The sequence below is a fragment of the Silene latifolia genome, chromosome 3 (assembly GCF_048544455.1).
Source record: "Silene latifolia isolate original U9 population chromosome 3, ASM4854445v1, whole genome shotgun sequence".
NCBI classification, from domain to species: domain Eukaryota; kingdom Viridiplantae; phylum Streptophyta; class Magnoliopsida; order Caryophyllales; family Caryophyllaceae; genus Silene; species Silene latifolia.
In genome coordinates, this window is record NC_133528.1 from 43287767 (window position 1) to 43359855 (window position 72089).

Below are 72089 nucleotides of genomic sequence, written 5' to 3' on the forward strand. Positions count from 1 at the left end.
TACAACAACATTACAAATCCACTTCATCACACATCATCATATACGAACTACTTTCTTTTTCTACCATATCATTCATCATTCTCATATACTTTTCCAACGATTCCAACCAACATGTAAGCCAACTATCATGCAACATGCTTTCAACAAACCATATACAGCACAATTAACATACACGTCGCACATATACACACGGACTCCACGTTCCCATACCATGTGACTGGCTTAAGTATCATGGGGCCAAGATTTTGAAATGAGGGCGCCTACTCACCCAAAACCTAGCATCAGCCGGGGCTCCCATTACACATACACCAGGTTCATTTTATTAGACTCCCTATGTTCATTATGTTCATTAGTTACAGGTTCCAAAATCGTCGCTCTGATACCATTTGTAACACCCCCATACTCCAAGTGCCTTACCAGGACCACTCAGGTATAAGGATACTACCATCTCGGTTACCCGAGCTACTGAATATCATAAGACAATAAAGAAACGTACTTTTAAAGTAATTATAGATTAAGTGATTACAGGTTCCAAAACCAAAACTAATAAAAGGAATTACAAGGTTCTCATACGGTCTACAGCTAAAACTATCAAAGCTACTAGACTTCGTCCGACACAATGGAAGACTTCTAATCGCCACGTAATGACTCATCCGGCTATCCCATACGCGTCATATCACACACTGCTCAATAACGCTCACCACCCCGAATGGATCACCACAGTTTTTAAAACATTTAAACGGGTCGATACTAATCACACAATTCAATACATATATCAACAATAAGATAAACAGACATTGAACCGTCACACACACACACACACACACCACCAACTCCCATCGTCTCAATACCGACCGTCCATTGGACCAGCCCCGCCAGTGGGGGACCGCAGCCGTTCCCACCTAAGCCCCGCTCATCGTACGAGCGATAACCCTGTCCATTAATGTGCACATCCCCTTTCGTGGCGGGTTCCACGAAGGGCGAAACTAGGGCGTGAGATCACTCCCGCAAGTGACCCTTTATAACAACCCGACCCACCACGGTTGTAACACAACCCAATAAGATGGGATACGTACCTTTGGGCCCATTACTTGTCCTCACTTAAGCCCAAAAGCACAAGGCCTTGTTACTAAGTGGTGGGTGGAATCCCTTATAAACATATCATAACCTTTTCAATTCCCCGATGTGGGACAACCTTACTCTCAATAACTGGGGTGTTACAATCTCTCCCACTTAAAGAACACAACGACCTCGTTGTGCCTCCAACTTGACCGCAGCCAAGCCCAGAATCCTCCCCCGCTAGGTGTGTGACCCGGGTACTCCCGACCACGGGCTCACCACACGGTCGCAGGGTCGCTCTGATACCATTTATAACAACCCGACCCACCACGGTTGTAACACAACCCAATAAGATGGGATACGTACCTTTGGGCCCATTACTTGTCCTCACTTAAGCCCAAAAGCACAAGGCCTTGTTACTAAGTGGTGGGTGGAATCCCTTATAAACATATCATAACCTTTTCAATTCCCCGATGTGGGACAACCTTACTCTCAATAACTGGGGTGTTACATTAGTATCGTTGTTGGCTTATCTTTCTTGATTGATTGTTGGAATTGTAGTGGATTGGCTATATTGGTGAGGTGCGTCCTCGACTAAGTGGAGTCACTTGAGGGAGTGGCTTCACGTCCTTGATTCGCCCCTTGTGGTTCCCGTCATAAGGGGAATGTGCACATTAATGGACATGGGTTGTTGCTCGTTGCGATGAGCGGGACTTAGGTGGGCAAGGCTGCGGTCCCCCACTGGCGGTGTGGATTATCTGTTGCGGCAGGTAATCTGACAGGACTACACCCTTGAGTGTGTAGTCAGATATGAGGCATGATTGGAATTGGAGGATGATTGTAAAGTAGTTGTCATGGATGTTTCTTATATATTGTTTATCTTGATTATGCAGTGAACTGACCCCGTTGTTGTTTTGTAAAACTGTGGTGATCCATTCGGGGATGGTGAGCAGATTGTGACAGGTGATGGTTGTCTTTAGCTGCGGGGACGAGGATGGGATATCATCACTTCGAGTCTAGCTTCCGCTGTTACGAGTTTAGATGTTTTTGATTTCAATGTATTGAGATTTATACACTTTCGTTTTCGTATTTCTTTAAGATGGTGTAATCGTTAAAAATTATACTTTAATAAATGTTTCTGAATGGTTACTTTTGATATACTAACCTCGGGCAACCGAGATGGTAACAGCTTCTCATGCTAGGGTGGTCCTTGGTAAAGCAACTTGGTATGTGGGGGTGTTACAACATCATCCCAACATACAGGACTCCTGCACTTCCTCTCATACAAAGCCTCAAACGGTGCCAGCCTAATACTAGCATGGTAACTGTTATTATATGAAAACTTCGTTAGGTCCAATCTCTCCTCCCAAGATCCACCAAATTCTAGCACACATGCTCGCAACATATCCTCCATAGTCTGAATAGTTCTCTCAGTCTGCCCATCAGTACCTGGATGAAAAACAGTACTTATTTTCAGCTTAGTACCCAACAAATCCTGAAATTCCTGCCAAAACTTTGAAATAAACCTTGAGTCTCTGTCAGATACAATGTCTTTAGGCACTCCATGCAGCTTCATAACATTCTTGCAATAAGCCTTTGTCAACTCTGCCTTACTCCAAGTATCTTTCATTGAAATAAAGTGAGCAGTCTTAGTAAGACGGTCGGTCTACTATCACCCAAATCATATTATTTCCCTTTTGTGTGCGAGGCAAACCCACAATGAAATCCATGGAAATAGATTCTCACTTCCATTCAGGTATATATGATAAATTTACCTTACCTTGAGGTCTCTTATGCTCGCCTTTCACCCTTTGACAAGTCAAACATCGAGCCATAAACTCAGCAACTTCTTTCTCCATTCCCGACCACCAGAAATTTTAATTAAGATCCTTATGTAATTTATTTCCCCTGGATGCACATAATATGAAGTGTTATGTGTTTCAGTCAAAATATGTCGCTTTAGCTCCTCATTATCCGCACACACCACCTCCTGTCGAATCGCGAAGTCCATTGCAATAAGTTTAAATCACAGTCCATTCCACTCCATTTCAATAAATTGAACCAAATGACCCCTCAATCTTTTTGCTTGTTCTTAGTTTTGTTCTTATGTAAGAACATGAATAACACGTCATAGTGGGTGTTTTTGTTTTTGCACTTAATTATGTAAACATATATTTTTATCACAAATTCTCATTTAAGACGACTATTCGTATTAAGCTTGAAATGGGTCAAATAACTATCATTCACATATATAAGACAAAAAAAAACCTAGATATTAACAACAAACTTGGCTTATCTATGCAAGTGACATGTAAGTAACCCGTTTTAATCTTAAGACTTATTATATTTTTATTTCCATAATGCATGCTCTACTTTTCATATGTACTTTCAAAAATTATATTTTTGAAACTTATATGGAATTATTTCATTGCCCATTCTTAATAGTTGGTGACTTTAACCAAGTGGAGTTTTCATGTGATAAATGGAGTATGAATTCCTCAACGATTAATGGTGCTTCTATTTTCAATAAGTGGCGTGTTAGAAATGAGTTAATTGATATTCCGTTTAAAGGACCTCGATTTACATGGTGTAATAATCGAAAGGGGCAAGCCCGTGTGTATGAACGGTTGGATAAGGCCATGGGGTCTAAAGATTGGTTTACATTTTTTCCAAATACTGGTTTAAAACATTATCCAATACAAATTTCCGATCATGCCCCCATTGAGTTGGACCTTAACCTAATAACGAATGCAAATAAGAAACCGTATAAGCTGGATTCATGGGCACTTGAGCACAAGGAGTGAGTTATGGAAGTACGGAAGGCTTGGTCCGTGAATATTGTGGGCTCTCCTGCTTTTCGGGTTACTAAGAAACTAGCTGTGGTTAAACAAAGAGTGAAAACCTGGGTGCTTGATAAGAGGCATGTTTGGAAACAAAAATGGGAGGACTTTGATAATTGACTTGAGAAGCGGATGGATTTAGCAATACGGGAAGGCAAAGATGAGGAACATTCTAAGGTAGACGAGGAGGTGCGAGATTTTGCCAAAGCTGCAGCTAGTTTTTGGAAGCAGAGAGCTAAACTCCGCTGACTGTTGATGGAGATACTTGCACAAAATACTTTTTTAATTGGGTTAAAGGCAGAGCAGGGAGAAATTTCATCTATGGGATTAAACGTGAATATGGATCCTGGTTGTATGACTCAGGTGAGGTGGGTATGACATTTCAACGATACTTTATGGAATTATATGAGGCTAACTCGTCGTTGGTAGAAGATGAATGTTTGGATGTCGAGGATGAGGACGAGATCTTTCAGGGTCTAACGAAACGTATTACAAATGATGATGCAGATTGGTTACGGAAACCGTTTACAGCTAAGGAGGTGAGGACTGCGGTTTTTCAAATGTGGTCGCTTAAATCACCTGGCCCTGATGGTATTCCAGCAGTTTTCTTTCAAAAATGTTGGGGTTTCATAAAAAGGGACTTTATTAAGGCTGCACTTTTTGTGCTTAACTCTAGGAGAGTGCTAAGGGAAACTAATCGAACTTTTATCTCCCTCATACCTAAGGGTGGGAATCCAGAAGTGGTGCAAGATTATCGCCCTATTAGTCTTTGTAATGTCTTCATGAAAATTATTACCAAATGCATCGCCAACCGGTTGGCCAAGGTGATGGGTTCGTTGGTAGGAGAGTTTCAAAATGCCTTTGTCCCGGAAAGACTTATTAGTGACAATATCCTGTTAGCCCATGAGGCCATTCATGCTATTAATGGACGCAAACGTGGCAAGCATGGTAGGTTTGTTTTTAAGGCGGATATGAGCAAGGCTTACGATAGAGTTAAGTGGAATTTTCTCGAGATGGTTATGTATAAGTTTGGCTTTCCCGAGAATTTGATTCAGTTGATCATGAATTGTGTAACTTTGGTGTCGCATGAGGTGTTGTTTAATGGCTCACCTCTTGATTCTTTTAAGCCAAAAAGTGGCCTTCGTCAGGGAGATCCATTATCGCCTTACCTCTTTATCCTTTGCATGGAGGTGCTGTATGGGAAGGTGATACAAGCACATAATCAAGGGTTGTTACATGGTATTAGATTATGTAGAGAGGTCCCACCTTTGACGCATCTCTTCTTTGCGCATGATGCGATTTTCTTTTTTCATGACGCTGCTAATTCTGTACATCGTTTGAAGGCGATCTTGGATTCCTATTGCAAGGCTTCTGGCCAACGGATTATTGACGCCAAGTCGGGAATTCTATTTAGTCCAAGCACAAAGTTGAACCAGGCTAGAGTATGTTTGCAGGTTCTCAATATTCGGCATAATAAAAGGATTGGTAAATATCTTGGGCTCCCTACGGAATTTCAAGGCTCAAAGCGTGATTTATTTACGGGGCTTATTGATAATGTTATGAAGCGTGTTTCATCCTGGAATGGGATTTTTCTCTCACCAGCACACTACTACAAAAATAGACGTAATGCAACATTTTGTATGCAACACTTACGGTTTGTGTTGCAATTTTTAGTTAATTAAGCAACGCTTTAATTAAAAATGTTGCTTTTACTTATATAAGGCATCACTTTGAGAGAAGTGTTGCAATGTATTACTGTAAATGCAACGGTCTTATACAAATGTTGCATTTTGTAGCAACACTTGAGCAACACTTTTGTCACATAAGTAATATATACCCTAAAATTTTTTAACTTTTTGGTTTTACCGCTTAACTATTGTGAAATGAAAAATGAAAAATTAAAAAACCACATTTTGCGGCGCAACTCACACATTCATTCATTCAATGTCAATCTATATCTATATCTATCTATACTAAATTAAAAACAAGAACCACTACCCATAAATCTGGACACGTGTCTTCTCATCAGCTAATTTTTTCCCGCCCAACCGCACCACTTTACTTAACCCTAATTAGGAGAAATATGGAGTATATTGAGTATATAGATTAGAGATCCCCATTTTTCTTCGGCGCCTTCTATCAATTCATTTTGTAGCTTTCTGTTTAATGCATATACATGGAACATACACCAAATCTTCTACCGGCTCCTTCACTATTCGCACTCACTTCACCATGAAATTAACATATTGTTTTAGGTAATTTGCTATATCTACTTCTAATTGGTTTTGATTTTATTTTTTCTCCATATTTTTCTGATGATTAATCGATTGGTTATTAACTTTCCCTTAGGTTTTTTATGATGACAACTATTTCTCTCTTTTCGATTGATTCAAGTTCTCTACTTTGTTCTTCATAGCGTATTTAATTTTTATAATTCTTGATTGTTGATGATCAATTACGACTTTCGAAGAGATGAACATAGTGGGCTTAAGTTTGATTTTTTGTACTCCGTAATTATTTTTTAGGAACCCGGGATCAATATTAAGTCACTGATAGATTTTTGGTGATTACGATCGGATTGCCTGAACTTCAGGTTTTAGTATTATAGTATCCGTTAAGTCTCCTTAAGACGGTAAGACGGATCAAGTACATATCAATTGTATGTAGATGGGCAGGTGTATGCACCCACCTTTCTTTTATACTACCGTCTTAAGGAGACTTACTAATTTTAGATAGCACAATTGTTATAGAAGCCGAGAAGTGGGAAGATGGGCAGATCGGCAGATGTATGTACCCACCTTTCATTTCTTTTTGGTTGCCAAAGTTAAACCTATAATTAAGCGCAGCCTTTATTCTTCTTTTTTATTTTTAGTTGAAGATTTGTGTCTTAAATTATTGTTTGGTATCTTGTGATTCATGTTTACGTTAGGGAGTATACAATTGTTTTCTACAGTATAGTTTAATGGTTATGCTAAATATTTTGTTGATCCATTGTACATCACATATCTTTGGTATGTATAATAATGAGACCTATTGTCTCTCATGAGACCTACTGTCTCTTATGAGACCTACTGTTATGCTTAATCAATTGATGCAGATCTGTCATCTTTGGTATGTATAATAATGATATCTATTAGTTATTGGGATTGTTCGTTCATCATTTCAATTGATAGGTTGAGTTTTAGGAGCAAGTGAGCAACTACGGTTTCTAATATCCCTTTCTTACAGTGTAGGGAGCACGAATTGATTTGCTCATTGCATTTCACAGTAAAATCTAAATGTTGCGGGGACCTTATTTGGTGCTACTAAGTGACCTTATCTGTCATTAAGGTATGTTCAAAATCCTTGCAATGATTATGTTAAGATTGCGTCCATGTTTAATTAGATTATAAATCAACAAGAGTTATTTGGTATATATTTCAAGACCCAAGGGCTCATGTAAATGACGGGTTGAGGAAACTAAATTTAAGTCTTTCTCATGAGCTTTTGAATTAAGATAACTGACTTTGTAATTTTGCATCTACCTTATCATTAAGAGTTTGAACCCAAACAAATTGCAAAGTATCAAAAACCTGTATTTTTCACCCTTTACTTTCCCGGTTCTATTGTAGAAAATTTCTAACCATTGGATAAAGTCGCACGACTTATAACTATTACTCATGATTTTTGTGAGTGTTACGGAGTATAACTTATAGTTCTAAACTAAAAATGCACACAATTTTTTTTAGGTGGTTGTGTTATCACTTCAAATTGTGATATTGATTCTCTCTCTTAGAAGACATTATAAGTTGCTTTTAAATGTTGGATATTTGTTACATAATTTTATCAATTTATTATTGATTGGTCAAGTTTGGAGGCTTAACCTGATAGTTGTAGGCTCGTAGCTATACGGGTGAACTTCTGGTATAAAACTGGTCTTTTGCTTTAGGCTGCTTGTAGTTTTTATTTTAGTGGATTTTGTTGTAGTATTTCACCAAAAATAAATGCTTTATGTTAGACAGCCTTCAATTTTTTTTTTTCTGTGATAATGATAATGTTGTTCCGACATCGCATGTGTGTCCGAGCTTATGTGAGGATGGCTGTGGCAACCGACCACCCTTGTTTGGTCCTTGATGGATGATGAATCAAACTATTCAGGTGCTCTATTCACCCTTAATAAGTTTCTTACATACTCTCTGGATGCAAATACTTTAGTGTTAAGACATTGGCCAGGGACTTGTGTTACCTAGAGATAATGATTGTGAATACTTGAACCCGATAGTTGTAGGCTTGTAGCTATACGGGTGAACTTCTCGGTATAAACTGGTCTTTTGCTTTAGGTCGCTTGTAGTTTTTATTACTTTAGTGGACTTTGTTGTAGTAGTATTGGACCAAAAATAAATGCTTTATGTTACATGACTTTCAATTTTTTCTTTCAAAGTGATAATGTTCTTTCATGACAAAGACCTCATCTAGCATGCATCTGGATAGTGGGGTTGGCTGCGTTCACTTAATTTGCATTTTATATTTTAGAGGGCCTGCTTGATAGCTGATAGGATCAAGGTTGAAGATGTTAATTAAGTAGAGCACCTAATTTGAGTATATTCATTTTTTATTTGTCCTAATCATCATTTCTTATGATTGGAACTTATGATGCAAATTATTAGAGTTAAACAGTATTCACAATGGGCCTGGTAACAAGTTACGCATGGAAGCTATGAGCGTGCTGTCTATCATATATTTATGCTATGCATTTGAATCATAAGCCGTTCTTTTTTATGCTTTTCTGGACCTTTTGGTACATGGTTTATTATTAAATTTGTTGAACAAAGAATGGCATGGTTATCTTGATTTCGAACGACTTTACTATTAGTGGTAAACCCTAAATTTAATGATGAACACCAATTTGAAATGTTTCAAATGCCGCTAAGTATTTACTCAAGTATAACACTCTTGATGCTTCATTGTCATTCAATCAGTAAAATAAAATAAAATTATGTCAAAAGCAATGGTGTAGATATGGATACTCCTCTCGGAAGAGTAACAATATCAATGAAAGTAGTTGTGTAATTCATTATTTACTTTATTGTTTTAGATTATATGTAGTTCAGAAATTGCAAGCGATTTGGTGTTACAAGGGAACAACAAGACCAGTCTCTTGTAAAGTCATCTCGAGAACAGAGGGTCTCGAGTCTTTGGTGTGATTATTATGGTGGACAGCCTACCTTTGCAGATCAAACTCAAACGTTTCACATAGGCTACATCTTGTGTACAATCACGTACTCTATTTTCTGCACGTCCTTGTTAATTAGTTGTTCTTTAATGCATTATTTATTATTTCGTGATAATTAAGTGTGACGTATCATCCATGCCTATTGAGCCTTTGAATCCTCAAATCTAATAATGTTCTATTTTTTATGTTACAGGTTGCATTTGAGGTATTAACAATGATGACGGGTTGATTTTTTGTCCGGTTGGCAACATATATATGCTCACAATACAAGAATGAAGACTTATAATTAGTAGCTTTCAAATAGTCGTCGTTAAGAATTATTATTTGTTCTATTTAAACAGTTGTTATATTTGTTTTAGTTAAATAATTGAACATTTGCGATCGAAGTTCTACTTTTGATCCTTTTTTGAAATGTAATTGACATATATTTTTGAGACTGAATCAATTGAATGCACAATTAGAGAGAATTACAATTGTTGCGTGCCTTAAAAGTCCTTATGTCGTTGCACTTTATTAAGTGTTGTTTTTGAATAAATTAGTGTTGCATTTGTTTATTATAAGTGTTGTTTTGGGACGTAACCAGTGTTGCGTTTCCAAAATAAAAATGTTGCATTAATTTCATATAAGTGTTTCTTATCAACATGAAAAGTATTGCATTAGTTCAGGAAGTGTTGCTTTTTTTTAAGAAATGTTGCATTAGAAGATAAAAAATATTGCCTTTGCAATTGAAAAAGCGTTGCATAAACATGACCAATGCAACACTTTTCAAAAGTGTTGCATTAAGCGTTGCAATGACCTAATGCAACAAGACCTGATGTAGCACTTGATTAAGTGTTGCATAAACTCTATTGCAACATTTATATGACATTATGCAACAATAGCAAAGTGTTGCTATAGAATCTAAATGTAGTAGTGGCAGGAAGGCTTACCCTAATTTCATCCGTCTTATCAAATATTTCTAATTACTTTCTATCGGTTTTTAAAATTCCGGTAAGTGTGACTAGCAAAATTAATTCTTTGTTATCACATTTTTGGTGGGCTGGATGTAAGTCTGGGAAGAGTACTCATTGATGTAGTAGAAATTTCCTAAGTTTGCCGAAGAGTTCCGGTGGGCTTGGAATGCGTAATATCGAATGCTTGAATCAAGCCCTGCTGGCTAAGCAGGCTTGGCGTATTGTGTCGGGTCAGGAGTCTATTTTCTGTAGGGTCTTTCGAGCTAAGCTTTTTGGCAGGCAAGGGATGCAAGTTGGGTTGGCGTATAATAAGCAGAGTAATGTGTCTTGGGGGGGGGGGGGAGGGGGTGAGGAGCCTTCGTTATGGATTAGATCTTATCTCTCACAATGTTTCGTGAAAACCGGGGATTGAGTCTAGTCTTAATATTTGGAATTCCTGGGTGAATGGTGAGATCCCTGAACCAAGTGTTGAAGCTCTGTTACCTGGAAATGTTGGCTTGAAAGATATGAAGGTCAAGGATCTCCGTTTGGCTGATGGACGTTGGAATAAAGGGTTGATTAATTAGGTACCTGTTCCACAAGGATGTTGTGGATAATATCCTGGCCATCCCTATCTGTGCTTCACAATTACGAGACAGTATTTACTGGAAACATACAAGTAATGGAGTGTATTCGGTCAAAAATGGTTATGGGATTGTGTTTAGTAGATTTATGATGATACATGGGAGTATAAAGGACAAAACTCGGATTAATGGTTTAGGAATTAGCTTTTGTGGGAGAAAACTTTGGAAATTACCGGATCCGCAATCGTGGAAGGTGTTTCTATGGCGACTTTTAACTGATTCGCTTCCCATGGGGTGTGGTTTTGCAAGAAGGAATATCCCGGTGGATCCAACTTGTAAACTCTGTTCCATGAGTGAGGAGGTTATTGAAACAAGGGCACATATGTTTCGGGATTGTAGTATTGCAAGGCGCATCTGGGCCTGCTCGGTCCTAGGTATTCGCAGCAATTGTTGCTCCCCCATGGATATTGATGAGTGGATCATTAATTGGGTGACTTATCTTGGAAAAATGGAGGATGAGGAAGCTAAAATGATTAAGTTTATGGCCACTTTGTGGTGTTTGTGGACTGCTCGTAATAGGATTTTATTTCAAGGAGAGCGGCTTCATCCTCAAATGTTCTTTGGCCTGTTGACGAACACAGTTGATACAATCATGAGGGCGATTGATATGGGGACTGTGGAAATAAGTTTTTTTTTTTCTTGGAGGGGGGGGGGGGGTTGTGATCTTCAGGACTCACAAGGTGTTCGAGATGGGCGATCTTTCTATGTGGTTGGTGGGGCAACATCATGTGCTTCAGTTAAGGCTGTGGTGGATGCAGGGGAAATCCGTAAGGAATGCAGCTTTTGGGTGGGTTGCTTACGCTCATGATGGTGCTCCTCTCTCCTCAAGAAGTGTTAAGGTGAATGCCGAATCTGCGTTGCAAGCCGAAGCTCTGGGTCTCAGGGATGTTTTGGGTTGGGCACGTGAACAGGGGATCCTTCACTTGGAGGTTTCCTCGGACTGTTTGCAACTGTTACTTCAGCTGGCGGGAGTAGAGATGGAACATCATCTCACTAAAGGGCTCCTGGATGATATGAGTCGTTTATTTCCTTTCTTTCACTATCTGTGGTTTAGCTTTATTCCTAGGCGTTTTAATAAGGTTGCTCATGACCTTGCCAAGAGGGTCATGAGTGTTTGGTGTCGGTGCTTAACTTTTCTTTACCGCTGTAAAAAAAAAAATAAAAAAAATTGCAAAGATTAATTTGGTGCAAGTGAAACTAATTTGGTACATTTTATGCATTGGATTGATTTGAAAAGTTTCTATAGAGTAATTAGGAATTGGGAGAATAGGGTTTTTTTGAGCTTTTTTCATTGAAGGGTAGGTAAATGGAAAGTTTTGTGGAAAAAAAGTAGTGTATTGAATAAAAAATGTACTGCGAAAATAAATTACTAAAAAAAAAAGTGGGGAAATTGAGCGTATAAAAAAGCAAAGAGTCCCCTTCAAAAAAAAAAAAAAAAAAAGCAAAGAGTCGGTGGTGTATCCATATTTAAACCTCCCCCAAAATCGTCTGCCAGTTTGTACTCACTCCCACCAGATCTCAAGTCGTCAATATGCAGGTACTACCACCTTCCTTATTTCTCCCTCTCCATCTTTCGCTTTACACCTTGTTTAATTCTCTTTTTTCTTGTTTTACTTCTTTGTCAACAAACCCTAACCCTAATTTTTTAGAAGATAATGAAATTGGTTTCTTTAGAAGATAATGAAATTTGTTAGGTTTAATTGGAATTGCATTGTTTCTAAAGTTATGATACTATGATAGTCTGATATTTTCGATGTATCCATCGTGAATTCAATTCATCTCCTCATATACTATGGATTGGGTTTCATGTTACTCATTCCGTCCCAATCATTTGGTTACCCTTTAAAATGCCCATTACAATGAATATAAAAGGTAAACAAATGACTGTGACGGAAAGTAGTTGGAGCACTTCAGTTTGGAAGTTCTAAGCTTATTCCAGTTGGTAGTTGGTACTGCATAGGTGTTAATATGTTTATGGTTTATTCATCCATAAGAGAATACGAATAAGCGAGTTCTTCAAAGAAACCCTTTATGAGGACAAACCACTGGATTATAAGTTGAGACAATTTATCCTATCCTCACTATTACAGCTTTTCCCTGAGGAACCCGTATGCAGTTTGGGTATAGGATCCCACCCCCATCCCATCCGACACAATGTTGAACAACGGAGATAGCATATGAGACAAAACTCTGGCCTGCAGAGCTGTTATCTTTTACAGAGACATTAAGAAAATCTCATTTGGAAGATTATTAACAGTAAGCTACTGAAACCAAATGCCGCCTCTTTTAGAGCGAAGTTGCTTGATCCACTTTGAGAGTAAGGCCAAATTCCAAGACAAGGACTCTGTTATGTTAAATCCACCCTCAACTCCAGGAGACAAAGAACTTTCTTAATTCTTGAAAATCATTTTCTTACCACCGGTAGGAATACTCTAAGGTCTTGTTTGGATAGGTGGATTTGAACGGAAATGGAGGGGAGGGATTTGGATATCCTCTGTTTGGATAGCAAAGTAGAGGTGTAGGGAAACAAAATGGGCCCCTCCATTTCCTTCCTCCAAGCCAAGTTATTTCCCTCCAACAAAGGAGATTTGGAGGGAAAACTGCTCTTCCTATTTTCCCCTCCCCTCCCCATCCTTCCCTTTCCTCCTCCCCCTCCCCTACCCTCCCTTCCGTTTCCCTCCAATTCTTGTATTTAAACAAGGCCTAAATGATTTTCTCAGGGAAAAAAAAGTGCCGCAGTTTGGCTTGTTAATGTGATTAGCTACTTTCTCAGAATTTATCAATTATACACCTATGTGTTGACATTCTTTCTTATGAGCTTCAGTCCCGTTTAGTATGTGACACAAGTGAGTGTCCTAGCGACAGAGTGATCTATATTGTTTTATAAAAATTTTACTTCTAGTTCGAAAATAAAGGGTAAAAGTGTAATCCTTGGTCCGTGTCTTTAGTACAATTATCAAACACAGGTACGCAAGGTGATAAGAATTTTCGGTGTAGCATATCCCTACCAAACTGTATCCAACAATCTTTTGTCCTCCTGTGAAAGCCGTTTCTGATTTCATTTCCTAATTTGGTTGGTTCTTAAAAGTACTATATGTCTGAAATTTAATTTTCTTTCTGTTGGTCTTGGAATTTCATGAACGCAAGGATTGTGATGATTGTTAAATACTTAAATAAAGTATCCTGGTTCTTGACATAGTGAATCACCATGGTGATTGTAAATCCCGTTCGAAGTTTTGACTTTTCTGTACATATAGAGTAGACTTAACTACAGTTGTTGATGAATGTTTTTTGTATTCGCAGGCCAGTGATAGATTTAACATCAATTCTCAACTTGAGCACCTCCAGGCAAAATATGTTGGGACTGGACATGCTGATATGAATAGATTGTAAGATCTCTACTTTTAGAACTCCTTGGATATTTTTGTCTTGCTCTGCTTCTTGTTGGTTGATGTGCATCTGATTGTTTCACTTTTTGAAATGCGCAGTGAATGGGCAGTTAACATCCAACGTGATAGCTATGCTTCGTATATTGGACACTACCCTATGCTTGCATACTTTGCTATTGCCGAAAATGAATCAATAGGAAGGGAGCGATACAACTTTATGCAGGTTTGTCCCTAAGTCTCATGGTCTTTCATTTTTTTTTTGTTGATGTTTCATTGTACTTTGGGTGCTGGTCCCTAGCCTCCTAAACCAACATTGATGGTGATTTTAATATGTTGATTTCTGAGTCTTACCTTCGAGGGATTTTGGCTGACACTAAATTTTTTTTATTTCCTGCAGAAAATGCTGCTGCCGTGTGGTCTACCTCCTGAAAGAGAAGATGACTGATCAACGATGTTAAGGTGTCTTGAGCATGAGTCATAGGGTACTTCTACCATGTACTATTATCGGATTTTTCTCACGGATAGAGATAGATCGATCTCATGTAATTCCAAAACTATGGTCTCCTCTTGTTTGATTTGTCTTTATGATGATATCTTGGATTCATAAGATGTTCGTTATTATTAAAACCATGTTCCTTTATTTGATTGCTGTATGATTGTTTGTCTTGACTGCTATGTGATGTCGTTGCCAATTTGCTACCATGGTCTGTTGAAACTTCAGCTCGGAGCTCAGTTTACAATCAGTAACCTTTTGACTTAGTGATGCATGGTAATTGGTAAGGTACTATGCAACTAAAACGTCAATTGGACGCATGACCAGGTTGCAATTATTAGAAGATTGCAAGTCCCAAGTATTTTTATGTCTCAACACATTATTTTTATGTCACAGGTTAGATGGTGTTACACAAACCTAAGTATAAACCTACAAATATGGTTATGTTTAGATTTGCTCTACACTATTTTTTTGCCTTTTAGAAGACTAGTTGAAATTGCGCACGCGATATCGAACGTTATTTCGTTGCGGTTGTTTATACTGTAGTTATTCAAGCTACTAAATGGTCAAAATATTGACATTTTTATTTTATTTATATACTCCCTCCATTCAACTCCACTTTGCAACATTGCTTTTTGCGCGGGTATTAAGAAACGGATTAAAAAAACTATTAAAAGTACATAGGGAAAGGGAATGGTGGGGTTAAAGATATTAAAAAAATATAAAGGTGAGTTTTATGGTGGATTTGTGTGGGGTATGAATGGCATTTTTTGTAAATATAGATTTTCAATAAGGATAGAAAGGTCTTTTACATGTCCAAATAAGGAAACCTGTAAAGTGGAGTTGAATGGACGGAAATAGAATACTTGTAAAGTGGAGTTGAATGGAGGGAGTATAATTAAGCATACATAAAACATATATGGGATATATTGTACAATTATTGTATCGCTTATACCTTATTAACATTATAGATTTGATACAGCGATATTTTTAGATTCTCAGTCGTTAGCTGAAATTGAAAGAAGTTCAAGTTCAGGTGCAACTATTTTATTTAAGCATACATAAAACATATATGGGATATATTATACAATATTATTGTATCCCTTATATCTTATTAACATTATAGATTTGATACAGCCATATTTTTTAGATTCTCATTCGTCAGCTGAAATTGAAAGAAGTTCAAGTTCAGGTGCTAGCGCCTCTCCGGTGACCATGTAGTATTCAGTCCTCAACGTATTGTAGTTATGCTTAATCAGTTGTAGGTCATAGTAATTAAAATCCAAAACATCAAACTTATACAAATCCTGCAGAAATTTGATAGCTTTTCTCGCACAGTTTTGCTGAGATGGGCCTAAAAGTTTCGACGGTGATCCGATAATTTTTAACATTTCTGAAGGCGCGCCAAGGACTTTTATTTGAACGTATGCTTTTTGTTCGTCTTCAGTTACTGCGTGAATGCCAAATTCCGCAGTAGACAGGTTAAGTTGCTTTAGTATATCATTTAACATAATCTTTATGTTAACTTCAACTGGACGACGTTGTATTTCTGATGAATCTGAAACAAATAAAATAATAAAATCAGTGTAATTTAATATAAGATTTAATCAGTCTTATATATTGAACATAAACGCGAAGATGCATGAGATAAATAGTAACGAAGTAAAACTAATTTAAAAAGTATAGATGAAAAATAATACCCATTACGATATGTCCTGCTATGCTTATCGATTTTTAATCGGCAATTCCATGATTTGTATTTATAGAGAAATTTAAGTGCATGCGAAATTAGCTGGTGTGTTACTTCGATTGCCATTTGGAATGCACGTGTCTGTTTATTGTTCTTTCATAAAATGACATGTTAAACAACCGTAATTTTTGGATTAACTTATGTTTTTGTTTCTATCGAAACTGGATTTATATGAGTATGCAATATTAACTATACGTTATTTTGTTTATCACTTGGACTGTACGTTTATGTTTATTGTTTTTTCATAAAATAACGTGGCAAGCCATCCTAATTTTTGGGTAACACAATTTTCGGTTTTTTTTTTTGAAAAAAAAAGATTTATATGAGTCGATAATAGTTATGTCTATAGTATAGATTTTTCGGAGAAGATGATGTAAACGCGAGTGATTTAGCAGTAAGAAAATGGTTTTTACCTAATAAGTATTGATGTACTATTTTTTCTGGAATTTTTTTTATTGGTGTTGTTATTAGTTAAGCATGTGTAACGTATTCGAGTTTATTTTTATAAAATATAATATAATATTAAAATGCATTTTTTGTTAAAATTAGAGGTAAGCGTTATATATATTATGTTAAAATATTAGTAGTTTTAAAAATTCTGTTTAAGTATTTTTTTTCTTTCTTTCAACGACACAAAAAAAGAAAGCCAGAGTTAATCGATATGATATACAAGAATGTTATTGTGATTGAGAAATATTTATTCTTTTTATGGTGCTATATTCATGCGTTAATTGTGTTTAACCAACTTATGTTTTCTCTTTTATGTTTTTATATCTCTGCGGTGGAGAGATTTTTAAGAAAATGTGTTACTTTAATAATTTTCTACAAGAAACAATATTTCATTTCATACATGTTAATACAACATGTAGGTAATAGAGCAAGTGGATTGATAATAGTGTTCCGTAATGGTTACATATAACCCTAAGATCTGAGGAAAAAATTTCTGTCAATTGTTACCGAATTACGACTCGGATCAAATATATACTATTATGACTCATGCGTCAAATCTGTAAAACGAAAACACTGTTGAAGCGTAGTTTGCATATTAGATACCCTTCATTCAAAAAATATTAAGTACAGTTGGTAAAATCTGTTGAAAAAAAAAGTGAAGGAAAAGAAATAACATCTTATTTAAAAGGGGTTATTTATTTACATAGTTATTTTTTGAACAGGAAAAAAAAAGGAAAATTATTTATAATACAGTGGATTTAAAAAAAATACGAATTTTTATTTTACAAACCGAAAGGAAACAGTCTGCCGTTGAAAAAAAGAAACCATAAAACGTTTACAACTAATTTTTTGAACTACACATTTGCTTCCGTAATTTGTTGGGGACTGAAACGCACATGTCCGACTGTACCGGATTTCTTGTATGAAACCATCTTTATAACAAAGTCTTGGTCCTTTGTTCTAGTAAGAGTTTCATCAATTACTGAATGTCGATCCTAAAATGATAAGATAATAGTAAATAATGTTAGACTGAAAAAAAATAGTAATCTGTTTTCATATTTTAGGTAAATGAAGAAATAAGAGAAGGCAAAAAACCTCCGTCGGTAAAGCTGCAAGTTGGTCGACAGTTCTCTTTAGAATAACTTCGGCTAACGAATCATACAAAGTTATGCGGGTGTCGCCAGGGCCGGCCCAAGGCACGTGCAAGTGGTGCGACCGCACAGGGCCCCCAAATTGAAGGGGCCCAATCTCGCGTAACATGCTGTAGTAAGTTAATATTATTGAAGCGCCATTTATAAGCATGAATGTAAGTATGGTTCAGTGGTTAGAAGCTTTTTAATTCGACTTGATAGTTCCGGGTTCGATTCTTACCACCTGTTTTATTTTGATAAATTTATACATTTGCAGAAGTTCTTTTGGAATTAAATTATTAGCTATACATTTGCAGAAGTTCTTTTGGAATTAAATTATTAGCAAAATGCAGTTAGGGGGAATCGAACCTGCGCATTATTGCATAGTAGATTGATTGACCACCCACTATGCTACTTATTTGATATTGTAAAACTTGAAAATAAATTTGTAATTGTATTTGGATTTCTTCTAAAAATGCCTTTCAAATAAAAACTTTCCATAATTGCACCAAAAATTAAAAATTCTCCATAATTGCACCAAAAAATAAAAATTCTCCACAATAGTTAAAATACATTTTACTCATTTTTCTTTTAGTAATAAGGTAAGGGGCCTCTCTAAAAATTTTCGCACAGGGCCCCCAAAACTCCAGGGACGGCCCTGGGTGTCGCCTGTGTCGTCGGTGAAAATGATTCGTAGAGCACATCTATTATAAATCAAGATAAAAATTGTTAGATTTCCTATATAAATGTAGAGTATCATTGTAATTAAGCTATTTACTGAGTTTTCACTTACGTCGACTTAGAAATGCCTTCGTGTGGTGTTCGCCAAGCTTCACATCTGAAGTGCTCACCGCTTTCGACTGTAGTAGAATTTCTACACGTATTGCAGGAGTTGTATATAAAATTATCGGGATTTGTGATAGATGTTATCTTTCCTTTCACTAGTATAGTTCTGTTTGCCTACAAATTTACTGTCAAAAAAAAATTAAACATATGGTAAAGATAAAATGTGACAAATTATATAGTTGAATATATTTACGTAAAGGATTACCTCTTGATTTGCAAGGGAGCTAATAGGCACAAGCGTTTCTAAGCTTTCGTCTGACGCACTCGGCTCTGATAAACTTTCTCCGAAAACGTTTGCTGGAAAATTATGACGAACATGTTGAATCGCTTCTATGTTGTTTGTTGCCCTATATTTACGTTACATTTTCGTAATTTTAAATATGAACTACAAATGTATTTAAAAAAAAAAGAAAATTTACCAGATGCGTAGGTCTTCTGCGGCTGCGTCAGTGCTGTTTAATCTTAGAGCAGAGAATTTAGTCGTACCCCAAGATCCACCTGCGTATATAAAAGGTTATCATATGTTTTTCTAAAATCTATTTTAATACATATTATGTATATATACCTCTATATCTGGACGCCTTAACACGAGTAATATGAATAACGGGTAGTGATTCTATTGCGCGTGCAACTTTTTCAACAGGCTCAAGAGCAAGGTTACGCCACGCAGTTACCACGACTGGTCTCATGCTGCATAAATAGTTTATTTAAATACATATTTATCTATAAATTACATTTTAAAAAAAGGCAAAAAATACAGTTTGTTGAAATTTTTTCTTACACTTGATCAACGATTATAATATCTCTTGCCTCGTATTCGTTGCCGGTTACTGTACTTGCAGCTTGTCTCAGGGATCGAACATAAATTGCAATACCTAATAAATCTGAACAAAGGAAATAAATAATTGATAAACGAATTGCTTATAAAATGGAAAAGGTAGTTAATTAAGATAAGTGTAGAAATATATACCAATTATGTCATTGCGTTCGAGATTTTCATTTGCAGAATTCACTGGTACCCAATACGTTCTTCTAGTTTATGTAGGACCTAGGTCAATTATATGCAAACCTCCTTTTAATTGCATTTGGTAATTTTGATTGCCGAATTTGAATTGTTCAGGAATTATTTTGACAAAAGGATTTTTAATTTCATATTCGTGGCCTTCGTGTAAAATATCTTTAAAGTCACCAATATCTTCCTGAAATATTACACCGGGCATTTCCGTTCCCTATTTCATAATTATAGATAGATAATAAGTACTTATAAATTTTTTTTCGTAAATGTACTTTCTTAGTATTGTGATACCTCTCTATCGGTAAACAGTAAATTTTGAAGTGTCTGATCTCCACGATATGATTTCCTTGATGCAAGTAAGGCCTCAAGTTTTACAACAACAGTAAAGTTCTTCGTACGATCTGTTACTGAGGCAAGCGGTATTCTTGGGGGACTCATTGTATTCTGCAAAGTATGAGTATTAAAGTAACACATGAATTATATCTTACAACTTTTTACAGAAAAAATATAGCAAGCAGTTAATGAGAACATAAACATTACTCCATTCCTTATTTTTCTTGACATATGATTGGGCGAGGAAGTATTGTAAGAATGACAATAGATTAATTAGGACAATTATTTTAGATTTAGATAAGTGTTATCGTATGTCTATTGGGCATATTTAATAAAAATCCTAATATATAAATATTTTAGATATATGTTTTTAGCAACAAATTTTTTTGTAGACTTAATAATACACGAAGTTTCATATATGTATGTAGAACTGATGTTAATTTGTACTCATGAAATTAAAAATAATTTGGTGGTAACAATAAGATTTTTCTAATATTTATTAAGATTAGCGTGTATTGAAATACTAATTTACGTAACAATGGATAAATGTAAAAAAAAAAGCTAAAGTAATAACCACGAATATTTATATATATATATATATATATATATATATATATTAATATTATATTACAAACGACAAATAATAATGTTGACATACGTATTTAGTCTAATCTTGCATTATTTAGTACTTCATAACATACAATATTTCTAGTACGTCTCCAACTATCAGTTAAAGTATAATGCGGCAGGACGGCGACCGTGATGCCTGAGCTTTGTGTTGCTCTGGAAAGTGCTACATATAATTGACCGTGCGAGAAAATAGGACGAGGTAGATATATGCCTACTCTATTAAGTGTCTATCCCTGCGATTTATTAATAGTCATCGCAAAACTTAATTTAATAGGAAATTGTTTTCTTATGAAGTGAAAAGGAAACTTATCGGTAGGAGATGGTTGCACTGGAATTCTCGGTATGAAAACTCTTTGTCCCTTGTGATGTCCCACAACAATTTTCAGCATCTATAACATTTCTAGCAAAGGCTCTGCAAATAAGTTGTGTGCCATTACAGAGGCCAGAAGTAGGATCTAAGTTTCTCAACAAAATAACAGGACTGTTTCTTTTAAGGACCAATTCATGTGGTGGAAGACCGCTAGGCTGTAGTGTATTGAGAAATTCTGTCGGATACTATTCCGTTGCAACATCTGCGGCCTCATCGAAGCTTTTGTAGGTAAATGCTTCGCCCTGTTGTCGAGAAACTAATATAGAATTTATTGCTCGTGTATCATCATTTTTTGGAGTCAGTATTGCTCTTCCAGTCATCAACGATGGATTTGCATTAATAAGATGTATATCAGGATAAACTGCAGCAATGAGCCGATCAATTAGCACATTTTCTTCTGTTTCAGATATAACAATCGGTCTTGGTAATTTGATATCTTTTCCATTTTCATAAGGAGGAGAACCATCACCGACGCGTAGAACAAAGTCGCTAAAAGCAGGATCACGCATATCTCGCATATTTACAGTTAAATGTAACTTTTCAAGTTTTGGCCACAATGAAGACATAACAAAACTTGAATTCAGCGCCTCCTGTAATGTACTTTTAGGTATAACAGGTAAAACTTGGCGGAAATCTCCTCCAAATACCACTATTTTACCACCAAACAACAGGTTGTTTGAACAAACGTCACGCAGCGTGCTTTCAAAGTATTCAATTGACTGTCGTTTGGCCATGGGGACTTCATCCCAAATGATTAACTTACATGCACGGATGAGTTCTGCCAAAGAACTTTGTTTAGAGATTTGAGAACGCTGGTTTTGTTTTATATCAAGAGGAATCTTGAATCGATAGTTTGCAATTCTACCACCTGCGAGATTAGCAGCTGCAATACCAGAACTCGTAACAGCAACACAAATAATTCCTTTAATTCTGAGATTTGCAAGGAGTGTTGCGTACAAAAAAGTTTTTTCTGTGCCTCCTGGTCCATCTAAGAAAAAACAACCTCTTGCATTTTCTGTAACGCGTCTATAAATTATTTCATAAGCATATTGTTGTTCATCATTTAACATGTTTACAGCTTGTATGTCTTTAGAACTTACTGGAATATTAAGCTCTTCCTCAATTTCTTTCGTTTTTGAATGGCATAAATAAACGTTATCGAGTTTCAGATTGCCAAAATCAAAGGTATTTGAAACTCTTGCCCATTGATTCCAGTATGCAACAAATATTTGCAAGAGTAAGCTGTAATACCTTATGTTGTTGCGTAGGAAAATTGTATGCGTAGTCCTCTGATAGCGAATCATAGTATTTATCCCACGTCAATCTAGGATTTTTAGGCTCACAGTAAATAATCTGCGAAACAGTGATGGCATCTGATATCTAACAACCTCCTCTAAGCAATGTTCAATAGAGTTGTCTGCTTCAAGCAAACCATGCTTATACGCAAACTCTCTAAAAGAACCACAAAGGACACCATTTACTGAACGAAGGTTTTCAAAAGACTTGGGCCCACGAATGCTATAGAGTAGAAGACGTAAGTAATATCGTTCTCCTTCAGAAGGATTTGCATAAACCAAGCGGCCTAAGGCAAATCCTTTTTCTCGGCAAGTCCAAAATTTGTCCTTCCTTCGATTATGCCAAACATAAAATTCTGGAAGCTTATTGTATAACAACGTCTGAGAAAAAGTATCATTTTAGTTTTGCTCAAAAAAGGCCGTTAACATTGTTCTTTTACGAGCGTCGTCGTCCAAAACGTTCCCAAGGTTTTCCCAAGGATGAAAACTCACAGTTTGTATGTTTGGCAAGTGTACTTGTAAAGGAACAACGTTAGGATGTATCTCATTCATGTGGAATCAAAAAATCCTCCATGCTGCTTCTGGTAGTGATATCCATCGAGCAGATTGGTAGAATGTGATCTCATCAAACGATGACTGCTCTCTAGGATCAGTTACAGCAAATGATACGCGATCGTGTCCCTTGTATACGTACTTGTACATATACTTTACTGCTTTAATTGTTGAACATATCTCCACGTTTAGATGGCAGTCGTACTTCACTAACAAAAACGGATTGTAAGGAACAACCCATCGATTGTTAAGTTGGGATCCACGAACAGTTACACGAAAACTTGTACGCCGTCGTCGATACATGTATGAATTGCGACCGCAGGTAGTTGTATCCGCAAACTCACGAGGATAATGGTTTTTACAATGACCATTTTTCATGCACGAATTTGTAGGGTTGTCTTCGCCACATGGACCATGCATCATGTGACGAATGACCGCAGAAAATAGGTGAGGATTTTCAACAGCATCAGGCAGTTTGGCAGAAACGAATTCATCATATTGATCAGGTGTACGTATTTTACTATCAGAATCCAAAATGATTAGGAAATGTGCATGAGGTAGACCTCTTTTTTGAAATTCCACAACATAAACGTAACCTACAACATTACCAAATATCTTACGCACACAGATGTCTTTCTTTAACTCAATAAGCTTTGAACGGAAAATTCGAGAGAGAAGATCGGGTCTATTATGTGATTCCTCAAAAGGTGATAATTCTCGTTCAATTTCAGGCCAACGCGGGTTGCACGTATTGGTTAGGAATATATCCGGCTTTCCATAACGTTGTACAATCGTCATTGAACAAAAATAACGGCGCCGAAATTCACGATCACAGCCGATAAAGCTCGCGGGCAGTATAAAACATGTACCAATATTACCACCACGTGTTTGACCAGCAGCGTAGCTGTCAATAACACCTTGGTACAAATCAGCGCGAATCACATTTTGATTATTCCTTATGTAATCAAGTCGAGTTGTCTCGATTTTGATATACATATCTACTATATATTGTTGGAGAAGTCGTCCACTTCTTAATAATATCGAAGAGTTTGTTGGGCGAATTTGTAAGCGATAGCAGTAGTACTCTCTACATGATACTTTTTTCTCCGATTCAGAAGTACCTGCAACTGCAAGTAAAAATACGTTGTAGACTCAGCATTAATGTAAAAACACAGAAAATAGATATGAAAGCACAAACCTTGTTCTTCGTTATCAAGTAAATCTTCTGCAGTTTGTATAAGGACTTCATTTATTGAAAAAGTTGGGAGATCAGGACGACGTCTGGGGTTGCTACTAACTCGATAGATACGTCTATGCCATCCTGTTTCTCCGAAAGGAAATAAAAGGGGATACTGTAAAGGATCATAGCAACCGTAGTAGTGTAATATTCGATGGCTTATTCCAAAAGTTGCATACATGACGATGTCATGTCGAGGAGGTTCTGACGAATCTTCATCGTCAATCCAAATGGCAGCAACTTGCGATGCCGTAGGGGCGTTGTGAGTTCTTTGATCTTGCATCAGATCCGATTTTATTACAATTCTACTTTCTTCATCTATACCAACGTCCCTTATTGATTTAAAAAATTGAGTGTAGGGATTAAGAGCCATAATTCTCATCAAAATACGTACAACATTCTGCTCAATATCTGCAGAAATCTGGAGTCTTTGCCATAATTCTTGGTCTGTATCTAAGAAATACAACTGTATATATCTAGGTCGTTGTTCATTTGGCAGGATATCATTAATGAAATGATATACTTGACCTTGGACTCTAAATGTATAGATCCCGCGATTTCTTTGCGCGAGTTCACGGTCTTTTTTAACTCCAAAGGATGTAAAAGCGAAAGAACTATTGTATAACATAATATATTTTCTGAAATTTTGTGACGCTGCATCGTTTGATAGGAACAACATGCATAGGTCAGTTGGCATCAAATTATGAGCAAGACATATATCTCCTTGGCAGCAACAAAAGTTTTTTGATTCATTTTTGAAAAGTTTAGCGCCGCAGTGTGTACATAATGAAGGCAAAGGAAGAACGCCTGGATGATCCGGGGGATTTGGAAGACCTTTAAATGTGTTAACAACATTTAAATAAAATTAGATGTGCAATGTGTAAGTTGTCTGAAAAATACTTAAAAATATTGGCAGAAACGAAGAAGGTATATATATTTACAGGGAAAATTTTTTACCCTTTGGAGAAGTAGCCGAAGAAAGCGAACGACTTTTTTTTTGGGGATGATTTGTACGGGGGCATGAAGCGATGTGCTTCAATAGATTCATATTGTATAGCTTTTGAGGAGAAACGCAACACTTCAGGTAATATATCAACTAAAATAAGTAAATAAAACAAATATAAGCACTAAAATTTAAAGAAAAAGGAAAAATAATAATAAAGAAGACAGAAAATCTGTAATTACGGAAACAATACTAATGCATCAATCATTACAAATGAAATTGTACAGTATTAACGTTTTTTTGTATCTTTTTTTTTTTTAAGTTTATACAGAGTAATTTTAAGTCAAATTTGAGCCGAGTTTATTAGGCTATACAATTCTACAAACATAACATGTTAGTTAGTTAGATAAATAAAATTTAATAATATTTAAAAAATGTGAAATAGAACGAAATTGTTGAAAAAAGATTTAAGACGTAAAACGTATAATGTTAAGTAAATAAGTTATATGAATGTAAAAAGTGTTTGCAAAAAATAGCAGACAGAGTAAAAAAAAAAAAAATTTTTTTAAAAAAAAATTATTATGGAAGCATACGTAAACAAATTATGTATAACTTCTATACTTTTTGTCTTATTTTTTTTTCTATTAAAACTGTAACCTAATAGGAAAATGAGTTACTGAAGTAGGGTGTTACCGGAATTTTTAAAAAAATTGCATTTATGAAGGATATATTACAGAATTTTATAAAAAATATTTACTTTCTCTTATATAGGCATTACGAAGGCAATATTCATCATTAAATGAAGGATTACAGAATGTTATAAAAAATATTTACTTTCTCTTATATAGGCATTACGAACGCAATATTCATCATTAGATAAAGTATATAAACTTCTATTATATTTAAGGAAGTTGTTATGTGAAAGAAATTCTGAATTAGTGGGAAAAAAATAAAAAATAAAATTGTGCAAAACGATATACAATATGTGAAATTGTAAATATTTCTTATTACTACTGTATCGAAAAAGTTAAATTTAAGTAAGCGTCAAAGTGTAAGTGTATGCGTTTAATAAATTAGGGGAAGAAAATAATTTTGTGTTTTATTTACTTACAATTAAAAAAAATTGACACTGACATTGCCAAAAAAAAAATTATAAAAAAAATTTACAAACAACCTAATGTATTTAAATATATATTCATTTTGTAAAGGTATGCATATTTAAAATAAAGCGTCCATTCTTATATTGTCAATCTTTTGCCATTGAAAAGAAGTAATAAAATGTAAGAATGCGTGAAATAAATTAAATATAAAACTTCATGTAAATGAACAAAAAAAGATATTTACATTCCTGAAGGAAAAAAAAATCGTTTTCTGTCTAAGGTAGGACAATTTTTTTTTTAACTACGACTACCAATGTAGAGCTTTTATAGATAGCATAAAATGACAAATTTATTTATAGAGTTAGTAGTTGCTGGATGACAACAACAGTTTCTTTGGAATTTTTTTGGTATAAATATTAAAGTATAAATGAAAGCGCATAACGGCTAGAAAACGTACTGATATGCAGGGAAAAAAAAAAGAAAACTATTACGTAGAAATGTCGCTACGATAAAGTGCAAACTTCGTGTCAATTATAAATTTAACCTATTTTTTTTAAAAAAAAATCGTAATTCTTATATCCGAAGCAATAGGGCAAGCTCTTATTTTAAAAATAGAAAAAAAATAACGAATTTGCTGTTCAATACATAATTTAACAGATTTATTAAGAATCGAAAAAAAAAATTAAAAAAAAAACCCTTAAATAATAAAATTACGTATAGTTATCATGTACATAATTTTTTTATTTATGTTTTTAAACTAAATAAATTTAAACGGTTGTAAATTGTAAATAAAAATTTAAGAAACAATATATATAACCAGTATAAGTCGGTAATCTTTTTTAAAAAAAGGTAAAGTCGAACTAATAAGATAAATCTATTACGTTTAAATGATAAATAAATAATATAAATTCGTAATTGTAATTACACACATATCTGAATAATTTTGTAGAGATTTTGGAATTGTTTGATGGCAAAAATATGTACAATTTCCATTAACATATAAGATGGAGTACGTATAACTTTTATATTAAATATTGAATATCAATAATATCTGTAGCTTAGTAATTTTAGGATTACAGTTTTATTATTTTTTTTATATTTAAATGTGTAAACATTAATATATATATATATATATATATATATATATATATATATATATATATATATATATATATATATATATATATATAGAGAGAGAGAGAGAGAGAGAGAGAGAGAGAGAGAGAGAGAGAGAGAGAGAGAGAGAGAGAGAGAGAGAGAGAGGAGTTCTAATGAGTCCTCCTTCCCAATTGAGTCCATAAGTCCTTCTAAGGGCCATTGGATGGACTCATTGGATGGTTGAGATGAATTTGATTAAGGGCTATTAAAAAGAAAAGGAAAAAAATGTGGATGGTTGGATTGAGATGGGTGGTTGAGATTGAAAATTACCAAAAAAAATTACCACTAATCAAATTTCTATACACTAATTAATTTTTCTTTATCTCTCTAGCCCCTAATTAATCGATTTTGAGTTTTGATTTTGAAGTGTAAATGTAATGTTGTATGAGTTTTACAAGTGTAAATATGATGTTTTACGAGTGTAAATGTAACATTTTAAGAGTGTAAATTTGATTTTTGTGACGGAAATTTTGAATTTACATAATTTTAACACTTTACAAGTGTAAATGTGATGTTTTACGAGTGTAAATGTAATATTTTAAGAGTGTAAATTTGATTTTTTGTGACGGAAATTTTGAATCTATATAATTTTAACACTTTACAAGTGTAAATGTGATGTTTTACGAGTGTAAATGTAATATTTTAAGAGTGTAAATTTGATTTTCTGTGACGGAAATTTTGAATTTATATAATTTTAACATTTTACAAGTGTAAATGTGATGTTTTACGAGTGTAAATGTAACATTTTAAGAGTGTAAATTTGATTTTTTGTGACGGAAATTTTGAATTTATATAATTTTAACATTTTACAAGTGTAAATTTGATGTTTTAAGAGTGTAAATGTAACATTTTTAGAGTGTAATTTTAAATTTTTTGTGACGGAAATTTTGAATTTATATAATTTTAACATTTTACGAGTGTAACTTTGATGTTTTACGAGTGTAAATGTAATATTTTAAGAGTGTAAATTTGATTTTTTTTTAACGGAAATTTTGAATTTTTATAATTTTAACATTTTACGAGTGTAAATTTGATGTTTAGCGAGTGTAAATGTAATATTTTAAGAGTGTAAATGTAGTATTTTAAGAGTAAATTGGTCCTTTTAGTGTAACTTTGTAAATGTAGTATTTTAAGAGTAAATTGGTCCTTTTAGTGTAACTTTGGTCCTTTATAAGTGTAACTTTTGTCTTTTACGAGTAAAACTTTAGTCCGACTACCAAAAAACACCACCACCGTTGTCCTCCACCACCAACTCATATCCACAAAAAATATGAGTGCAAATCTATATAATTTTAACGAGTGTAAATGTAAAGATATGCGAGTGTAAATGTAAAAAATATGAGTGTAAATGTAAAGAAATACGAGTGTAAATGTAAAGAAATAAGGGTGTAAATCTGAAACATGCGTGTAAATGTAAAGAAATATGAGTGTAAATGTAAAGAAATTGAGTGTAAATGTGAACAAATACAAGTGTAAATGTAAAGAAATGTGAGTGTAAATGTAAACAAATACAAGTGTAAATGTAAAGAAATGTGAGTGTAAATGTAAAAAAATGTGAGTGTAAATGTAAACAAATACAAGTGTAAATGTAAAGAAATATGAGTGTAAATGTGAACAAATACAAGTGTAAATGTAAAGAAATGTGAGTGTAAATGTGAACAAATACAAGTGTAAATGTAAAGAAATGTAAGTGTAAATGTAAACAAATACAAGTGTAAATGTAAAGAAATGTGAGTGTAAATATAAAGAAATACGAGTGGAAATTTAAAGAAATACGAGTGTATCTTTTTAAAACCAGATCTTAAACAAAACAATATAATAACAAGACGAGATTTGAAATACAAAATTTGAAATTTATAACAATACGATATTTACTTCTTTAGAAATCTGACACAAAAAAAAAAAAAGGGTGAAAAGCACAAATCCCACAGCATAGAACCGTGAAAAGTGTGAAAACCAAAGCAAACACAAATCCCACAACATAGAACCGTGAAAAGCAAAGCAAACAAAAAAATTATAAAACAAAACACAAATCCCACAGATCGTAAAACCGTGAAAAGCAAAGCAAACAAAAAAATTATAAAACAAAAAACCACAAAACAGTGAGGTCGAGGTTGTTGTGTTTCGATTGTGGGTGTGGGTGGTTGTTGCAGCCGAGGCCGAGGTGTGGGTGGTTGACTGGTTGTGGGTAGTTGTGGGCGTGGGTTTTGGTGTTTCAGATCTGAAAATGGTGGGAATAGTGGAGGTCGGGATGGTGTGCGTGAAAAGGAATGGTGGTGGTGGTCGGGGTGGTAGTCGGGGGTTGTGTTGTGTTTCAGATCTGGAAATGGTGGGGATGGTGGAGGACGGGATGGTGTGCGTGAGGCAGAATGGTGGTGGTGGTCGAGTAGAAGGGGAGGGTGATGCGGGTTGTGGTGGTTTGATGGGTGGTGGTTGTTGCAGGGTGGGTTGTTGTTGCGGCTGGGTTTATGTGCGTGCGTGGTGGTGGTTGGCTGGGTGGTGGTGTCGGTGCGGTTGGTGGGCGTGGGTAGGTGGCGGTGGAGGTGGTCGTGGGGTCGGGTAGGTGAGGAAGAGGAAGAGGGGGGAATTTTTTTTTTTTTTGAATTATTTGGTTTTTGAATTTTGTTGGATTTTTGAGAGGAATTGAGTTTTTTTGGTTTTTAGAGAGATGAGGGGGAGGATAATTGTGAGATGAGAGAGAAGTGAGTGGAAAAATAAGGGTTTTATAGTGAAATTAGGGCTTGATTAGGCATAGTAGTGAGGGAAAGTGATTAATTAGGATTGATCCCCTAATTTTAGCACTAATCCTCCCTTTTTCCCTTTCAATCTCAGCCCTCCATCCTATCTTTTTAAGGGTCCTAAAGAGAACTTATGGACTCAAGGGTTTTTGGTGGACTCACTTGATCCTTCTTCTTATATATATATATATATATATATATATATATATATATATATATATATATATATATATATATATATATATATATATATATATATATATATATATATATATATTTGGGATCCTATGAGAACCAACAAGATAATGAGAACCATGAGAACCACTTATAATTGAACCAAACTTTGTAATTAACGCGGCCATCACCCAAACCCGTCCATCATTTTCATTTTACAACTTCCCCTTTTCACTCATCTCCCTTTCTCTCTCTTCGAAAAAATCGTTCTAGATCCTTCCTCCATTTTCGAGCATCACAAATCTTCCGATCAACTTCCTCGTCCATCAAAATCTTCGACGCTTTTGTTGAGAAATGTGTCCTCAACAATAGTGCGATCACATGATTTAAATATCATTATTAAATCTCATACCAAGAATACGAAAGGGATGATACATTACATATATATAGTAAACTGGTCCACACATATCGGTAATGATTGGCTGGCTAGAGTTTGACATTACTGTCGTGCGACGGTGGTGATCAGTTGATCCCTTGAGGTCACACCTAAAGGACGATTCCCTTAATTGAAAAGGTTAATTAATTGTATACCGATACAGATTAATTAATTCCTTAAAATTGAACAATTCAATTTGTGAGAGAGAATATTGATATCTTATTGTAATGGGATTAAATAAGATTTATTTTAGTAAATAAAATATTTTATTGCTAAAATTGTTTATTGTTTGAGAAACAATAAAGATAAGAATGAATGGTTGATTATAATTACAAGATATTGTGAATTATAATTATATGACCCATTTTATTTATGTGATCAAGTATCACTAGTCAATTTGTTGAATGTAATTTAATTAATTTATAAAATGATATTTATGTGATAAATATGCATTTAATTAATTAGTAACATGTATCATACTACATGTGACATATTGTGTGACAAATGACAAATTGACAAAATAAAGGACAAATCATGTTCTTACATTGGAGATTTCGGTTTTAAGGGCACAAGAGAGATCACCTTTCTCTCTTGTGATACCAATTGAAGAAAAGTAGATCTATATACTAACATATTCATATATGTTTTAATTTAATTTGTCATAAAATTAATAGGTGATCTTATGCATGCAAACTAATAAACAATATAAAGAAGAAACCATCATCTTACATTATGATTTTCGGATATATGGGCACAAGTGAGTTCTCCTACTCACTTGTTCTTGAGCTCTCCAAATGGAAGAACAAGGATTCAAATATAGAATCCCTCCCAAAAGCATATATCCAAGGAATCTCTTAATAACCAATATTATTTAGATCTAGTAATAATATTAGTTTTAGTATAAAATTGACACAAAATAAATTGTGTTTTTACTCTTGAAAATCTCGGTCAAGAGGGAGTATTTTTGTGAGTTTATTTCTCTAGAATTATCATAAATTGTAGAGAGGTTTTTGATCTTATTTTCTTACAATTGAAACGGAATGAATAAATTATTATAAATACAGAATGTTGTAATTTATAATTTGGAAACATTTTTGGTACGAGTAATTACGAATTACTAGTCGATTTTGTAAATGACATATTTTATGAGTATGTTGATTTTTAATAAGTTAAAAATACATTACATTGTGACATGTCATGTAACATGTTACATGTGACAAATTGACAAATGACAAAATAAAATGGACCATCCATTTTATTATGAAAGTGCCGAAATTATGGAGGGAGTTAGTGGAGAAATTGTGTTAATTGTTTAAGTGGAAAACACAATGATGAAAGCTAACAAGTAGCCATGCAAACCTAAGCTTTTGAGAAGAGCAAAAATAAAAGGCATTGGGCATACTACCCAAGGCCATTTTTTCGGCCAACCATAGAAGAAAAGAAAAGAGTTTTTCTTTTCAATTATTCATTCATTCTTATCATCTTATTTTCTAGTGTAAGAAAATCTATCAAAAACCTCTCTACAATTTATGATAATTCTAGAGAAATAAACTCACAAAAATACTCCCTCTTGACCGAGATTTTCAAGAGTAAAAACACAATTTATTTTGTGTCAATTTTATACTAAAACTAATATTATTACTAGATCTAAATAATATTGGTTATTAAGAGATTCCTTGGGTATATGCTTTTGGGAGGGATTCTATATTTGAATCCTTGTTCTTCCATTTGGAGAGCTCAAGAACAAGTGAGTAGGAGAACTCACTTGTGCCCATATATCCGAAAATCATAATGTAAGATGATGGTTTCTTCTTTATATTGTTTATTAGTTTGCATGCATAAGATCACCTATTAATTTTATGACAAATTAAATTAAAACATATATGAATATGTTAGTATATAGATCTACTTTTCCTTCAATCGGTATCAAGAGCCCAGGTTGTTTGCATGCAAATCGGTTAAAAGTTTTTCCGAGTTATAAGAATAACATATACAACTTGAATAATTTGTGTTATTATGAGATATCACGAAATTAATTTTTGCATGTTAAAGTTTCTGATCCTAAAATATATTTAGGATATTTTGGTTAATTTATGGATTTTTATTGTTCATTTTATATAATATTGGCATTAAAATGTGATTTTTATGATAAAAATGTCATTTTTGGACGAAAATTAGCTAAACTTCGAATTTTCCAGTGGTTTTTGGATATCTTTTCACATATATTATTTTTAGATGATCTGGAAATTTTCATAATTTTATGAGTTCTTATGCTCGAAAAATGGATTTTTCATGATAAAAATCGGATTTAAATGAAAAATAGGTTAATATGAGAAATATTTTGAATCTGGTCATAGAAATTTAGTATGTTGCCACATGCAATTTTACAAGATGTGTGTAAAATAATAGGCTATAATGAAGTCTTCATGCATGATTTATGGATTTTTGATGAAAAATGGCATAAATAGTGACTTAATTAGTGAATAATTGCTAAAACATACTTCATGACTAAGGAAAAACGTCACATGTTGCATTTTATTATCTTTTTCAGATCTAAAATTGAAAAGTTGATGAATATAATTTTTCTCATGTTTTTATGATTTTTATTGATAAATCCGATAAACCGCAACATAGTTTTTCCGATAATATTACGAAATTTTAACCTAAGTTTTTGAACATTATGAGTGTCATGGTATTTTTCCAGAATGTTCACAAGTTTTAAATTTCAAATTTTGAATTTATTTGAAATTTTTGTGATTTATTTGAAGTTTATAGCTTTTTATTGTTATTTTAAGTCCTTTTATGAACAATAATAAGAAATATGAGTTAATTATGGTCAAATGGTTAGTGAAGACTAATTTTGAGTCCTAAGAAGTTAGGGTAATTAACTTATGCATAAATATGAATTTATGTAATTTTTGTGATTATAAAATGTTGAAATCACGCAAATCCGTAAAAACCGAGTAATATACGATATTGGCTAATTAAAGGCGATTTAGCATAAAATTGGGCATGTTCATACATATTATAATGCTGCATTTCCTTTATGATTGTCATAATTTTATTTATGTAATTTTGAATTATGTAATTTTACTTAGTATGGCCTTAGTTTTTAATTGGTATTTCCCGAAATGTATGGGAATATTGATTCGGTTGTAATTTTATTGTGATCTCGTATCACCGTTTTGTAATTTAATAGATTTTTTTTTTTTAGTTACAAATGTATAATAGGAAATTATGTAATTTGCTATGTAATTTAATTTATTTCGGAGTTCCTTGAAGACGGTGTCACTCAAGAAGGAAATCCATTAAAGACGGTGTTACCTCGAGATGCGTGCCTCAACCGAAGTTCAAGGGACCAATGGAGTTGGTTTCCGAATATGTAATAGTTAAATAGTTTTTCTTTTTTAGGAAGGCCATACTAGGATTATTTTATTTATGCTTTGCATTTTATTTATATGTCGCATGCATCGCTAAATCGCCATAACTAAAACATGCATTATCATTTTATCGAGTTTATCGACCGTGTCAATTAGAATTATCGTAGTTCACCGCTTTAGTTCACTTAAAACGTGATAGATAATAAATTGACATGACCTCTCGCTAAAATAAACAATTGAGACTTAGCCTTACCAAAAATTAGAAACCCATGAAGTACCGGTTTCATGAGGGAGTTGAGCGGCTTTACCGTAAGACAAACCTTGTTACGTTGGTGAAGTGGGGTGATAAATGTCTATCCACCGAATTTATGTTAATAAAGGGTATTTCGGCACACCGTGCCCTAAGTTGACATGGGTTTGGATCACGGACACATTTATTCGAAATTTGGGTTGAACTCAACGAAAGTATTCACGACGTATTTCCGGATGTGTTTCGGGCTAGATATAAAATATTAATGTAATTTTATCGACCAAGAGTTCTAAAAGTAGAATCGATCAAAGAGTTAATCCACCGAGTTATATTGATGAGGGGTATTTCGGCACACCGTGCCCCAAGTTAATATGAATTTGGATCTTGGAATCATTTATCATAGTTGGGTAGAGGTCACTATGTAAATGCTATACTTGTTTACAAGTATTAATAAAACGATAAATGTTAAGTTTTCCACTATTCCGTTATTATATTGTTCTATTTCTTTACCACAATTCATATACGATATCATTTCGATTTTTTCTAAATCTCCATTAAAACATCGTAACTAAAGACAAATATGAATTTGCTTCTAAAACCTCAAATGAACCATTGCTAAGGATCTCTTGTAAAGAGTATAGATTAAAGTTATTCATTATCAAACAGGTTTTTGATTCTAGACTAACACATCTACTTACAATGGATTGTTTTTCATATACTTAAATGAATTAAGTACCTTGAAGCGATAAATTGTTTTGGTAATTAGTTTTGTCAAGAATTCGTAATTGACCAAAATAACGCAACCACTTCAATGAAAGTTTTAAGACTAAAACGAACAAATGAAGAGTAATATTCATGAATTCAATTTTGCTTCTCAAAGCAAAGATTCATTGAATTGAGTGGGAGCATTCTCTTAAACCGTTAAGATGAGGACGAGGTTCAAGAAGTAAAGATTATAATGGAATTGATACAAGGTAATGTTAAAGGTAAAGTTGTTGAGAATGACGATACTAAACCTATCAATCCCGACCGATAAAGTTTCCATTGTCTTAAATGTTGGACACTAGAAAAGAAACTACCCCAAATTATTGAAGAATCAACAAGTTAGTTGTGGGACATCTAATGGGACCTTCTTCTTTAAATGTTTATTTGATTAAACATAAATTTTGCTAGTACTACTTCGTCAATATTAGAAACCGGTGGTGGTTTTCATCATTATGTTTGATACATAGGATGATTAGAATATGACGACTAGTAACAATGAAGTCGAGAGATAGAGTCATTGTCTACTAAATCTAGATTTCGGGTTTTGGAGTTGTACTTAATTGTGACTATTAAGTACATAAACTCTAAATAAGAATACAAACTTGTTAAGATACAAAAGAGGTTTCACTTTTGTGACCCTATACACCATGATTTGATGTATGGCTAGCCCATCATCAATGTGATTATATTCTAAACCAAACTAGAATGATATATCATGAAGATGATGCAAGACTCAAATTGGTAACCCAAGATTAAACCTTAAATTTTGGAATGATGAACGCAAAGAGTTATCGAGTACTCTTGAAACCATTAGATTGTTAATGGTATATGCGTATCTTGTATTCAAAGCAAGATATCTCGTACCTTTTGGTTGAAAAGGAGATCGAGGTTATAAATCATCGATCCAAAATAGGTTGATCATCATCTTTTACCAACGATTTAAGTTGACACTAGTGTGTTCACTTAATAAGGTAAATAGAGAAATCTTTGAAGAAGTTCAAGAGTTCAAGGAATCACGATTTAGTCGTAATGGGATTATCAAAGTGAAGACTTTGATATAAGCCAAAGGAAATGTGATATAGTACCACAAGTTAATCTCTCTTAGCACGCATTATGAAATAATGTGTGGTTGGATAAGAAATCAAACGCTATTCGATATGGTTTGGACTTCAATCAAGTTACTTTGAGTTACTTGATCCTTTTGGGGATTTTATCATTTTGTCTAGATTATTTTTCCACTAAATCGAATCATATGAGATATGAAATGGTAAGGGTACCATGTTTGTAAGTTTTCACAAGAAACAAATGCTCATTTTTCCCTTTTCAATTATCACGAGTACGACGGGTTTGCGGCTCGTGAAGCTGTCTTTCTAAAATACAAGTTTATTTCTAGAAGACAGAGTGGGAGAAATTATTCAAGAGCCACAAAGAATGACACAGAGAATGTTATGTCGCAAGAACAAGAGAGAAAGGTGATCTCTCTTGTGCCCTTAAAACCGAAATCTCCAATGTAAGAACATGATTTCTCCTTTATTTTGTCAATTTGTCATTTGTCATAAAATTAAAAGTGATCTTATGCATATTCATAAAATTAAAATTGAATGAATTATTATAAAATAATTCGATTACTTAGACCGTGTCTTATTTAATCATATTTACAATAAGATACGTAAATTATACTCACAAAATCATCCGTCAATTTTAAGCAATTTAATTAACTCGTATCGGTATACGATTAATTAAATAATCAATTAAGAGTATTTTCCTATTGGTATGACCTAAGGGGATCAACTGATCACCACCGTCGCACGACAGTAATGTCAAACTCTAGTCAGCCAATCATTACCGATATGTGTGGACCAGTTGACTGTAAAATATTACATCCCACATGTATTCTTAAAATGAGATTTAATAATGATATTTAAATCATGTGATCGCACTATTGTTGAGGACACATTTCCCAACAATTTCCCACTTGTCCTCGACAAGTGTGCGTCACCAATTCTCTTCTACGTAACAAGGTTTGTACCCCGGTGGGGCCGAGCGCACTCCCTCGCGAAATAGGTTTTCATGGTTTCTACTATTTGGTAAGGCTATGTCTCAATTGATTGTTTTAGCGAGAGGTCATGTCAATTTATTATCTATCACGTTTTAAGTGAACTAAAGCGGTGAACTACGATAATTTTAATTGACACGGTCGATAAACTCGATAAAATAAGGATGCATGTTTTAGTTATGGTGATTTAGCGATGCATGCGACATAAAATAAAATGCAAGCATAAAAATAAATAAATCCTAGTATGGCCTTTCCTAAAATAGAAAAACTATTTAACTATTACATATTCGGAAACCAACTCCATTGGTCCCTTGAACTTCGGTTGTGACACGCATCTCGAGGTAACACCGTCTTTATGTATCGCCATTCTTGAAGAAATCCGTCTTTGGGAACTCCGGAATGAATAAAATTACATAATAAATTACATAATTTCCTATTATACATTTGTAACTAAAATAAAATAAATCTATTAAATTACAAAACGGTGATACGAGATCACAATAAATTACAACCGAATCGATATTCCCATACATTTCGGGTAATACCAATTAAAAACTAGGGCCATACTAAGTAAAAATTACATAATTCAAAATTACATAAAGTAAAATTATGACAATCATAAAGAAAATGCAGCATTATAATATGTATGAACATGCCCAATTTTATGCTAAATCGCCTTTAATTAGCCAATATCGTATATTACTCGGTTTTTACGGATTTGCGTGATTTCAACATTTTATAATCACAAAAATGCATAAATTCATATTTATGCATAAGTTAATTACCCTAACCACTTAGGACTCAAAATTTAGTCTTCACTAATAATTTGACCATAATTAACTCATATTTATAAAATTGTTCATTAATGAACTAAAAATTACAAAAATAAGCTATAAACTTCAAATAAATCACAAAATTTCAAATAAATTCAAAATTTGAAATTTAAACTCATGAACATTCTGAAAAAAAAAATACCATGACACTCATAATGTTCAAAAACTTAGGTTAAAATTTCGAAATTTTTCCGGAAAAACAATGTTGCGGTTTATCGATTTTAACTAAAATAATCATAAAAATATGGGAAAAATATATTCATTAACTTTTCAATTTTAGATCTGAAAAAGATAATAAAATGCAACAATAGACGTTTTTCCTTAGTCATAGATTATGTTTTATCAATTTTTCACTAATAATGTCACTATTTATGCTATTTTTCTTCAAAAATCCATAAATCATGCAAAAAGACTTCACTATAGCCCATTATTTTACACACATCTTGTAAAATTGCATGTGACAACATATTAAATTTTTATGACCAGATTCGAAATTTATCTCATATTAACCTATTTTTCACCTAAATCCGAATTTAATAATGAAAAATCCATTTTTCGAGCATAACAAGTCCAAAAATTATGAAAATTTACAGGTTATCTCAAAATAATATATGTGACAACATATCCAAAAATCACTGGAAAATTCGAAGTATAGCTAATTTTAGACCAAAAATGACATTTTTACTCATAAAATCATATTTAAATGCCATTATTGTATAATATGAACAATAAAAATCCGTAAATTTAACCAAAATATCCTAAAATATTTTAGGACCAGAAATATTAACATGCATGGATTAATTTCGTGATATATCATAATAACACAAATTTTACAAGTTTTATATGTTAATCTTTATAACTCGGAAAAACTTTTAACCGATTTGCATGCAAACAACCATGGCTCTTGATACCGATTGATGTTCTCACCTTTGTAATCATTTACAGGGTTTAAGAGATGTGGAGAGGCTTAGCAAGGGAGATGTGGATCTACGCCTTGGAAATGGAGCTCGAGTAGCGGCCGAATCAAAAGGAACTTATGTTCTAGCTTTGCCTAATGGATTTGAGTTGTATTTACATAATTGTTTTTATGTGCCTACACTCTCTAAAAACATTATTTCAATCGCCATGCTAGACATGGATGGTTTTTGTTTTGTCATTAAGAACAATCGTTGTACTATTTCTAGGAACGACTTGGTTATAGGCCAAGCTTCCTCTATCAATGGCATTTACATTTTAGAGACCTCAAATCCGACTAATGATATCTATAACATTCAATCAAAGAAACTCAAATCAAGTGACCCAAGTGAAGCGTTCATTTGGCATTGTCGATTAGGTCACATAAACGAGAATCGCATCAAAAGATTAATTTCGACTAATGTGATTACACCATTTGATTATCAATCATATGGCACATGCGAATATTGCCTACTTGGCAAGATGACTCGTAATCCTTTTAGTGGTAAAGGGACACGAGCTAGTGAACTATTGGGACTCATACACACCGATGTATGTGGACCAATGAGTATCACCGCTCGTGGTAATTATGACTACTTTATAACCTTCACGGATGACTTGAGTAGATATGGGTATATCTATTTGATGAAGCATAAGAGTGAAGCGTTTGGGAAATTCAAAGAATTTCAAAACGAAGTAGAGAACCAATTGAACAAAAGGATTAAGGCACTACGATCCGATCGTGGTGGAGAATATCTTAGCCTTGAATTTGATTCACACTTGAAAGGTTGTGGTATTATATCACAACTTACTCCACCCGGAACACCACAACTCAATGGTGTTGCCGAAAGGAGGAATCGAACCCTACTTGATATGGTTTGATCCATGATGAGTCAAACCGAGTTACCGAACTCGTTTTGGGGATTTGCGATACAAACCGCAATTCGATCTTTGAACAATAGTCCCACAAAGTCCACCGAGAAGACTCCATGTGAGATGTGGACGGGAAAGATCCCCAATATATCCTATATGAAGATTTGGGGATGTGATGCTTACGTCAAAACTAAAAACGACAACAAGCTTGCCCCAAGATCCGAAAAATGCATCTTTGTAGGTTACCCCTCGACCTCTCGAGGATATTACTTCTACAAACCTCAAGATAACAAAGTGTTTGTGTCTTGCGAGGCTGTCTTCTTAGAAAGAGAATTTATTTCTAAGAGACAGAGTGGGAGAAATTTTGAACTTGACGAAGTTCAAGAGCCACAAACCGAGGTAGAGACGCAAGAAGAAATTCCTTCGTCGTCTAACGCGGTTGTACCTCCTCCACTAAGAAGGACGGGTCGAGTAATTCGCCATCCCGATCGATATGTGGGACTTATCGAGGAAGATGGAACACTCGATGTGTTGCTCATGGAAAGTGACGAGCCCGCCACCTACAAGGCCGCAATCTCTAGTCCTAATTCTTCCTTATGGCTTGAAGCCATGAAATCCGAAATGGATTATATGCTTGAAAACCAAGTTTGGGACTTGGTAGATTTGCCTAAAGGGGCAAGACCCCTTCAATGCAAATGGATATTCAAAGTCAAGAATGGCATAGAAGGACATGACGATGTCTACAAAGCTAGGCTAGTGGCAAAAGGATTTACCCAAGTCCAAGGTCTCCATTATGATGAGACCTTCGCCCCCGTAGCCATGCTAAGATCCATACGGATTTTGTTAGCGATTGCCGCATTTCATGATTATGAAATATGGCAAATGGATGTCAAAACCGCTTTTCTGAATGGGCATTTAGAAGAGGAGGTGTACATGATACAACCCGAAGGTTTTGTTGATTCTAAAAATCCTAACAAAGTGTGCAAGCTTAAGAGATCCATTTATGGTCTTAAGCAAGCATCTAGAAGTTGGAATCATCGATTCAATCATGTTATAAAGGAAAATGGTTTCACTCGAAGTGTTGAGGAACCATGTTTATACATGAAATTTAGTGGGAGCAATGTTGTGTTCCTAATCTTGTATGTCGATGACATACTACTCATTGGAAATGATATTCCAATGTTGTCTTTTGTTAAGAAGTGGTTAGGTAACCACTTCCAAATGAAGGATTTAGGAGAGGCACAACGCATATTAGGTATCCGGATCCATAGAGATAGATCCAAGGGGATATTGGCACTAAGTCAAGAGTCTTATGTTGATAAGATTCTTCGACGGTTCAGCATGGACAAATCCAAAAGGGGTTTGGTACCTATGGTAACCGGGACGATATTGAGCAAGACTCAATCTCCCTCCGAACCCCATGATGTTGAACGCATGAAGTTGATCCCTTATGCTTCCGCTGTTGGATCAATCATGTATGCCATGATATGCACACGTCCTGATGTCTCGTATGCCTTAAGCATGACGAGTAGATATCAAGGAAATCCAGGTGAGAGTCACTGGATTGCCGTCAAGAACATCCTTAAGTACTTAAGAAGAACTAAGGATTCTATCCTAGTGTTTGGAGGTGACACTGAGTTGCGTGTTAATGGATACACGGACTCAAGTTTTCAAACAGATAGAGATGACTTGAAATCACAAGCTGGTTTCGTTTTCATGCTCAATGGTGGTGCCGTAAGCTGGAGAAGCTTCAAGAAAGTCAGAATCGCGGATTCTACAACGGAGGTTGAGTACATCGCAAAGATCGAAGCTGCTAAGGAAGCTGTTTGGATCAGGCAATTCACGGAAGGTCTAAAAGTAGTACCTACCGCCAATGATCCCATCACTCTCTATTGTGATAATAGTGGGACGATCTTCCAAGCTAAGGAGCCGAAGTCTAGTAATAGATCTAGACATGTACTTAGAAAATATCATGTAATAAGAGATTTCATTGAAAGAAAGGAAATTGCGATTTGTAAGGTTGGGACGGATGACAACATAGCCGATCCGCTCACCAAGCCTTTATCGCAGGCTAAGCATGATGGACATGTTACGTCCATGGGACTTAAACGTGTACCAAGTTTTTGTTAGATTTTGAAATGACATAAAAGTGTTGTTTTTGTTCATGTTCATAATCACATTTGTCTTTTATCTTTAATTTATACATTGTTACATCCAAACGGGTTGTATTGACAATTGAACCCCGTTAAAGTGAACACGGATTAACATAGTATTTGCCCATAGTCACTTGTATGAGGTGACGTCTCGAAGTGACTAGAGTGTGATGTGATTGATGGCAAGTTCAAGTGCCATAGAGTCATGTGAGATGACTAGTCGATCACATAGGCAGACTGTTAGGAACATTTTGTCGGGCCTTATGACCGCTTATAGAGTTCTGGCAAATTTATATAGCCTGGTCGTGGCAAGAGCTGCTATAGTATTCAAATGAGTCGATTCTTTTGACTAAAGACTATTCGCCTAAGATGGCATAGTTTCAGATTAACTTTGATTTGTGTTACTACGACCTTCGTAAATGGGGTCAAATGGGCATATTTTGGGTTATGATGGTTGTGGCTAGTCGAAGGGAATGAGTGCGATAGGAATTGTCCACCCCTAGTCAGGGTTATAACAATATCTCAGGGCCACTCGAGGAGTAATGAACTGGAAATGCGTGGCCACGCTCGGAAAGTATCTATGATAGATAAGTCCGGTCAAATCAGTTATTCTCCAGATCGAGGAAACCACTCTCGATATGATCACTTGCAAGTACGACCTGAAAGACACCTTGCATTGAGTGGGAGATAGTAATAGGACAAGAGAATTGGTGACGCACACTTGTCGAGGACAAGTGGGAGATTGTTGGGAAATGTGTCCTCAACAATAGTGCGATCACATGATTTAAATATCATTATTAAATCTCATTTTAAAGAATACAATTGGGAAGTATTTTTTTATGTCAATGGTCAACATATATCGTAATGATTGGCGACTAGAGTTTGACATTCTTGTCGTCGACGGTGGTGATCAGTTGACCCCCTAGGTCATACCTATAGGGCAACAATCTTAATTGATCATTTAATTAATCGTACAATGTTACGAGTTAATTAAATTACTTGAAAATTGACGGACGATTTTGGAAGTAAAATTTACGTATCACATTGTAATGTGATTAAATGAGATACGGTCTGAGTAATCGAATTGTATCATTGCTCAGATGAAATTATTGTTTAAGGAAACAATTAAATTTGAATGAATTATTATAAATACGATTTATAAATTGGTGAAATATTTTGGTACAAGTAATTGTGAATTACTAAGTCGATTTTTGTATGTGACGTATTTTTAATAATACGTTGATTTTTAATATGTTAAAAATGCACAACAAATTTATGTCACATATGACATGTGACATAAATCAAATTTGACAAAAATAATATGGATCACATATTATGAGTATACCGAAATTAAGAGGGAATTAGACTAGAAATTGTGTTGTTTAAATAAGTGGAAAACACAATCATTCTTAATAGAGCCTAGCCATGCAACCCTAGTTTGCATTGTGAAGGCAAACAAGAGCATGCATTGGGTCCTTCTCTTCCCCCTTTCTTCCCTCCTACCCGGTTTCACCCTAGAAAAGGCAAAAGGATTTTTGTCTTATTTTTGGATATACACTACATGCATAAGTGTGTATCAATTCCAATTTTTCATTCACTCATCTAAATAAGATTTTAGAAAGATAAAAATATTCTTCTTCCTCTCTCCTCTAACCGGTTTTAGAGAGCAAAAATACCAAATTATTTTGGGTCAATTTTTCTACAAAATTAATATCATCTAGTACCTATAATATTAATTTTAATTAAGAGAAAGCCTTGGATATAATTCCTTGGGAGAGATCCTACACTTGGATCTTTGTTCATCCAAAAGGAAAGCTCAAGAACAAAATAAAAGGAGATTTCTTTTGTGCCCATTTGAACCGAAAATACAATGTAAGAATAATGATTCTTCCTTATTTTGTTTTATTGTTTGCATGCATAAGACCTTTATTAATTTTATGACAAATTAATCTTATAACACATATATGAATATGTAAGTATAAAGATCTACTTTTCCGTCAATTGGTATCATGTGACATATTGTGTGACAAATGACAAATTGACAAAATAAAATGGTAGTCCATTTTATGCATATATGGACCGAAATATGGAAAGAGTTAGTGGGTTTAGGTTGTTTTATTTTATTTAATAAAATGGCATAATGATGCCTACCTACAACTAGCCTTACACCTACTCTTACACATCTATTTCTTGTAAAGACAAAAAAAGTGAAAATAGATGCCCTATTTCTCATTATTCCAACCGTGAAAATGGATGGGAAAATGGGATTAATTCACTCATCATTCATTCTAATAAATCACATGCAAGTTGTTCATGGATTTTCCTCTCTTCTCTCTCCTTTATCTTCATCAAAAAGATGAGATTTTAATTGAAATTGTTCATGTAAGATTACTAAAATTATCAAAGTAATATATGAGTATTAGTAATCAAATTTAAGGTAAACCACAATATAAACATCTAGTACATGTTAGTTTGTGGGATTAAGGGATAGTTTTGGGTGCTACTAATTGGAGGGCTTCTAATTTGAAGTCAAGAATGTTCATCCATTAATGGAAAGCTCAAGAACTAACAAGAAGGAGATCTTGTTTGTGCCAATATGACCGAAATTCATATGGTGAGAAAATGTTTTCTTATCTTCTTTCATTTTAGTTTGCATGCATAAGATCACTTTTAATTTTATGACAAAATTAAATTAAAACATATATGAATATGTTAAATAATGAGATATAGATTTCTAACAGCTTTTTCCAGCAACAGATCTTGGTAATTCAACGAGGTAAACTTCCGATATTCATGATTAATTTTTAGCGAAATTAGGGTTTCTGTGTTTCTGTCTTTGCAATTTTTATGTCGCCTAAATTAGTTGAACTTAAGCCTTCATTAATATTTTATAGTCGGAATTATGAATTATGTTTGTCAAATTAGGTACATTAGTTGAAATCATGAAATTAGGAACTGATTTTGCGAAATTAGGGTTTCAGTGTTTCTGTGTTTGTAATTTTTACATTTGTCGACCATATTAGTTGAATTTACGCCTTCATTAATGTGTTATAGTCGGAATAATGAATTATGTTTGTTAAATTAGGGTTTTGGTGAATTCGATTGGGGAAACTTGGAAATGACAACGACTAGAGACTAATAATTCAATTGATAAACCATACCCGAAATTAGGGTTTCAGTGTTTCTGTGTTTGTAATTTTTACATTTGTCGACCATATTAGTTGAATTTACGCCTTCATTAATGTGTTACAGTCGGAATAATGAATTATGTTTGTTAAATTAGGGTTTTGGTGAATTCGATTGGGGAAACTTGGAAATGAGGGTTGGCAGATTCTTAGTTGAAATCATGAAATTAGGGACTGAACTTCCAAAATTTTTGCTAATTACGCTAATTCATTGTCCTTATATGGCAGATTCTTAGATTTGTAGTCTTGTTGTTCACATTTTCGCTAATTAACCTAATTACGCAATAATCAAACCCTGATTCCCCATGTTGTAGATGTTTTTATTCTTGATTTTCTCTTGAAATTGTTTAAATCTCAAGCTCAAACAATGCATACTAAGTAAAGCTACTAACGTTAGTAACTATTCCACTGAGTCAAGTAAATTTTTACATATTTTCTCCATTTACAAGTATTCCTTCTTTTCAGTGCATACGAAACATTAAAAAATGGAAAATTGGTGCAAAGGTTGGGTAGTCAATCGCGAGGAAGTAGAACAAGAACTTTTTATCCAACATTATGTCAAAGAGAAAAGCGAGTCTCTCGCCTTACCTTGGTCAAGTTACCAAAGTGGAGTTCATCGATCGTCGCAATCAGTCAAGAAATGGTGTCTTAACTGATCCAAATCTTGTGTTACAAATCTTCAATCACCTTGATAAATGCTCTGATAGGGCAAGCATGGCCAATGTCCGCTTCATGTGGGCTAAACTCTTTCTTTTCTTCCCGTATTCACCTGGTGTCTTTGATAGCTTACCTTCAAACTTTGCGATTTAATGACATTAATGGCGTGAGGATAGTGCGTAGTCGTGGTAGACTAATTTCCAAAAGATGCAAGTGTTTTATGACGGGTAATATGGCAGCCAAATTCATCATGCATGTTCACCAACGAAGAAATGTTTTTTGAACACACATCTCAATCCACTTAATGACGAGTCAAATTAAGCAAGTTGATGAGATGTTACGGGATATGCCACCTTTGTTACATGAAGAAGCGAAATCAATAGCAACACCTTTACTAGCTCGTCGAAGGTTGTCTTATGTTGAAGTCGTTGATTTGACGTAGGTCTATCATAAGTTTGTACAACTTTCGCCAACGAATCGTATTTGTACTTAGGCCACTTAGGGTATTGAACGTTAAGGTTTAAATGTTCCTTTTTGTCAGGCTTTACTAATAATTATGTAATTAGTTTTGGCATTTTGGATTGTAGAAGTTGTTATGAATGTTGGTTTGACATATATATATATATATATATATATATATATATATATATATATATATATATATATATATTATATTTTTGGTTTGACTTTCACTGACTTATGTTCTTTCATTTCCCAATTTTACTTAGTTTTCATCTGTATTCATCAAGTAGTATTATGCTTTTCACCATTGTTTTGCAACATAATTAATCGTGAAATCTGCAATCTACCTTCATTATAAACATGTGATTTGTACAACAGTTTGTCTTTCAACTGTCTTTACAATATCCCTCAAATGATTGATAGATATGGGGCGAAAGAGTGTTGCATCGAAGAAAAAAGTTCTACTAAAAGGAGGTTAGTCAGTCAAAGATTATTTTCCAGCAAAATCGAAAGCTGCGACAACTAATTCTGTTGACCCAAGCAATTTGAGTAAGAAATTTAGTTCACTCTTGCACATTCATGAAAACAAAATTCCTTATCAGTACATGACGTAACGTTGCACACGCATGAAAGAAAAATATATGTACATTAAACAACCCTACACATGCATGAACTAATCAACATTAACTTTAATGACCTCACAAAATGCAACCTCACCTTACAATGAGGAATAAGGGAAAGGGTTGAGGGTTGGATAAGGCGGATCCGCGGTAGCGGTCCGCCTAATCCAACCCTCAACCCTTTCCCGTCCCGTTTTAGGATACCCGGCAACATATGTTTATTAAACAACCGTGTATGTGCATGACAATGTAGAGTATGTGCATTAAATAGTCTTCTACATGTATAAAAAATAAGGGAAAGGGTTGAGGGTTGGATTAGGCGGATCCGCGGTAGCGGTCCGCCTAATCCAACCCTCAACCCTTTCCCGTCCCGTTTTAGGATACCCGGCCCCCTACTTTAAATCCCGTCCCCAAAAAAGGGTTCACTCATCCCCTCTAGGGTGTCTTTTGGTCTCGCGGCCGATAATGTGAGAAGGGAAAGGGTTGAGGGTTGGATTAGGCGGATCCGCGGTAGCGGTCCGCCTAATCCAACCCTCAACCCTTTCCCGTCCCGTTTTAGGATATCCGGCCCCTACTTTAAATCCCGTCCCCAAAAAAGGGTTCACTCATCCCCTCTAGGGTGTCGTTTGGTCTCGCGGCCGATAATGTGAGAAGGGAAAGGGTTGAGGGTTAGATTAGGCGGATCCGCGGTAGCGGTCCGCCTAATCCAACCCTCAACCCTTTCCCGTCCCGTTTTAGGATACCCGGCCCCCTACTTTAAATCCCGTCCCCGAAAAAGGGTTCACTCATCCCGTCTAGGGTGTCTTTTGGTCTCGCGGCCGATAATGTGAGAAGGGAAAGGGTTGAGGGTTGGATTAGGCGGATCCGCGGTAGCGGTCCGCCTAATCCAACCCTCAACCCTTTCCCGTCCCGTTTTAGGATACCCGGCCCCTACTTTAAATCCCGTCCCCAAAAAAGGGTTCACTCATCCCCTCTAGGGTGTCTTTTGGTCTCGCGGCCGATAATGTGAGAAGGAAAGGGTTGAGGGTTGGATTAGGCGGATCCGCGGTAGCGGTCCGCTTAATCCAACCCTCAACCCTTTCCCGTCCCGTTTTAGGATACCGGCTCCCTACTTTAAATCCCGTCCCCAAAAAAGGGTTCACTCATCCCCTCTAGGGTGTCTTTTGGTCTCGCGGCCGATAATGTGAGAAGGGAAAGGGTTGAGGGTTGGATTAGGCGGATCCGCGGTAGCGGTCCGCCTAATCCAACCCTCAACCCTTTCCCGTCCCGTTTTAGGATACCCGGCCCCCTACTTTAAATCCCGTCCCCAAAAAAAGGGTTCACTCATCCCCTCTAGGGTGTCTTTTGGTCTCGCGGCCGATAATGTGAGAAGGGAAAGGGTTGAGGGTTGGATTAGGCGGATCCGCGGTAGCGGATCCGCCTAATCCAACCCTCAACCCTTTCCCGTCCCGTTTTAGGATACCCGGCAACATATGTTTATTAAACAATTGTGTATGTGCATGACAATGTAGAGTATGTGCATTAAATAGTTTTCTACATGTATTAAAAAAAAAAGGGAAAGGGTTGAGGGTTGGATTAGGCGGATCCGCGGTAGCGGTTCGCCTAATCCAACCCTCAACCCTTTCCCGTCCCGTTTTAGGATACCCGGCCCCCTACTTTAAATCCCGTCCCCAAAAAAGGGTTCACTCATCCCCTCTAGGGTGTCTTTTGGTCTCGCGGCCGATAATGTGAGAAGGGAAAGGGTTGAGGGTTGGATTAGGCGGATCCGCGGTAGCGGTTCGCCTAATCCAACCCTCAACCCTTTCCCGTCCCGTTTTAGGATACCTAGCCTTCTACATTTAATCCCGTCCCCAAACAAGTGTTCACTCGATCCCTCTACGGTGTCTTTATTAAAACAAACTTGTACATGAATGAAAAAACATAGTATGTGCATTAAATAGTCTTCTACATGTATGACAAAACACTATATGTGCATTAAAATTTTACATCTGTTGCTTTGCTATTTGATGCATTAATGCTAAAATTTGTCATTTATGTGAAATGCTGAAACATTACTTCACTAAAAACTTCTGTACATCACCTAATTAATGTTGTTCAACATTTGACAGATGATGGGGATGTCTTCTCGAAACTTGATTGACAACGAAACTACTACAACGTAAACTTGATTGACAAGGAAGCTTCTAAACCGAAACTTGGTGACAAGGAAGCTACTAAAACAGAACCAGCTGTTTCGCGTCGAGTGAGTCCTCGTACTAAAAGACCAGTTGATGAGGATGTTTTACCGAAAGATGTTGAAGAACCATCTACCAAGAAAAGGAGAGTGTCCACTGTTACTGATAAGAAGGATGCTAGCAACATTGCTAGTAGGAAAGGAAGTCCACATAGGAAGTGTGGTAAAGATTATGATACGCTGGTAACTAGGATGAGTCCTTCTTTGATAATTAATTTTATCAAGTCGAACCCGTCTGAGAAGCAAATTGAAGCTATTCAGAGCATGGGTTTTGGAGAGTCATTAAAACTTGATCGGAAGAAATCCATGGCCATTTGGCTAGATGGATTGTGGAGTCTTTCAATCCATTCGATTGTTCGTTGATGAATGGGGATTTGACTATCACGGATGAGGATGTCTACCTTGTCACGGGAATTCCTATGGGGCCATTAGATATTAATCCAGTTGGGAGGTACTGTAAAGAAGAGGGTATTTAGAGGTGTCCAGGAGATTTAAGGACCAATTTAGTACCACGAGATATTACCAAGAAGGTTTTACTAGAGAAGATGATTGAGCGGCGGGATCTTTGGAGATGATTTTAAGAGGAATTTTCTTGTATATATTACTTACATTTGTTGATGGGGGTAGCTAGTGATTATCCCAAAGACTCGTATATTAAGTCGTCTGTCCGATCATCGATGTACCTAAATTTAATTGGTGCAAGTTTGCACGAGTCAACATGATTGAAAATGTCATTTTCTGGAAAAAGGTGACTAAAGACCCTGGTACGTCCTTTAAGGGACCAATTCTCATTTTCTGTCTTATCTACTTGGATAGAGTCGTTTTCAAGACAAGAACGGTCGTTCGATCTTTCCCTTTGTTAGCCAATTGGTCTGACGAACGTATCAGAGAGAGGGTGAAGATGGAAAAACATGACGCAAATGGTTTTGGAGAGGGGCGTGTAGAAGACAGATTTGTTTATAAACCACCCGTGTCGCCCGACAAACGGGTTGATGATGCGATGACGGCACGGGGAAAGGAAAATGTTGAGGGTGCTGGAGTGACGACAAAGGGAAAGGGAAAGGTTGAGGATACTGAAGAAGGAGGTCCCGTTGATAAGAAAACAACAGATTGTATCAAGTTTTTAGCGGGGACTGCTGTTACTCTTGCAGACTGTTATGGTGCATTCTCAAAGGCAATCATGCAAGCAAAGTTTGTGGTTCCTCGTATGGAAGCTGTTACCAAAATGTCGACTTTGGCAGATTCGTTATTTGAAGGGTTTTCACTTTCGCAGCAAAGTAAAGAAGAATCTGAGATGGAAGAAGAGGAGAGAAAGGACGAGGAGAAAGATTACCATGAGAAGGTCAAGGAGAAAGATGACCATGAAATGGAGGAAGAGGAGAGAAAGGATGAGAGTAAAGTGGAGGAGGGGAAGAAGTATGTGGATTATATGGACTCTGATGAGTTTTACAACGATCCCAACATCTTGGCTGATTTAAAGGGGATTCTGAATAATGCATATAACCGTGTTGGTGAGGTATTTAAAGAACACCAAGTTACGAAGGAAAACATGGACAAGGAACTCATGGAGGGACCATCTTTCAGTCTCTTTCACGGTGAGGATGCTTTATATACATCTCAAGAGTTCCGCGAAGCACAGAGGTCTGGTGATATGTGTGATGTTCCCCATGCGAGCACGTCAACTGCACTGTCATTCCATCCCCTCCCGTGCAACAATGTCGCCTACACCTTCAATCCCATCCCCTCCCCGTGGAAGCACTCCCGCTGCACCTTCTATTCATTCCCCTCCCCGTGCAAGCACATCAGCTGCACCTTCCAATCCATCCCCTGCATCACCAATACTTATCTCGTCACAACTGTCATTGAATGAATCTCAAATTATGCCTTCTTCTCCGCTTGTAGAACTGTCCCCAACCGTCCCCTCCCCCGGACTCGGAAGTGTAAGAGGAAAGTTGAGTTACCGGCGTTTTTCGTTCACCTTTCTTCATACGAAATGTGAACGTGATGGATGCCTTGAGTCGTCGAAAAACTGATGGGTGACTATGCATTTGTGACTTAGATGAAGGGTATGTATTAGTCTATTAATTTTGCTTTTATTTTTTTCTTATTCGGTATATGTATTATATTTTCTTTCTATAACACTAAGGTTTTATTTTTGTAGCGAGGTTCATTCGGCCGTGGCGGCAAGATTCTTACACGATATGATATGAAGACCTTGCTATTTGGTGGTAGCGTTAACATCGACGTGATCAATGTGTGGTGTGATTATCTGAATAATGGAAACAGGTTAAGAGATCGTAGATCAATTTAAAATCTCTTTCTCACTTTGAAACAAGCGATGTAAGTTTGATATTTAAATTTTGTTGGTCTAAGTTATCAACTTGTACCTTTTTATTCTCTAATACGGGTCACCTAATTGAAACAACAGATAGCCTCATTGGATATCAACTATAGAGATGTGAAATTGGTAAGTTGTTCAATATTTTAAAAGTTTTAAAAGTACATAATTAAATAATATACAAATCCAACTAACCATTGTTTGACAGGTTTTATTCCCTGTTGTTGCACCCAGCCCACTTCTTCATTGTTTTGATATTGATCATAACTTGTATGAAGTTATACACCCGTGTGATCCAGGGTGTGTAGATTTTCATGTCAGTGTTCAATATGTGGTATGTTTTCACACCGTTTGGCAATAAGTATGTTAAATGTCTGATTTAATTCTTATATAGCGAATTTATTTGCTTGGCATTGTCTTCTGTCTAATGAAGAAAACGATTAAGTGCAAAGCTTTCTTCCATGATTCCAAAGCTGCATGCTACATATTTTGTAGTAGCCAAAGAGTATGTTCTGAATAAAAGTTTCTCTGTCGAGCGTGATACTGGAATTTACATGATGCGACATATGGAGACGTACAATGGGAATAAGTGTCGGTATACTTTAAAGTCGCTTAAGGACGTAAGTCTCCATTATTTAAGTCAAATTTTTAGTTGGTGTTTCTATATTTCTGACGCAGAAGCCATCAACATGCATGTATTAGCTTTGTTCTTTCATGAATCAACCTTGTATGTGTATTAGATATGTAGGTATGTGTATTAGATGTGTAGGTTCTGCGGTTGATTTCACTTTATATCATTGTTCGAGAATCGATGTGAAGCGTTACATTGTGAGGGTTTGCAATGAAATTTTGACTTGGCAAGACAACATCGTGAAAGATCAAGTGACGTCTAAAGCAAAGGCTTACAAGAATGGCTGTGTGATTCGGTAATCAGAAATCTATTACCAACAATGCTTCTCATTACTATATGATGACTCCTGGTTTATTAAAAGTGTGTTATGGTTATGTAATTGTTCTGTGTTTTCCCTTTTTCTCCCCAAGAATGAAGTTCCACGAGACTTGCCCTATACAGATGAACACTTGATGAATTTTATTAGGACAAATGTGGCAAATAAGGAGTAAGTTATCACTGACCATATAGCATCTTTTTGAGTTGTTTTTGTCCACTTTGCTGTTGTGTGTGCATCTAATTACAATATGTGCATTATTAGTGACATTGTTGTAGACACTCCATGGCTGCAAGTAACCCAAGAAGGAATGTCGACTTTGTTTGGAGGAAAATGGATCACGGATATGGTAATTGACCTTGTTGGTCTTCGTTTAACACTTGAAAGACCAAATCTTGTGTACTTTCCGACAATAATCAAGGTATTCATATTCATCCTTAGTAACCGCTAATGTTTCTACTTGGAATTACCAACATTTTCCACAAATTTTCTCAACTTTCAGGATGTTGTCGCTAAAAACAGTTTTCAAAGTCAGTACATTAAGCTTCAGTACTTGCCCAAAAGTCTAACCAAAGCTAAACTGGTAATTATCCCGTCACTTTTTAATTTTATTATATCGACGGAATTTACTACTTTGAAAGAACTTAATTAAGTTCTTGCCCAAGAAAGAACTTTATTAAATATCTGTCTAACTTTGTTTGTATATTATCCCGTCGAACTGGTAATTATCCCCTCACTTTTTCATTTCCCTATGGGCATTTTTGCAGGCTTTCTTCCCTTCTTTGTGTTGACCGTGAACATTGGTTTGCTTGCGTGTCGACTTTGTTAAAAAGACCAACTTTATACTTGACTCAAACTTGCCTAGGCGTCCTGACACAAGATGTAAATTTTTAGTTGAAACGGTATGATTATATCCGTATGCCTTAGGGGTTTGTTACCTCAATTTTGTGTTGGTTTTCCTTCGCTTTTATATTATTGTGTTTTTCTTTTTTTGGTTTTTTGTAGTTATTTCCTGCTTTGGGGACTATTGCAAGAGACTTTCCAGGATACAAAAAGCTGTTGCAAATAAACAATTTTCCGTTTGTGACTGTGGATGTGCCTCGACAAAAGAATGGGTACCTTACTTGTTTAAACTATACTCTACTCGTTTTAAATATTTTCGATGGGATACACACCATTTTAAAGCGTTAAACAAATTTCCTTATTTCAAAAGGTATTCTTATGAGTCTATTTGTGAAGTTTCTAGAAAACTTGAGTTGTCAATCATTATGGTCCGATCAGACTTGTTACGAGGTAATGATGTCTAAACCAAGTTATATTAGTCAAATATTATTCGGCATATTTTATTGCAACACTTTCAATATTGTTGTCAAATATATATACAGAATTTGGATGAATATGGTGAGAGTATGATTGTAGATCTTATCAGATGGGAGGAAAACAAGAGAACGGTAATAACAATATCTTCCGAATGCTTTATCTAATTTTGTTTCTATTATTTTCCAATCTTTTAACTGCAAGACTTTCAATATTGATGTCAAGTGACTTTAAATGTAACAATATTTCCCTACCTTTTTTTTTTGTAGGATTATACCTAGGTGTTATTTTTGCAAGAATATGGTGAGAGTTTGCGTGCTTAGCAAATGGGAGTGGCAGAGAACCTTCTCATTGTCTTTTGTTGATTCTTTGATTTGGGCAGGCATTAGTTTGTAGGTGGACTAAATTTGTAGGTTGCAGATGTGTAGGTATTCCAAGTAACTTTTGCGTGTATGGAAGACCCTCCTACGTGCATGAGAAGGCGTTGTATGTGTATGCAATACCTTTCTACGTGCATGTAATTTGTCGACTTTCGGGTCTGTTTAACGAGACTTGAGCGTGCCTGAGGAGGCGTTATATGTGAATGGAACAGCTTTTTAACCGTGTGGGGCACAATTATGTCACTAGATTATGGCATTTTTTAATGAGACTTGTAATGAGAATTACCCCATTTGTCAGGGTGTTGTTTTAAAATCCCAAAGTAACTTGCATATTTACATGCATGAGAAGGCGTTATATGTGTATGGAACAGCCTTCTACATGCATGAAAATTTTCAAAACAAAATTACTTGCATTATTTAGAGTTACCAATGTACTTTGAGCGTGCCGTGCTGGGCCGTGCCTAAAGTGCTGATAGGATTGGCCCGACTTCTTCAATAATCACTCACATTTAAGTTTCGAGACTTGAAATGAGAATTAAAACCCACATTTAAGTCTTGAGACTTGAAATGATCCTAAAAACAAGTGTTGTAATGAGAATTAACCCATCTCATGGGGATTATCCCATTTAGGTTATCTGTGCATAAAATGGCCTTCTATATGCATGGAATAACCTTTTAGTTGCATGATATTAAACGACTTGTTGTACACGATGATGATTCAACTAATCACATTTTATTGCTGGCATAAAATGATCACATGTTTCAGCTTTTTAATTACCAAATTTGGAGAAACAATTATCACATGTGCATAAAATGACCTCGTACGTGCATAAAATGATCTCGTATGAACATGCCATGTTTGCTAAGGGAAACACATGTATCACAAATGAAATCCATGTGCATGGAATAACCTTTTAGTTGCATGATATTTAACGACTTGTCATACACGATGATGATTCAACTAATCACATTTTATTGCTGGCATAAATTGATCACATGTTTCAGCTTTCTAATTACCAAATTTGGAGAAACAATTATCACATGTGCATAAAATGACCTCATACGTGCATAAAATGAGCTTGTATGTGCATGCCATAATTGCTCAGAGAAACACATGTTTTCTATTCTTAAATCGAATCACAATTTCATCTTCTCAAATATACAATTTAAGAATCCGGAAGCCTCCCGTTACATTTATTACAAAACAATTGTTGACTTCTCAAATGATGCTAAAAAATAATCCTAAAAACTTCAATGATGCTCAAAAATAATCCTAAAAACTTCAATGATGCTCAAAAACAAGTGTTGACTTCTCAAATGATGCTCAAAAATTCCGCTGCACAGTCCAATTCCTCGCAAAAAACTTCAATCTCACACATAAGAAAGCAAATGTCAACAAAGATAAAAATTTGAGGGAAACAAAAAGGGTAAAAGTAGAAAACTTGCGCTAATAAGAGACATCACTTACTCGACTATTTGTCAGTGATCCTTTGGTCGGTCACAATTCCTGTTATCGTGGTTCGCCATCTGCCCACAAGCCTTGCATCTTCTTAGTGGTTTCTTATTGACTTCCCCTGCTCTTTCTCTTTGTGAAATCATTCTTTTCCCCGAGCCTTTGTTTTTGCATTGTCTTGGCGGCAAAATTGTAATTTCGCTAGGCACACTTGTACCCAAGAGCATTCCAATTTCCGCATTTTTGTCCCTTTTCTTTCCAATACTACTATTACCACCATCATCAGCGACACTACTTGTTGTTTCTGCAAGTACCCTTTCCTTGAACTCGCGTAAAATGGTTAGTAACTCATCACAATTAACAGGACTCTGTTCAACTAGTGACACACAAGTGAACATTTCGACCATAATTGATCAGTTTGTTCTTTTGTGCATCGACCGATCTGCAATCGCAAGCAACCGCCCATCGAATTGAATATTGGCTGGCAGGTTGCTAGTTTGCTCCACCTATTAAGTAGGTATTCGCTTGGAATTTTCTCAAAACCATAATCTTTAAGGACACAGAGAATATGTCGACAAAGTATTCCATGTCGTTCAAATTTCTTGCAATTGCATACTAGTTTTACTTCAGCTGTCTTATAACCCACCTTATAGTCTTTCTTTCTCTCACGATCCTTGACATCTATGTAGAGAATTGCATGATTCTTATCTTTTTGTTTGTCCCCAATGGCACATGTAAAGCATGCTGCTTTTATTTCCACTTTGAACTCCTCGAAAATTCTCGGAGTGTAGGTTTCTGCTGCATGCTTTTCCAGGTCTAGAGGAGTAGCCAAGTCAGGAAACAAGTACTTAGATTGTGCAATCAGTTTTGATTGAGCCCATCGTTGTGTATCCATTGCACTCTCAAAGCGCATCCAAAATTCAACAAGGGTCAAATTTGGATTAGTGAAATTGCTAAAAAATGATTTTCTGACTCGGACCTCGAGGTGGTTCTCATCAACCCTCCTAATAACAAGTCACGAAAGTAAGCTGGAATCCAAAAATGTCTAATGCCATACTTTTCCTGAAGCCACTCATTATCCGACAACCCATGAGCTTCCACAATGGCTGTCCATCTTTCCTCAAATTCAACAGGCTCCACATCTTCGCCCCAAACACATGAGTTTATCTCTTTCAAAAACTCAGTTTCTCTACATATAACAGGCCCTACCTTCTCTGGCAACTTCTTCAATATGTGCCACATGCAATATCTATGTTGCACTTTATCTTTAAAGACTTTCTTAAGTCCTCCTTCTATCCCCAAATCTTCGTCAGTTATTATACACAAAGGATAACGACCCCCCATAGCTTCTAGGAATTTCGTAAATAACCAAGCAAATGACTCCTTGCTCTCATTAATAAGAAGCCCAGCCCCAAAGGTCACACATCTCTTATGATGATCCACTCCCGTGAAAGGGGCGAATATCATTCTATACTTATTTTTCCTAAAGGTAGTGTCAAAGGATGTCATATCCCCAAATAGCAAATAATTTTTTATACTAATAGGGTCAGCCCAGAAAACATGTGACAATCTACCTTTCTCATCTACCTCAAAGTCAAAGTAAAAGGATGGACACATTCTTTTTATTTTCATAAAATGCTCAATAAGCATTTGAGCATCCCCTTCCCGACAAGAACTTTTTGATATCCCTTGAAAAGTTTTTAAAGTCTTCCAATGAAGCACCCACATTCGATAACCTCCGACATACTCCTTAAACATCCTATAGGTCATAATGGACCTTTGTTAACCTTTGAGTTGTGAACTATCATTTTTTTATGAACTATATTCAATTCTCTCGTTTGCGTCAGATGTACCATTGTTAATGGTGTAGCTGGCATATGATTATGCCCTTCAACAAAACCATAAATTTGGTATTTACCGTTAGCAATTCGTTTAAAGTTAATCCTAGCAAGGCAACCTACCCGAGTCCTTTGCCTACGGTGTTTTTTGCCTTTTGCTTCACATTCCACCTTATTACACAAACAAGTTTTATGTGTAGTGACACCTGTTTATTTTTTTGTGAGCCTTTTCTAGTCACAAACCCACATTCTTTTCCATATGCTTCATAAAAGGCAATACCGAGTTCAAGTGTATCAAAGACCATACCAATAACAGGCTTGAGATGGGTAGGACAACCAAAAATCCGATTCATGTTGCTTGAACCGGACGCCTCCTCCTCCTCCTCCTCCTCCTCTGCATCCTCTATTACCTCTGCCTCCTCTATTACCTCTGCCTCGTCTACTACGTTATCTGCAAATGTGATGAAATTAAAGTAGAGTTAGGATTTAGATTTACTGGATAACTCAAGTATACAACAACACGGTTATATAGAAAAGATTCGATCATTCAACGAGTTCAACAGAATTGTACCTTGTACGATTTCAGGAACATCAATGTTAAGGGCAAATATTTCTGATATGGATTGAGATGCAATAACTTCAACCATCTGTCCTTCATTTGTAATGTCATTTGTAATGACATTAGAAGAACTACGCGACCCCATTGAACTAAGAATGTCATTCTTTTTGCAATAACGACGACTTAAAATTAAAATCGACAATAAAATCATATCGAGAATTATTACTAAAACTAAATTTAGAATTTTTGATGCACATATCAATAATTTGATGCACGTAGCTAATAGTTTGACGATTGTAAAACCTGTCTAATTCATAAAACCGAGCCAACAATATCACGATTTCAACCAATTTAAGCAATTTCTAATTTTAAAGAACCCTAATTTCTCAAATTACGAAACCCTAATTGCTCAAATTCAACAACTTTAATCGATTAATTGAAAAATTACAAACAGATCAAACTGTAAACCGTAATTTTAATCGATTAATTGAAAAATTACAAACAGATCAAACTATCAACCCTAATTTTAATCGATTAATTGAAAAATTACAAACAGATCAAACTATAAACCCTAATTTGACGCACATAGCAACAATTTGATGCACGTAGCTAATAATTTGACGATTGTAAAACCTGTCTAATTCATAAAACTGAGCCAACAATATCACGATTTCAACCAATTTAAACAATTTCTCAAATTACCGAACCCTAATTTTCAAATTCAACAAATTAATCAGCAATTTCGAAATATTACCTTGAATTAAAAGGTTCCATTCATGAAGGACGCGTCGAATAGGCAGATCGTTGAAGAGATTGATGGATCAGTAGTTGAGGATCAATGGTGTTGTGAAGATGGTGATATTCGAGGAGAGAGAAAGAATGATGAGAGGGAAACGAAAATTGGAAAATGACGGAGTTTAGAATGTTTAGGGGTAGGTGGTTGATTTGCGCGCGCGTTAGTATTGTATTAGATTAGATTAAGGTGGTTATCACGGTTCTCATTATATGGGTGGTTCTCACTGGATCCCGACCCTATATATATATATATATATATATATATATATACAGTAAATCTCATAGCTTCAACAAAAAAAAAAAGGATGACGCGTAAGGAAAATAGACCGCTTACACAGAAATGTTGGCACCTAAGTGAGTAATTTAACATGGTAACAAAAAAAAATTTAGAAGACAGTTACATCTAATTAATATGGTAATCCCATTAAACAGAAACTATTACTAAATAATGTAAAAAACAATTACTTTCTCATACTAACCTTCAAATTTCCTTAAAAAGTGACAAAGTATTTCTTCTTTTTTTAGGTTGATCGTTTACCAGTTATTACCTGCTAAGGTTGTAGTTGTTATTCACGTACAGTACGAAAAAAAAATATGCAAACATAAAAATGAAGTTATACGCTATAGCTTTTTTTAATTATGTATTATATACATTATCTAAATACAGTTTAGGTGAAAAGGAAAGCTATATTTAAATACAATTACATGCATATACTAACCCGAAATTATAGGCAGACAACGTCGCGGTAAGCTGTACCTCTTCCTAACGCTAACAGTATATACTAAACCAAAAAAAAAAATTTACAGACTTTGGAAATATTTTTCAGATATAACAAAGACAGAAAATTTAGAGAGAAGAGAAATAATGTGAAGATATTTGTTGTAGTTATAAGACGAACTGAATCTTAGGTAGTTGGGTATTTAAACAAAGTATAGGTTGGAAGAAAAATTCTGGTTCCTTTATCTTCACAGAAAAAAAAAATTAATAAAAACCAAACAGATGTCCAACGCTTAGCTTAACATATAAATGAATTTATACGCTATAGCTTTTTTTAATTATGTACTATATACATTATCTAAATACAGTTTAGGTGAAAAGGAAAGCTATATTTAAATACAATTACATGCATATACTAACCCGAAATTATAGGCAGACAACGTCGCGGTAAGCTGTACCTCTTCCTAACGCTAACAGTATATACTAAACCAAAAAAAAAAAATTTACAGACTTTGGAGATATTTTTCAGATATAACAAAGACAGAAAATTTAGAGAGAAGAGAAATAATGTGAAGATATTTGTTGTAGTTATAAGACGAACTGAATCTTAGGTAGTTGGGTATTTAAACAAAGTATAGGTTGGAAGAAAAATTCTTGTTCCTTTGGGGTCGTTTGGTTGCATATAGGAATTTGTATTGCCTAGGAAGTCATAAAACACGTGAATTTGGAATTCATGTGAATTGCAAAAAAATGTTTGGTTGCCATGGAGGAAGTGCAATTCATGTAGGCATTCTAACTTACCTAGGGGGCCTAGGTAAGCAACTTCCTCCATTGTGGAGGAATTGGAATTCATGGAAACTTCCAATTCATGTGAATTGGGGTAACCAAACAACATACCCATGTTGTAATTCACATGAATTTAAGTTCCTGCATTGTTTAGTGGGTAACCAAACAACCCCTTTATCTTCACAGAAAAAAAAAATTAATAAAACCAAACAGATGTCCAACGCTTAGCTTAACATGCATAAGCATGTCTATCAAACTACAGCTAAAATGAAGAGAGTAACAAAACAAGATATGCACGTGTGCACATGTGTAGCTAAATTACAATTTTCACTCTATTTTCACCTTTTTCACTTTCTTTTCACTTGTATAGTATGTCAGAAGTTATTAATGCATACATATCCTTTAATTTTTTGCATTTCAGAGTGCCACAACACAAGTGGCAGTAGACAACAGAAACCACAACTGCTCTATTAGAAAAAAATTGCGACAATCAGACGGATAAAAGTAGACAATTTCAGTTAATATTAAGTAGATTTTATTTCTATTCCTAATATGTTACCTTATATCTTATCTATTAAATATTGTCTATATCTAACAAAACAAATTCTCATTAAAGACGAACACTATCCATCACAATCTGAAGACGTATAGTTCCCCTCTCACAATATGCAATTGGCATTATGCACAGGGTGCTCCATTTTCCTATCAATTGCCCTCCAACTTGTGAACGATTCGTCTAAGATAAACAGTTTAGTGCATTTTGTTTATACAGATGCGATTATGTTTTCATGTAGCTTAGCGGGTCATATACTCATATGAAGTATTTTAGCTTTAATTAATACACCTTCACTAAAACAAAAAAAGCAAAAAATTATTTTGTATGAATATCGTAAAGCAAACATTGACCGCGGATTTAGAAGAGTAAACCGACAGTCTTAATATGCATTTTCTATCACATTAACAGTACATAATTACCACTTATCGGAAAGACTCGTCGTAGATTAATGTTGAAGCAAATTGTCCAATTAACACAACCGCGAATAACTAATGTAGTTGTTTAAATCCAATAGCTTGTAAACCATGAAGAGAGTCATTTACCTCAAAAAAAATCAGATATTAGACTATAAAGTCATGTAGTAATCATGTTATTCATGTAACGTTATGGCTTAAAAATTCAAATTGCGTATAGTGTAGGTGAAGTACTAAAACTATACACTCACTAACGTATACGGGATGATTGTATACATACAAAGATCCCATTTCATGGTATATGTCTTATCTTACAGTTACATTTAAAATTGATACATACAAATTACAGTATCCTAAAACACCTTAATAAATGGACCGAATACGGAGAAAAACAACAAATTTGGTTGTGGTAATTCGTCGAACACTTGGCGAACATAAAAAAAATTGTTGGCAACAAGAACACAATACAAAAATTTTGATCCATCAATACTTTGGTTCATTATATTCAGACGTCTATAACTTAAGTCACTCCACATTCCGCAAAAACAAACTGTCTCGGAAACTAACTTTCTACAGCAAGAAAATCAAATAATTCTCTATGCACATACCTAAGTTCGTTAATGTAGCTACTGTAATAAACCACCTGATTCGATATGCTAATACCGTGTCCGAATTTCAATAAACATAAAGTTACACAGCATTACAACATATAAGGAAGAGAGGAAGACGGAAAGAAAATTACATGAATTGGGAGAAGACTGAAGAGAAATCAGTAAGTGTTTGAGGATTTACTTATAAGAAATTTGGATGCAATATTTCATCAGATGATATTTCTTATATCTTATAAGAATTTTGGATGAGCAAAATTACAATTGAAATCAAAAGAAAAACACGAATATAGACTAAAAACTACAACAATCAAAACAACGAACCATGAAATCATATTCGTCATTATCCGAATCCGATCCGCCATCTCTGTCGCGAAAATCTTCTTGCATATCGTCATCGATGTCTTCCATATCATATTCATCGGCCATATACTCGGCTTCATCCATTCGAAGATGCAACATCCTGCAACAGCGACGACGACTAAGACGGTGGAGATGGCGGCGGTGTGGTATCGGTGGTGATGGTGGTTAAGGGGGTTCGGGTGTAACCCTAATTTGAGGATTTTTTTTTAATTTCTGGAAATTGATTTGGGGTAAATTATTGGATTGATCGAAGAAATCAAAGGTGAGATTTGTGAGTGTGATTATGGCCGCGATAAAATCAAGAACAAAGAAACAAGACTTAAGAATTGAGAAAGATTAGAAGGTGATAAAGACGGAGGATGAGAAGGATAGATGAAGGAAGCTCTAGTGGATGGCTTTTTTGTAAATTATGACGTCAGTGAAGGACAGAAGCAGGTGAAATTGTGTGTCAGACGGCCATCCTCTTTTTTTATAAGATATAAGACTTACAATTATTATATTTATATTTATTCTGCCAAAAAAAACAATTATTATATTTATGTTATTATATTATGACCAAAAGTTTCAGAACCAAAAGCAACATGCTCTGCTCAATTATTTTGTAGTACTGAGGTTAGGTATATATCAATGTCGATCTTCTAACTTGTACTCGTATTGTGTTACATTCAAGACTGTTATACGTCATACAACGACCTTATGCTCTGTACTTTTTGGCTTAATTTCAGCTCATTTCAGTTTAGCTCAGTTCTATTCAGTTTAGTTCACCTTCATTCAGTTCAATTCAGCTCATCTCTTCACAAATTAACTCTTACTCAGTTCAGTTTAGCTCAGCTCTATTCGTTCAGTTGAACTCCTATCAGCAAAAAAGAGTAGGGCCTTATAATACTTGTATACTTTACTTATTGTTATCATTAGATGAGGTGTATAAGGTATTGTAAAGTCGTCGTACATTATAGCGACGATCTTACATGATAGCTACCGAGTATCGCTACCAAGCACAAGAGAAGATAATAGATGGATTTGACAAAACTAACCCGATCCGATTTACCCCTCCCTTAAAATATTGGCCCAAGGCCTAAAAACTGACCCAGCCTGGCCAAGACTTGACCTAAGCTTTGTTTACAGGTATGTGACCCGGTCCATAACGTGTTCGATCAGAAATTAAATAAGTCAAGTTGACATAAATGATTTGAAATAAATATTTTGAAAGCACATTTAGAAAAAAAAATTAAGGATTCAAAATTAATTTATAATGATGTAAATCTCCAAAACACACTATTTTAGTCAATTTACTAACAACATTTATCTTACTAGTTGGTTGCACGACGCGCATCGCGCGCCGTCCCCCAAGTTATTTTAATCGTTTACGTTTCAAATGCATAGTAGCGAATCTTGATTTGATTTGGTTTTCTATACATTTTGATTGGCGATCACAATGAAATTCTTGTCGTTATAATTCTTTCGAAATTTGAATCGATTGCAAACAAGATCACATTTGTAAATTTTTCGTATCTAACTTTGTTGGGAGCATAAATATACGATATGGTTCGGTTTCCAAGTACTTCTCCTCCTCCATATCTTTCACTTTCTCCTCTCCCTTCCTCCCTCTTTCCCTTTTCTCTTATCGTCTGCATCCTTTCATTTTCTCCTCTCAACCTCCTCTTCTTTACCTTTACTCTCTTTCATGTCCTTCGTCCATTTCCCCTTCATCCTCCCTTATACCTTCCATTTTCCCTCCTCCTCCATTTGCTCGCATATTATTACTCCAATTTTTCCTCGCACTACTCCTCCCCCTCCCTTCCTCTTATCGTTCACATTCTTCCATTTCCCTCTCCTTGCCTCCTATTACTTCCATTTGTTCTCTTCGTCGACCTCCATCCCTTTCTCTTTTCCCCATTTGTATTCTTTGACTTCCCTTCTCCTTCTACTATTTGTCCTACTCCCCTTTTCCCCCATTTTTTTCATCCTTTATCAAATGAGTCTAATATCAATATGTTTAAATTAAATTAAAAAAGTATATGACTTTGTAAAAAGAAAAAAACGAGATTAAAAAAAAAAGATATCTAAGAATATCGTTAATTTATATTCAAAAAACCGTAAAGAAAAGGAAATTCGACTTTCCAACAATAACGGTAAAAATAACAAATTATAAAACCCAAATATTTATATAACTGCAAATAATGATAATGAAGTCAAATTAATATAAGTGTGAAATAGTAGAATGTAGATATGGATAGTGCGAGGTATAATAAAGTATGAGAGAGAAGGAAAGTGGAGTGAAAATTGGTGAGAATTAACTGATGCGGATGCTCTAATGCTGAGAAAATGTCAGTTGCGAAATTTGGTACTTGTTTTGTTTGTGTAATAAGCAACAAACATTAACATGTGATGATGAAATAAGAAAAGGGAAACAAAGGGCCAAGACTAAGACCCTGTTCTTTTTCGGCTTTTTTAGAGTGAATCAATCGAATCAATTGAGCTGAGCCGAATCGAATCGAATCGAATGGAGTGAAAGCCGAGCCGAATGAATCGAATCGAATCGAATGGATAAAGTCAATTGAGTGAATCGAAATAATAATAATAATAATAATAATAATAATAATAATAATAATAATAATAATAATAACCGTAGTGTGCTGGGGTATCGCCTATCTCAGGGTTGGGGCAGACTATGAACGGGAGGACTTACCGTAGTGTGCTGGGGTATCGCCTGGGTGTTCCGTTATTCTCGGTATCTAGGCCCTGTCCTGCTTGCTCTCGGGTTTTTCTTTGGGATGTTTTTGGGGACCACGCTGTTTCTTATCTTTGGTCTTGTGGGCGTTAAACATCGGCATAACCTTGTCCGGGACACTCTCTTCGACATCTGCTATAGATCCGGTATTTGCGGGGGGGAAGGAGGTTGATATCGGTTTGGTTGATGGGCATGGTGGCTCTCTTCGTCCTGCGGATTTATTGCTTTATTCTTGGGACAGAGGGCGTGATGTGTGCGTCGACGACTGGACGGGTTCTTCACCTTTGACTCGGATCGGGTTAGCGGATTTTTGTGTCGGCCGGGTTGTCGCCGATCTTTGCTCGGCGAAAGTGTGCTAAGTATGGGGATTTGTGCGCGGTATGGGTTATTGGTTTCCTACCTTTCTCTTTCTCTTCACTTGGGAGTTGAGTTCGGATCTTGTTGCCTTGCTCAGCGGATCCGAAATTCTCGGTATCTCGGGATTTGGGGCTCGGGTAGCCGCTTACATTTTTACTCGTATTAGCTTTACTATTGCTAAGGGTGTGGGAGCCCAGATTGTCTCTCGGCTCCCCACCAATTTCATGTAAACCTTTTATTTTTATTATAATGAAAGCTGCGCGCATTTTATAATAAAAAAAAAAAAAAAAAAAATAATAATAATAATAATAATAATAATAATAATAATATTTAATATTATTGTTATTATCAACTATAATAATATTAATATTCATAGTATAATACTAATAGTAATATTAATATTTATAAGAAAAAAATTATAATATTATATATGAATAATCATAAATTATAATAATGAAAAAATAGTAATTTTTTACTAATAATATTCTTAATAATAATAATAATAAATAATAATGTCAATATTAATAATGATATTAGTAAAAATAATTGTTTCGAATAAAAACACTCAAGTAAGCGTTGCTCGAATCTGGGTCGGGTCAACGCGCTCCTCTCAGATAGCACCTCGACTCCTCGCGCCTATGCTTGCTCTCTTCGGATGGATCTTTCACGCGTAACAAACAGGACCTCAGAGGGTTCGCAAGAGGCCCTTCTCTAGAGGCCCTTCTCTGATGCCTTACGGTACTGGTGGATAGTCGGGACTTTGCTTGAAGCTAAGGTCTCCGTGCCCTCTCATAGTAGCTCGAGTAGTCTTACTTCTAGAAAGAGAAAGTTGTTGGTGATAAGTATTTTACCATTGATGGGTGAATAATGAGGTATTTATAGGTTTCTATGTGTACCTCAAATGATGGCTTGACAAGCATGGTTACCAGATTCGCTATGAATACGCCTTACCGATTCGCGATTCGTTTATAGAAAATGTGTTATATATATTTTGAGTAATCAACTTGATATAATACGCTTTAAACGATTCGTGATTCGTAGGGTACCAAGCGAATCCGTAACCATGTTGGCAAGCCTGTTGACTTGTATGACCCCATATTGGCTAGTGGGTCAAGTCGGTTGGGCGTGCCCCATCAATAATATTACTAATAAATGTTATTAATTTTAATAAGAATACCAATAATAATTATAACAACAACAACAACAACAACAATAACAACAACAACAACAACAACAACAATAATAATATTAACATTAATAACATTATTATTCATTTTAACAACAACAACAACAACAACAACATTAATAACATAATAATAATAATAATAATAATAATAATAATAATAATAATAATAATAATAATAATAATAAAAAATTATTAATAACATTATTATTAACAATATTATTAATTATAATTATAATAACAATAAAGAATAAAGAATAATAATATTAAAAAATAGTATTATTGATAACAAAATTAATAATAACTATTAAATTTAAGATGAGTAAAGTGAAAAATGAGAACTTAATGGAGTGAATCGAATGGAGTGAGTGAATTTGAATGAATGTAGTGAATCGAATCGAATGGAGCTGATTTGAATCGAATCGAGCCGAATCGAATCAATAGAAATTTGAGAAATGAATCAATGGTGAAAATAAGTCGAGAAAAGAACATGGCCTAAGTTAAGGAACTAATTAAGGCCCAAATTTTAATAGGAAAAAGGCCAATTGAAAATGTAACTTGTTAAACAATAAGTTCAAACAACACCTACATACATTCTCCTAAACAAAAAAAAAAAAAGGAAAAAAAAACAAACACTATTCATACTATTCACTTTGTGAATAGTAGAAGGTCTTAGAGACTTTTAATAAGGTGTTGATTCACAAACATCTATATGACCGAACTTGAGTAACTTGAAATGACGGAAGACATATCGAAACAAACTAATGATCCGAAGTAACTCCACTCAACTCCTAAGGTTATCTCAAAGCTCATAACCAATTTGAGTATGTGGATAAAGTCAGTCGACTTATTTATTAGTCTAGCTAGACCGGATAAAATTGACCGACCCAAAAACAAAACTTGACCCAAACCAAATTGCCTTGACCCCATATAATCCGACCATAATGTAAATTGTTGGAAATCGGTGGTTATCCCTACGTATAACTAGATAATACCGGACCTGAGAACGACTGAATAAACCCAACTCGAATCTGATCCGTTGACCCGTTTGCCAGATTCATGACAGGCCTGAAAGCTGATAGCCACTATGGACTCAAATGACAGGCCCAAAAGCTGATAGCGACGATCAACCAACTGAACAAGAAGAGTTGCAAGAGAATAGTAGCATAAAATCGAAGAGAGAGAGAAAGACAAGTTGAAAAGAGGGAAATTATAATCATCATCATCAACAATTCATCAGAGAAAGATGAGGTTGCAATGGCTAGAAGCAGCACTACCATTAGGAATAATTGCAGGAATGCTATGTATTATGGGCAACGCTCAATTCTACATCCACAAAGCCTACCATGGCCGCGTCTGTCCCTCCCTCTTTTTTTTTTTTTTTCAGTCAGATCTCTTCTTTTTTCTTCATTTTATTGATTGATTATTTTGATGAATTTGCAGCCCAAGCACATCGGAAATGATATGTGGGATGTGGCTATGGAGAGGAGGGATAAAAAAATCATGGAGATTTGCTCTAATATTCCCAAGACTCAGTAATTCCCTGTATGTTTTTCTATCATCTTTCCTTTCGGCTTTTAATCCCTAATTTTGTATTCTTGATTATTGCTTCATATTGTCAACTCTCGCTTCCCAAGTGTACATTTCGTTGCTTGTTGCTTGTTGGCATGTTGAATCTCGCAAACTAGGCTTTAGATGCAAAGCTCCATAATTAATGTGTAAATGTATTCTTACTTCGCTGCCAAATGGTCGCTTTGTCAAATTCCATGTTGGTTGATCGTCAAGTAATATATTTTTTTGTGGCTATTACAAGTGCCGTCATTAGGAGGGGTCACTATTTATGTGAGTACCTATGTTACTCCGACACTTGATTTTGATATGCATCTGAGACAGAGTAACATAGGTGAGACTACTCTAATAAATAGCGCATGTCATGATACTGTAATTTCCAGTACTTTATGTGCATTAGCCAGTTAGAAAATGTTATGTTTCTTTCTACTGGCAAGTGCATTGAAAAATTGGCACACTAAGCCTTATGTAACATATTTACAGGCTTTACATGACATGGGATAGTTATCAAGTCAACAATTTCAATCCGAAATTGTATGGGTCCTGAGTTGATCAAGCTAGAAAGTAAAACTATGAGCAAGACTTATTCCTATATACATTAAGATTGTTGTATTACTCCTAGTTGGATTAGGAGTACACATGATTCTATTTCGGCTTGGATGAAGACACCTGTAGACATACACATTACTACATCTAATTGGATTAGAAATAAACATACTAACCTACTCTTAGAGACACTAATTTTCCATGGGTCAACTTTGATGAGGTCTATGAGTCTATCTATTGGAATGTATGATTTTTTTCAGGTGAAACTAGTATGATCTTAGCTTTCTAAGACGTACTTACACACCTGATTCGGTTGAAAAACGAGTGAGGTACACGAGTTTTTAGTTGATCTGTCGTAAACAATGCGTATTTGACAAATCCTAACTTTAGTTTATCTATGATACTTGTTTATTACCTAAGGAATATTTTACAGCCTCCTTTACTTAAAGTTGCAGTCCTATCTTATAGTATGATTACAGATCTTAGGTCATTGCATATTAAGGTCAAGTCTCAAGGAAAGGATTCAGCAATAAACATGTGCTTGTTAAATAGTTTAAGTTCACGCTTGGAAAAAGGGAATTAGAAGAGTAATTTGGTTCTCTCTTTAGTTTTCGTTTTTTTCGCTCAGTTTAAACTCGAATAGTTTGCTCATTCAATATAAATAAACGTAAAGATTGGAGGTTTTCATATCGCGGTCAATTAATTATGCTAATCGCAAGAATTTGAATATTCTGACCCTGTATCAGGTTTTGGTCGTGGATTTGAATCCCCCCTCCCTTGTAAATGCATGTCTCTTGCAGCGTCTTCCACACCAGAAGGAAATTGTCTGTTTCGTGAGAAACAAATTGAAAAAGGATTCGAGTTATAGGAATGCTTATGCTGCCTTAACGTCGTACCGCTGCTAGTCTGAGACTCGGTGTTCTGAGTGAGTGAGTTATGATCACGGCGGTAGACTTCTTAGGGGTGATTGAAAAGTTTTGAGTTTTGCATTTGAAGGATACCGGGTGATTATGGATCTTGGAGATTATTGATAGCTAAAGTGTTTTTGGATGCACATGTTTACTGTGGAAATGTGGAATATGTATAGAGCAATGTTGTTGAGGGCTGATTGAGGCGTGCACGATGTTGTGAAAGTTAATCAGGAAACTGTGCCACATTTTAGAATCCACCATCCACAACCGGAGTCTAATTTTTCAGCAGTGTGCGTGCGTGTCAACCTAGGGCAAGATAATGAACTAAGTCGGTGTTATGTATCCCTTTGAATTTATGAGGAGTATAATCTTATCTCCTGCCAAATACAAGTCTGCATATATAAGATCTCTGGACTTGTTGTATGCATCAATATTGTAGCGGTTGATACTCTTGTTAGATATTTTTCTCATGGTGGAGACTGTAGTTGCATATATAACTCCTTGTTCTCCAAATTCTACCCATATGAAAAAGGGCCCTTTTATATTCCTGCATCGATCCCCCCTTACCTCGTAATCTATGGGAGCCATTGAGGCACGGGGGGTAATGTTGTTGTCTTATGGACTCCATGTTACTTTGACCCTTCACTTTTCAGGCCGTACCCATGTTGACACAGCATGACATGGGTATGGATTCCATACCGACACTTCTCCTAGGAGAGCTGAAATAGTGTTGTTGTTGGTGTTGGTGGTGGTGGTGTTGGTATACCTAAGATAACTTTCTTTAAAATCTTAAACCTAAAATAACATTTTCTTACAAACTTGATACCAAATCTTTAAAAAATGCCTTAAATTGACGATTTTGTCCTTACTAATTTGATGGTTTTTAGTGGTGGTAATCGTGGATGTGTGGGTTAATAGGTGGGGAAAGGATGATGACGTTTAATTAGTAAGGACAAGATCGTCAATTCAGGGCTTTTTTTGAGATTTGGTATCAAGTTTGGAAGAAAATGTTATTTTAGGTATAAGATTTTAAAGAAAGTTATCTTAGGTATAAGATTTGAAAAAGTGAGTTATTCAAGGTATAAGTGAATTGTAGTTGTGCTATTTGTTTCATAAGAGGCTTGGTTTGTTTTGACTCAAGGCACCCACATAGTGTAAAAGCCCTTTATAAATAGATTTCTATGGATTAGAAAACTTCATAGATTGGTAAATGCTTACCAAAGTATTCAGCCTTTGTCATGACATGAGGTACTTTGTGTGCTGTATATAAACCTAATTCGCTAATATTGTCTTCCTTGTTTGCCTAATAGGTTAGACATATGGTTATCTTCCTTTTAGTAATACGTGATTTTAGTAACAATTCCTATTTAGTTGAATGTAGATCTGTCAAGCAGGCGGGTCGGGTCGGGTCAAATATGGGTCGGGTCTCGGGTCGGGTTATGGTCAGAATACGGGTCAAAATGCTTTAATAATTATTTTATTATTTAATGATATAAAAGCTATAAAAAATTGATTTTTTAATTAAAAATATTAAAATAATTATTTTTATATTTATTATTTTAAATATAATATTAAAATTTTAATAATGTTCTTGATTTATCATTGACCCATCGGGTCGAACGGGTCGGGTCGTGTTTCGACCCTAAAATAACGGGTCATTTCGGGTTGCGGGTCAAGATTTACGGGTCTTTGAGCCTAAAACCCGGGTCGGGTCGGTCATGTTTTGACAGGTCTAGTTGAATGCATAATGAGATTTTTATTGGGTATGCTCAATGCTCTGAGCATCCACATGATACATTTGCATGTTCATGCATTGTCGCAAACGTGGGATTTGGGATTATAAGCTGACAACTCATTATTTTCTTTTTCATGTTCTTGAAAAAAGCTTAACCCATGTTGACTGCTTGCTAATTGGAAAGTGTCAAAATAAAAGGCATAATGATGATTGCTAGAAATGGCTTTGTTTGTCTGTTAAAATCATTGTTATTGTTCATGCGTGATGGCAACTAAAGGTTTCTTTGATGTTTGGATCTTTCAAATTCTAATATGGAAGAGCAGCCTCCCCTCCTGCTACTGTTGCCACAATCCACAACCCCAACACCCTCATAGAAACCGGAGAGAACTTATTGCTTCAGGTGTAATTCTGTTTGTCTGTAAGATATTTACTTATTTTGGTTGTAGAGGGAGCCACCATGGTAATTTCAACTTTGAAGGGTTTCGAACACGTCATGAATATCACCACTCAATCACTTTACCTTTTAAGCAAGATATCATTTACCACTACGGAGATAATCAGCTAAGTGCAAATGGGCGAACCAAATTTGGTTTTTGTGCTCTTTGCTACCCGCCACAATTGCCTGAGGTTAACCTTTCATTTTGAAATTGTATTCAAATTAGCAGTTTCTGATTCCTGTTTTACCCACAGTGGTACTATATTCTAAGTTTGACATGAGAAAAACTCTCTTGTAGGTTCTAAGCTGAGATATTGTAAAATAACCACTAAAGACATCACCCTTATCAAAAATGCGGTTTGTTACTAAAAGAAGGTTACTAAAAGAATAATAACTTGATTTG

General features: G+C 35.2%; 7 protein-coding genes across 7 annotated transcripts in view; 2 read left to right on the forward strand and 5 right to left on the reverse strand.

Annotated features, from left to right (window-relative positions):
• The first annotated feature begins 12130 nt into the window (after positions 1-12130).
• LOC141647594 (uncharacterized protein At4g14342) lies at positions 12131-14716 on the forward strand. The gene is made up of 4 exons (XM_074455848.1): positions 12131-12224; positions 13991-14076; positions 14176-14299; positions 14474-14716. Exons 1-4 carry the CDS (start codon positions 12219-12221, stop codon positions 14519-14521), a joined length of 264 nt encoding a protein of 87 aa, XP_074311949.1. The 5' UTR covers positions 12131-12218; the 3' UTR covers positions 14522-14716.
• A 1007-nt stretch (positions 14717-15723) lies between these two features.
• Positions 15724-20198, reverse strand: LOC141649002 (replication protein A 70 kDa DNA-binding subunit B-like). Its single transcript, XM_074457706.1, has 8 exons — positions 20052-20198; positions 19815-19974; positions 19527-19629; positions 19311-19435; positions 19165-19243; positions 18951-19092; positions 18751-18859; positions 15724-16127 (listed from the first exon to the last, which is right to left on the reverse strand). The coding sequence occupies exons 1-8, from the start codon at positions 20196-20198 to the stop codon at positions 15724-15726; spliced, it is 1269 nt and encodes a 422-aa protein (XP_074313807.1).
• Positions 20199-21278: 1080 nt separating this feature from the next.
• On the reverse strand, positions 21279-22397 carry LOC141649003 (ATP-dependent DNA helicase PIF1-like). Its single transcript, XM_074457707.1, has one exon. It carries the CDS (start codon positions 22395-22397, stop codon positions 21279-21281), a length of 1119 nt encoding a protein of 372 aa, XP_074313808.1.
• A 15-nt stretch (positions 22398-22412) lies between these two features.
• On the reverse strand, positions 22413-22940 carry LOC141649004 (uncharacterized). Its single transcript, XM_074457708.1, has 2 exons — positions 22881-22940; positions 22413-22769 (listed from the first exon to the last, which is right to left on the reverse strand). The coding sequence occupies exons 1-2, from the start codon at positions 22938-22940 to the stop codon at positions 22413-22415; spliced, it is 417 nt and encodes a 138-aa protein (XP_074313809.1).
• A 6-nt stretch (positions 22941-22946) lies between these two features.
• On the reverse strand, positions 22947-24550 carry LOC141649005 (uncharacterized). The gene is made up of 2 exons (XM_074457709.1): positions 24139-24550; positions 22947-24067 (listed from the first exon to the last, which is right to left on the reverse strand). Exons 1-2 carry the CDS (start codon positions 24548-24550, stop codon positions 22947-22949), a joined length of 1533 nt encoding a protein of 510 aa, XP_074313810.1.
• A 31058-nt stretch (positions 24551-55608) lies between these two features.
• On the reverse strand, positions 55609-58124 carry LOC141649006 (protein FAR1-RELATED SEQUENCE 5-like). Its single transcript, XM_074457710.1, has 5 exons — positions 57992-58124; positions 57664-57871; positions 56640-57065; positions 56042-56586; positions 55609-55958 (listed from the first exon to the last, which is right to left on the reverse strand). Exons 1-5 carry the CDS (start codon positions 58122-58124, stop codon positions 55609-55611), a joined length of 1662 nt encoding a protein of 553 aa, XP_074313811.1.
• A 9527-nt stretch (positions 58125-67651) lies between these two features.
• The window catches only part of LOC141647595 (NADH dehydrogenase [ubiquinone] 1 alpha subcomplex subunit 1), a 5222-nt gene continuing 784 nt past the window's right edge, over positions 67652-72089 (forward strand). The window contains exons 1-2 of the mRNA XM_074455849.1: positions 67652-67843; positions 67933-68034. Of these exons, the coding sequence (XP_074311950.1) occupies positions 67736-67843; positions 67933-68028 (204 nt within the window). The 5' untranslated portion in view covers positions 67652-67735 and the 3' untranslated portion in view covers positions 68029-68034. The remainder of the gene's footprint in view (positions 67844-67932; positions 68035-72089) is intronic.

What these genes read in the sequence shown, in the direction of transcription:
- LOC141647594 (XM_074455848.1), top strand. An exon ending in CATGCTGATATGAATAGATT is followed by an intron (nt 14,077 to 14,175) that starts GTAAGATCTCTA and finishes TGAAATGCGCAG; the next exon opens with TGAATGGGCAGTTAACATCC. An exon ending in AGCGATACAACTTTATGCAG is followed by an intron (nt 14,300 to 14,473) that starts GTTTGTCCCTAA and finishes TATTTCCTGCAG; the next exon opens with AAAATGCTGCTGCCGTGTGG.
- LOC141649002 (XM_074457706.1), bottom strand. Translation starts at nt 20,198, where the DNA reads ATGAGTCCCCCAAGAATACCGCTTGCCTCAGTAACAGATCGTACGAAG. An exon ending in GCAGAAGACCTACGCATCTG is followed by an intron (nt 19,093 to 19,164) that starts GTAAATTTTCTT and finishes ACGTAAATATAG; the next exon opens with GGCAACAAACAACATAGAAG. An exon ending in GCTCCCTTGCAAATCAAGAG is followed by an intron (nt 18,860 to 18,950) that starts GTAATCCTTTAC and finishes GTAAATTTGTAG; the next exon opens with GCAAACAGAACTATACTAGT.
- LOC141649003 (XM_074457707.1), bottom strand. Translation starts at nt 22,397, where the DNA reads ATGATTCGCTATCAGAGGACTACGCATACAATTTTCCTACGCAACAAC.
- LOC141649004 (XM_074457708.1), bottom strand. Translation starts at nt 22,940, where the DNA reads ATGAATGAGATACATCCTAACGTTGTTCCTTTACAAGTACACTTGCCA. An exon ending in ACTTGCCAAACATACAAACT is followed by an intron (nt 22,770 to 22,880) that starts GTGAGTTTTCAT and finishes ACTTTTTCTCAG; the next exon opens with ACGTTGTTATACAATAAGCT.
- LOC141649005 (XM_074457709.1), bottom strand. Translation starts at nt 24,550, where the DNA reads ATGGCTCTTAATCCCTACACTCAATTTTTTAAATCAATAAGGGACGTT. An exon ending in ACTTGATAACGAAGAACAAG is followed by an intron (nt 24,068 to 24,138) that starts GTTTGTGCTTTC and finishes TTTTACTTGCAG; the next exon opens with TTGCAGGTACTTCTGAATCG.
- LOC141649006 (XM_074457710.1), bottom strand. Translation starts at nt 58,124, where the DNA reads ATGGGGTCGCGTAGTTCTTCTAATGTCATTACAAATGACATTACAAAT. An exon ending in TGTTCCTGAAATCGTACAAG is followed by an intron (nt 57,872 to 57,991) that starts GTACAATTCTGT and finishes TCACATTTGCAG; the next exon opens with ATAACGTAGTAGACGAGGCA. An exon ending in AATATTCAATTCGATGGGCG is followed by an intron (nt 55,959 to 56,041) that starts GTTGCTTGCGAT and finishes GTGTGTCACTAG; the next exon opens with TTGAACAGAGTCCTGTTAAT.